Here is a 72,089-nt window from a genome sequence, read left to right on the forward strand (position 1 = left end):
TTCATTACAACTCTTATGGCCCTGCATGACCTGAGGACCAATGTTAGAGTAGATCATCTTTCAGAGAGTGATTTTATCTTTAAAAGAGAAGAACAATTAAGCAATAATGCCCTTAAAATGGTCCTGGCACTGGTTGGTGACAGCCAGTGCTTGCCTCTTCTTTAGCGGAGAATTGGACATCCCACTCACATCATTGCCAGCTAAAATGTCATCCCAGCGCTTTCTGTTCTCCATGTTAGGGGCTGCCAATAACTCTTTAGTGAGCTCTCACACCGGTGGCCACTCACAGCCATTATTTCTCGTGCCTAAGCCGCTGGTCATTAGTTATTCACAGGTCATAGAGGCAGACAGGTACAGTGTCTTCGGAAAGTATTCACACCTCTTTATTTTTTGTCAACCTCTTTGTTATGGCAAGCCAAAATAAGTTCAGGAGTTAAACGTTGCTTAACAAGTCACATAATAAGTTGCATGGACTCATTCTGTGTGGAACAATAGTGTTTAACATGATTTAACATGATTTTTGAATGACTACCTCATCAATGTACCCCACACATACAATTATCTGTAAGGTCCCTAAGTCAAGCAGTGAATTTCAAACACAGATTCAGCCACATAGACCAAGGAGGTTGTCTAATGCCTTGCAAAGAAGGCACTTATTGGTAGATTGTCACGTGGGCATAAATGATTCAGGAGACAGGCGCAGGAATTCGTAATATATATATTTTTTAATTACACCCAAATTATGGCGTGCCGTGTAAAGGCAAGAGGACGTAGACCAAACAAACACTATACAAAACACAGGGTAGAAACCCAAAACAAAAGAGTGAGGAGTACCTCGAATAAATAACACAAGTGCACAATGATTAACACATGGGACGAGACCCGTAATCATCTGCGCAATCCACAATGGCACAAAAGCTAAAACACACATCATAGGTACTCACACGCACCAACGGACAATGTGACAATAATTGACCGGACAATGGGAAACCAAGGACACACTTATACAATTACTAATTGCTGGAAATAGGGGCCAGGTGTGCATAATGAAAGTTCCAGAGGGATCCGTGACATAGATGGGTAATAAAAAAAGCAGACATTGAATATCCCTCGTAGTACGGAGAAGTTACTTATTATACTTTGGATTTTGTCACACCCTGATTTTGTTTCACCTGTCTTGTGCTTGTCTCCACCCTCCACCAGGTGTCTCCCATTTCCCCCGTTTATCCCCTGTGTACTTACCTGTGTTTTCTGTTGGTCTGTTGCCAGTTCGTCTTATCTTGTCAAGTCTTACCAGCGTGTTCTCCCATTTTCCAGTATCTCTAGTTTTCTAGTCGTCCCGGTTCTAACCATTCTAAATGCCCTGAGCCTGCCTGCCATTCTGTCCCTGTTTAAAGCTGTCTTGGATTACCGACCTGTGTCTGCCTTGGCCATGCCGTTTGCCTGCCCTCTGTTTTGTAATAAACATCTATGATTCGAACTGTCTAATATTTGTGATTTCCTTAAGGGCACGGTGGTGATAGTTTGTAGAGTGATTACCTTTACGGTCCACTGAGGTACTTAACACTGTGTTATAGTCTCCTTCCATAATGATTTGATCATTTGTTGCCTGTAAGTTCAATAAATTGATATTTGGACCATATAGATTAATGAGCCAAATCTTTTTTTGATCCACTTTCATATTCATAAAGATCCACCTTCCTTGCAAATCATTCCTGACTGAATTATTTCACCACCCCATTCCTTTATCCACGCAAATTAATCTAAGGATATAGAGTGAGTTTTCCGTAAACAGTATATGTTATATTCCTTAACTTTTAGCTTTTAACTTTTAACCTTATCCCAACAAACAGTAAATGAGGCAGAGTTTTCCATAAAGACACTTCCACTGACCACTACATCCTAGTGACAGTGCAGTTGCATATGATATGGGTCTCATATGAACAAGCATTCTTTTGGAAAACAGTCATAAATGGGATACCTAGTCAGTTGTACAACTGAATGCATTCAACTGAATCAGAGAGATGCGGGGGGCTGCCTTAATCAACATCCATAGCACCCGGGGAACAGTGGGTTAACTGCGTTGCTCAGGGGGAGGACGACAGATTTTTACCTTGACTGCTCAGGGATTCAAGCCAGCAACCTTTTGGGGACTGGCCTACCACTCTAACCACTAGGCTACCTAATTATATCATGCTTATGTGTTATTTTGTTGTCAGCAAACTCTATGGTTTAGAAATTGTGACTCATTTCAGGAAACTGGGCATATGTCGCGCGTTACTACCTTACAGGAGAGGCATTTGAACTTAAAAACACACAGAAGAATACTGTTGTATAAAAGACCTGTTTCAGGATTACATCTTCAAACTAAGGGCAACCATGACATCCATGACAGAGAGAGAGAACCGTTCATCCACGTAAGAGTCTAGCTAGCTACATTTTCAGATATTATGATATCAAATTTTGTCAGCAAGCTAACGTTAGCTGGCTGGCTGGCTCGCTAGCTAACGTAACGTGTGTGATCTGTGTAATAATATTATTAATATCTCAGAGCCATTTGCATTTCTAGTTATAGCCTAATGTTAGCTACATTTATCCTAGCTAGCTAGTAGGTTAGTTTAAGCTACCAGCAGATTCATGTAGGGTAGCAATGTTATCAGCTGGGATTATGGTTAATTGTTTAGCTAGCTACAGTGATTCCTCCTTTAAAAGTTGTGTCATACTGCGGCACACCATTCTGTGGCACCTCATTTAATTCTCAGACATTTTTTCTGTTACTGCAAGTTATTGCTAGTTTGACCACCAGAGGGCGTCTTTGAGAAGCATTTGATAGTCTTCAATATTGCAGACACGCGGGAGACCGGGATTCAATCCCCCAACGGGGAGGAATGAGTAGGCTGTCCTTGTAAATAACAATTCATTTTTAACTGATTCCATATGTGTTATTTCATAGGTGTGATGTCTTCACTATTATTCTACAATGTAGAAAATATTAAAATATAGAAACATCCTGGAATGAGTAGGTGTGTCCAAAATTTTGACTGGTACTTGCTTAATTAATTAGATTAATATTATGGCAATTCTATTCCATGAAAAGTTAAAAACCCTCTGAGTTTCTGTTAGGATGGAACGGAAAATATGACGCTGTACAATGTGACGGTCGGCAGTACAGTACTGGGCTAGTTGGCTAATGAATCCCTGTGTCGTGTGGAAGGGAGACTGCGGTGCAATCCCCCGACGTGGAGGAAGGAGTAGGCCGTCCTTGTAAATAAGAATGAGTTCTTAACTGATTCCATATGTGTTATTTCAAAGTTGTAATATCTTCACTATTATTCTACAATGTAGAAAATAGTAAAAATATAGAATAATTCTGGAATGAGTGGGTGTGTCTAAACTTTTGACTGGTAGTTGCTTAATTAATTTGATTCAAATTATTTTGTTTCTTTTCCATGAAAAATGCTAAACCCTCTGGGTAAATTCAGACCGTTTCGCTCTCGGAGTGCACACTGGACGTTCAGGCCGAGGCAGTCAAGCACCCAAGCTAACGTTGGTTAGCTTGCTAGCTACTTCAAGACAAAAATGAGACCAGTCTGACCATTTTAACCGTTGGTGACTGTAACTGTGCTGCTGGAAACAATTTAATTACGCTTTTTTACCAACGTTTACTGACACCGGCCATATTTAACGGGTGTTGAGCGCTCGTAAATGCATTATTCTGCGCTCGAATTTACGAAGCACCCGAATGTCCATTGAGAACGCACTCTGACTGTACCATTGAGCTAAGCTAAGAATGATGGGAATAATCAAGTTAATAAACGTTGGGTAGTTAGATAGCCTATCGTTAATATACTGTCAAATTTGATGTATAACTACTAACGTTAGGTAGATAGCTAACATACCGATACATACTACTGTAATGATATGCTATGTGGTTCGTAAGGACAGTGTAGCTAAGAAATAGTCAGCCAACATAACGTGTAAGGTATCTTATTTTAAAAGTCATTACTTTAATACATTGAGTAGCAAGCTATCGTGAGGACGCGCTCTATCGACTCTGCGGCATGAGCATGCTTTTGGTGCACTGTCAATAGTGCGCTGGACTTCGGCCAAGAAGGTTGAGGGTTTGAAACCTGCCCCCTGCTTGCTTCATTTGAAGTCGTGCACAATTATCAGTTTATTATTTGGTTTATATTGCCCATTCATTGTCAGTTAGAGACAGTAGTGCATTGAGACACAAAAGCATAATCTGTGCTCTAACTCCCCCTTGGTCGCTAAGGCAAATCTGGTCCTTGATAGGACGTTTTATTTTCACACCTAGCTCAGCTATTAGACTATTATTTAGTAAAGGTTGAATTATTGTTAATATGTATAATTATTATTAATAATATTGTTCAGCTATTAGCCCCACTCCCCAACTTGCAACAAATGGATGTATTTTTGTCGAGAGCAGAAGTTTTTTATTTTAAAATTCCAAAATAATTTAAAGAAAAAACGAGGCTACAAGTTTTTTAGTTTTTTTTGCAAACAAATATTTTGTAACTGAGCGCAAAACTTTATGCATTTTATTCCCCCAAAATATTTTGAGAACAAAAATTTTAAAAAACTTTCACTATCAACCACCCTCCATTTTGGCCCTTTTTTGAGTGTCAGTTTGGCTACAACCAATACTGGTCAGCCTTTCTTTCTGACACAAAGGAAGTCATAGCGGACACCTAAGAAGGACTGTGTGATGATAGCATCTCAGGTAAGCAGCACTGGGCATTTTCCGTCCAACTTTTACATTGCTAGTAGTTAACACCTACGATTCAGTGTCGGTTCATAACATTGTACTATATTTCATAAATACAGTACCTACATACTTAGAATGATCATGCAATTATTATTCTCAAGCTAACCAAAAGCATTTAGCTATGAATGCCTGTTCTTGCCATTTTCAGTTGAATTAATTTAACTTTCTTTCATGGCAACTCATAAGCAGGCCATGTCCTATTTGTTTCATAGTTGATATATAATCACATTTCATGACAGTGTAACGGTCAGCTTTGTTTACAGAAGGAGGAAAGAACACAATAAGGCAAGGATGCCCCATGCGGGCTTTAGAATGGTCAAAGGAAGTCTCGTGTACAATGGCGAAGTGTCATTGCAGCGTGTAGATGGTGCAGGTACTATCTTACCAGAATGGCCAGCTTCGTTGCATTGCTCGGCAAAAATACTGTTCCTGCACACCTGTCTCTCATCCACATTGATACAAATCATAAATTGATAAGGTAATAAGATGTATAATGTCTCTATCAAATCTAAGAAGTTATTTTAACTTTTTTTATTCTTATTTATTCCTAGACAAATGTTCAATGATGTATGAAATTGGAGTTGTCTTCATCAACTGGTAATACATAAATAATGAAGCAGGTTAATAGGGTAAACATTTCACTTTTAATTCTAGCGCTTTTTTTTCAAGATACAAAAGGTAAGTACAGTTGAAGTGGGAAGTTTACACACACCTTAGAAAAATACATTTAAACTCTGTTTTTCACAATTCCTGACATTTAATCCTAGTAAAAATGGTCTTAGGTCAGTTAGGATCACCAGTTTATTTAAGAATGTGAAATGTTAGAATACACAGTGAATACAGTGTATACAGTGATACAGTGAATTATAAATGAAATAATCTGTAATTAAACATTTGTTGCAAAAGTTACTTTATTTCAGAATTTCTTTCTTTCATCACATTCACGGTAGGTCAGACGTTTACATACACTCAACAAATATTTGGTAGCATTGCCTTGAAATTGTTTAACTTGGGTCAAACATTTCGGGAAGCCTTCCACAAGCTTCCCACAATAATTTGGGTGAATTTTGTCCCATTCCTCCTGACAGAGCTGGTGTAACTGAGTCAGGTTTCGAGGCCTCCTTGCTCACACACGTTTTTTCAGTTCTAACCACACATTTTCTATAGGACTGGGGTCAGGGCTTTGTGATGGCCACTCCAATACCTTGACCTTGTTGTCCTTAAGCCATTTTGCCACAACTTTGGAAGTATGCTTGGGATCATTGTTCATTCACAGGACCCATTTGTGACCAAGCTTTAACTTCCTGACTGATGTCTTGAGATGTTTCTTCAATATATCCACATCATTTTCATCCCTCATGATTCCATCTATTTTGTGAAGTGCACCAGTCCCTCCTGCAGCAAAGCACCAAACAACATGATGCTGCCACCCCTGTGCTTCACGGTTGGGATAGTGATATTTGGCTTACAAGCCTCCCCCTTTTTCCTCCAAACATAGTGATGGTCATTATGGCCAAACAGTTCTATTTTTGTTTCATCAGACCAGAGGACATTTCTCCAAAAAGTACAATCTTGGTCCCCATGTGCACTTGCAAACCATAGTCTGGCTATTTAATGGCAATTTTGGAGCAGTGGTTTCTTCCTCGCTGAGCGGCCTTTCAAGTTATGGCGATGTAGGACTCGTTTTACTGTGGATATAGAAACTTTTGTACCTGTTTCCTCCAGCATATTCACAAGGTCCTTTGCTGTTGTTCTGGGATTGATTTGCACTTTTGCACCAAAGTACTTTAATCTTTAAGAGACAGAATGCGTCTCCTTCCTGAGCGATATGATGGCTGCGATGTCCCATGGTGTTTATACTTGCGTACTATTCTTTGTACAGATGAACGTGGTACCTTCAGGCGTTTGTAAATTGCTCACAAGGATGAACCAGAGTTCTTGGCTGATTTATTTTGATTTCCCCATGATGTCAAGCAAAGAGGCACTGAGTTTTAAGGTAGGCCTTGAAATACATCCACAGGTACACCTACAATTGACTCAAATTATGTCAATTAGCCTATCAGAAGCTTCTAAAGTCATGACGTCATTTTCTGGAATTTTCCAAGATGTTTAAAGGCACAGTCAACTTAGTTTATGTAAACTTCTGACCCACTGGAATTGTGATACAGTGAATGATAAGTGAAATCTGTCTGTAAACAATTGTTGGAAAAATGACTTGTGTCCTGCACAAAGTAGATGTCTTATCCGACTTGCCAAAACTATAGTTTGTTAACAAGAAATTTGTGGAGTGGTTGAAAAACGAGTTTTAATGACTCCGACCTAAGTGTATGCACACTTCCGACTTCAAATGTATATTATTTTGTATACATATTGCATTTTTCCCATCACCTAATGAACAACCACAATACCAGTCTGGTGTTAAGCTTTCTGTCCTCAGGAGATTGGGGATAGAAAGAAGGGTCTGGGGGATGAGGAACATGAAGCATAAACATGCCTGGCATAGCCTTATGAAGTGCACATTTGACAGCTGCACAGAAGGCACAAATGCAAATCAGCAGAACAAGCACAGGCCAATAATGGAACTAAGATGGAAAACATCTCAAATGTCATAGTTTATCTTTCAACCACCCAAAAGGGAACCAGGAGTCATGTCCTGTAGGGGTGTAGGTGTTAGCCAACTGAGTCAAATCCGTGAGAATCTCTGCCATATTATCAGAGGAGTCAGGGAGAAGCATAACACATTCAATGGGGGAAATATAATTTAGGGCCCTGCAATATCCCCCCTCCTTAGCTAGGATATAGTCTAATGCCAGGCTATGCCTGGCTGTAACATCTTTAAGATTCTGAACATCAGTAGAAAGAAGGGCAAAACCAGCAATAGTCAAATTCATATGGGCCTGCATGGAGTAGGCGCTGGAAATTTTCCCTGGTTTCAGGGGGGTACCCTTACCAATGTTGTATTGCATGCATGTAGTACGTTTATACACCAGTGTTTTGCACATTACAATCAGATTTGGACAAAACCAGGTGTCAGATATTATTCTTACCATCTCCCCCCTTGGCACCTGGCCCACACAGAGGAGACGGGAGGCAGAGGCAAAATTGGTTTGCCAGAGGGTGATTGCCTCCACAGGCCATCAGGACCTCTATAGCAGCCACTAGACTCCCACAAAGGGTGATTAAGTGCATCCTCAGCCTGGTGTTGGTCCAGATCAGTGATTTCAAACGTACACGGGGAGGCAAGCAGAACAGCATGAGTATGGCAGCGGGAAGCAGCATTCTTAGCAGAAGCATCAGCAGCTGCATTACCTAAACTAACGCTGTCAGTGTTGCCTGTGTGGGCACGGACCCTAAGAATAGCCAACTTGGCAGGAAGCAGCATAGCTTCAAGCAGGGCTTCTATCTGTAAACGGTGTTTAATAGGGGTACCAGAAGCGTTAACAAAGTCCCTACCTTTCCAAACCCCTATCCAAGACAGGCAAACGCCAATGGCGTATGCAGAGTCAAAATACACGTTAATCTTCAAAACCACTACCTAATTTACATGCTTCAGTAAGTGCTAGAAGCTCAGCTTGTTGTGCTGAGCAATGTTCAGGCAAGGGCTGTTCAATCAACAATGACCTATCCAGTGAGACTATACCAAACCCTGCATGTTTCCTACCAGTCTCCCTATCAATAAAGGCAGAGCCGTCAACAAAGAGAGTAACGTCAGGGAGCGCAAGAGGTTCATAGAATCATAAAACACGGGACAAGATGTTAAAAACTGTCCATTGTGCCAATAGATGGAATGCACTCACATGAGATTTGCCGTGATGTTGACAGAGTGGCATGGAAGGTTAATTTCTTAGACTCGGTTAAGATGTCAATTTTGGGACACATCCTCACTAGTGTGCCTTCGAATCAGTGGGTGTTTCGGCCTTTAATCACTAAACACCCTCATCAAAGGTGGCCAGCTAAAGGGTGATCAAGCCTTAGCTTGTGTCCCATGCCCAATTAAGATGTCCCACGGGACTATGCAAGGCAGGGGCATCCTCTTCCCTGAGCCAGGCCTACAGCTGACCGCATAACTCATATGCCCTCCTCAAGTTGGAGGGATCTGAATTGGGTTCTCAGGTGGGGGTGGGGGTCATGAAGTTATAGCCCAGCAAGGGTCCTTCCGTTTGATCCAGATCCACTGGCTGCCTCTTTCAGCTGCTTGAGAAACTGCTCTGACGGTCTGCCGCAGAGCCTGTCCATGGATTCCAAGTTTTTTCATCAACCTGATTGTGGAAGAAGCCACGAATCCTCTGCATCCCACTTCAACTGGCCAGACTTTTGCATTCCAGCCACGCTGAGTTGCGTCTGCTGCCAACTCTGTGTAACAGAGTTTCTTATGCTCGTAGGCCTCTTCAACAGAGTTTTCCCACGGGACTGTGAGCTCTATGATGTACACAGCCTTTCGTGAAGGGGACCAGAGTACCATGTCTGTCCTAAGGTTGGTAGAAGCAATCTCAGGTGGAAAAATGAGTTGCTGGCCAATATCGACAAGCATCTTCCAGTCCCGGGCCATGGCTAGGTGTCCAGTTTCTGGCGTAGTAGGAGGATGCTTGGGCCTTTTCTGTCCCTCTCGGATGAATGTTGTTGTTTTGACGGGATTGCTTGTTTTGGAGGTAATGAATTGGTCTCAAGTGCTGCAGCCAGGCTCTTGAGGACCTGATTGTGCCTCCAGGTGTAGCGCCCTTGTGAGAGGCTGGTCTTGCAACCTGTCATTATATTCCTGAGAGTCGCTGGAGCTGGGCAGAGGGGGCAGGTCGAGTCCTCGCCATACCATTGATGTAGGTTTTTTGGTGATGGAAGCACATCATAAACAGCTCTTATGATGAAGCTGATGTTGCTTGCCTCCATTTGCCAAAGTTCACTCCAGTTGATCTTTCTCCTCTCCAGGCCTTCCCACTGCATCCATTGCCCTTGTTTAGCAAGAGAGACAGCCTTTGCACTTCTTGCAGTCTCCTACTGTCTGCGCTCCTCCTCGACCACCAGCTTCCTACGTTCAGATGTTGTTGCCTTATGGAACGGAACATTGGTTTGCTTGCTGCCAGGCCAAAGCCTCCTCTTCCATGCTGGATATTCCCCACAATGTCTTGGTGTCTCAGGGCTGATGTTGCCTGCTGCACAGCCTTGGATGATGTCAATTTCCGTCCAGTTTGTAGGGGATGGTCTGGTCTTTGGAGTCCTTCAATGTCATATGAAGTCTTACTTTAGAGCACTTGACTCCTCCGTTAGACTTGTAAGAGGTAGTTCAAGGACCCCTTTGCCATAGAGGCCGATGTTACTCAGGCATCGTGGGATACATAGCCATTTCTTCACTTAAGAGGTAATGGTTTGCTCCATCATCTCCATTGTTGTTATTTGGACCTCATAGACAGTGAGTGGCCACATTACGATGTCCTGCCTTACTTTCTGCACTTGATCTTTATCTCGGAGGCTTTTGTTGTACCATCTACCCAGGCTCTTGACGGGTTGCTCAGACACCGTTGGTATCGGGTCATCTCCAATGCAGAACCTCACATCTTTAAGCTGTCCCTTGACAATGGAGATGCTTCTAGATTTGTTTGGCTTGATTTTCATCCGGGCCCACTTGATGTTATCCTGCAGTTTTGCAAGTAGCCGCCTGGTGCATGCTGCAGTGGTGGTCAGTGTAGTCATGTCATCCATGTATGCTCGGATAGGTGGGAGACGGAGCCCTTCCTTAGTTCTCTCACCGCCGACCACTCATCTCGATGCCCTGATGATGACTTCCATGGCCATAGTGAAGGCCAGAGGTGAAATTGAACAGTCTGCCATTATTCCTACTTCTAAGCGCAGTCATGTTGTTGTGAAGTCAGGTGTTGTGAAACACAATTGCAGGTCTTGGACATAGGCCTTTACCAGTGTAGTGATGGGTTCTGGTACGTTTAAAATGTTGAAGAATTCCCAGAGGAGTTCATGGGGAACTGAGCCAAAGGCATTGGCCCGGTCGAGGAAGATGACATAGAGGTCTCTCTTGTCTTTCTTAGCTGTTTGGATCTGGTGCCAAATCATACTAGTATGTTCCAGGCAACCAGAGAAACCAGGAATTCCTGCTTTCTGTACAGATGTATCAAGGTACTTGTTCCTTTCCAGATAAGTGGACAGCCTCTGTACTATTATACTGAAAAAGATCTTCCCTTCGACGCTGAGAAGGGAGATTGGTCGGAATTGACTGATGTATGTCGCATCCTTCTCTTTCGGGATTAGCACACCACCAGCCCTTCGCCATGCCTTTGGTATTATTTCCTTTTGCCACACTATCCTCATGAGCCTCCAAAGAAAGCGTAGAACATCTGGGGCTTCTTGTAGAGCTTGTATGGTACTCCACTAGGCCCAGGAGCCGAGGCCGCTCTTGCTCTTCCTCTTCTCCATTTTGGAGGGTCAGTGTCCAGATTGAATTCTGGTGGTTGAATAGGTGGGATGTCATGTGGGATGATTATCTGCTCATGCATTTTCATGTCCTGGTGGACCTTTTCCAGATGTTCTTCCAGTTCTGGCTTTGGAGTTTTTAGGATTCTGCATTTTTCCTTTGCGAAGAGGTCTGACAAACTTAAAATGTTCTTTTATAGAACCGTGTTCTTGAGTGTTCCTTCTTCCTACGAAGTTTCCTTAAGTTTTCCGCTCTTCGCAAGGTTGCCAGCCGACATTTAATGTCTGCTTGGTGTAGCATGAGAACTTCTCTCTCTGCATCAGAGGCCTTCTTCCACTGCTTTCTCAGCTGCCTTCTCTCTCTGACAAGTATGTCGAGCTCCTGCTGCCTCCTAGATCTGGCTGGCGCGGGTGGTGTCTTGCCACTTCTCCTTTCGTTTACTCCAAAGCACTCTTCTCCGTAGTGGTAGATAATATCTCCCATCCTTTCAAGCTTTTTCTCTGCTGTTCCTACCTGTTGTTCCAATATTTTTGTCAGGTTGTTGTTGATTGTTTCCCACTCTCTCTTTTCAACAGCTTTGGGCCACTTCACACTCGGTCTGTGCCCTTTGATCTTTTCCTCTTTTCGAGGTCTCTGTGGTTGGGTGAGTTCATCCACCGGCATTTCTGTGCTTGTGTTATCCTCCTCCGTTACAGGGGTGCTGATGCTCTGCGAACTTTGTTTGCGTCCCGTCGCTGTTCTTCATTCGACTGATTTGACTGGCTGCTTCGTAAGAAGTACTGGTCAATGCGAGGTCCCTGTCTCTGCTCTCCCAAGCATATTTTCCTCCCTTGATGGATCCTTAACCCCCTTGCCATCATAAAGGTTAGATCGGGCCTTTGAATCGCGTTGGACTTGGTCAGGAAAATGTCTCTACCCAGTAGGCTAATGGGAGTGGCAGGGGAGTTCAGAAAGGGAGCCTTAATAGTATTACCTTCCCCCAGGTCAATTGTTGTATCTTCAGTCCAGTACAGCTTTTGAAATATCCCAGCGACTCCCATCGTCCTCCCTGACTTAGATGTAAGTCCCAGGCCGAGGTGTTGGCCTGTAGATCCAATGCAGGAGGTGTGAGCTCCAGTGTCTATAAAAAATTGTACCTCTTGATCGTTGACCTTCAGAGTAATGATTGCTTCTTTGGTACCACCCAGAAATATGTACTGGTGACACTGGAGAAGGGGGTCAGGGCATCCCTATTGTTGATTATTCTGCAGTGGGAACCATGCCTGGTTTGTCACAGGAGGCTGTTGGGGCCATCCATATTGTCGACCATTCATTGATTGAGTCTGAGAAAAACTAGGTTGAGGCTGTCCTGTAAAGGCCGTTTTCCCGCCTCGTCCTCCTTGGAAGTTCCCTCTGCCAGCGTTCCCTCGCCATTGATCTCTTCCTCTCTGCTGCCAAGGTTGCTGCTGTGGTTGTTGTGGGCACATGTTTCTCATATGACCTGCCACACTGAAGTACCAGCACACCAGAGGTTGTCTTAGTGTGGGTAGGTATGGTTGTGTGTTCCCATATGGTTTAGGACGGAACTGAGTAGCAGGTGCTTGGGTAAACTGTGGAGTAGGTGGTGGAGGAGGCTGCTGCTGCAGAGCAGCTGGGGTTACAGCCACCATTAGATTGCTGGTATTCCCTTTGTCCAGCTGGGCCTGCTAGGCCTTCTTGAGCTGTGTGTCAAGTCCAGTCTTTTTCTTCAGTATTTATATTTTTTCAGGCTCTGGAGTGGTGTCTAATGTGGTCCTCTTTAGTAGGGCCTTCAAATCTGTCCCATCCCACAACATTCATCAGTTTATCAGGACCCAGTCAGGAAGATTCCTGCAGAGTCTATCATAGAACAGGTTCTCAGGTAGTATAAATGGAATTAAACAACTCAGTGGTTTCCTCTTGCCATTCTGTCTTCATTTTATGCACCCAGTCGAGGATATCATCATCTTCAGTGAAAAGAAATTCTCCCAGCCGAGCAATGTCTCTGGTGGTGGGCTTTATCCATTTCTCTCTGCACTTTATTTTCTTGAACTGCCATGAGGTCCTTTGCCATGGTAACTCTAGGGTAGAGAGGTGCTGATTGTGTCTTGGTATCATTCCATATTTCTCCAAGTTATTGATACATTCTTCCCGGTGGTGGGGTAGAGTTTTCGCTTGGAGCTACTAGTTAGTTTGGGAGTAGTGGATACATTCCTTTATTAAACCTCAGTAGGGAGGGGGGGGTGGAGCATATGGTGGAGCGTTGCATTCTAGAGGAAACTCCTCTGTTTTGACAGAGGCAGGGTCTATAATCTTTGTCAATTATTTTTTCAAACAGGTAGCTTTCTGTTGAGTCCAGAATAGGTTACCCTCAGTTTTTAACATCGACAAAGCAGTCACAGAAAACAAGGAGGATTTTTTTTGGTCTTGGTCTGATCTTCCTGTCCTCTTTTCACAATGTCCTGCACATGTTGATATTTGATTTTATTAAATGACCTGTTCGTAGGGCATCTATATTCAGTGGCGTCTTTAGTCCAATCATGCCTTTTCATGAAAACCCACGTTTTTCACGCCCTGGCCATAGAGAGGCTTTTTATTCTCTATTTTGGTTAGGCCAGGGTGTGACTAGGATGGGTGTTTTATGTTCTTTTTTCTATGTTTTTGTATTTCTTTGTTTTTGGCCGGGTATGGTTCTCAATCAGGGACAGCTGTCTGTCGTTGTCTCTGATTGAGAACCATACTTAGGTAGCTCTTGCCCACATGGGTTTTGTGGGTAGTTGTTTTGTGTTTCTGCACCTGACAGGACTGTTTCGTTTTTGTTCATTGTCTTTGTTATTTTGTTTTGTGTTCAGTTTAAATAAAAATAACATGAACACTTACCACGCTGCGCTTTGGTCCACACCTTCTTCATACGACAACCGCTACAAGGTTGTCCTTTTCCATAGTGGGGTTTTTCCCAATTAATAACTGTAGAGGGGTGGTGGTCTTTATTGCTACCGGCCACTCGGACAACTCTGAGCTCCCGTCTGCCATATCTCAAAAACGTTATTATTATTATTATATTTTTTTTACTAATTAGGTTCTATGTGTAATGTGAATAAAGATAAAGGAATGCAAAATAACCCTATATGTGTATAGTCTATCCCTTAACTCGCATATGTTTATTTAAAGCAGGGTGATAAGTAAATTATAACTGAATACCATGTAATGTGTGGGTGGTGTATAATAATCATTCTCTATGGAACAACCACAAAATAGTAAAGGGTTCAAGATGATTTATAACTGGTATAAACGTTGGTGTAACCTCCACAACAATCCTGGTATCTCCATGATAATCTTCTCCTTCCAATGGAGAAACAATTACTTCAAAACTATTTATTTTTAAAATGGGTCAGTAACACATGGGCAGGTGTATTCCATAATACAGCAATGGTGTGTGCTTTAAAGTTTATACCCCCACGGGAAACTCTTCGAGCATCTGATCCGAATGTCCACTCAGTTAATTCAAATACACAGGCATTATATTGTTTATAATAACTAACTCTTGATTTAAAGTCCCACCATCCAGTCACACCACACAGAAGACATGCTACATAGAACAATTACAAACTACATAGAACAATTACAGAATACCTTAACATAAACATTTTCAAACCCTTTATCACAACAATCGGCATTTATACTTGGAATTTCTCCCTGAGCCTATCACCAAGTCTCACAATAATCATAACAATTGGCATTTATACTTGGAATTTCGCAAAATAACTATCAGCAAGTCTCACAATAATAAACATTTAACCCAGGAATGTACAACCTATTTCCACCTAGCTGATCTATGCTTCCTCCCAAGGGTTGTGTAACAATAATTTCACACTTTCCATTATTCCACTATTACTAAGAAATTTACTGTAAGTTCATAAATATAAATGTAACAGCGAGGCACCACTTACTTGCCAAAATGACTCATTAACCACAATGTGCTATAGCAAATGACAGACTTTAGATATACAGTGGAGCAAAAAAGTTTTTAGTCAGCCACCAATTATACAAGTTCTCCCACTTAAAAAGATGAGAGAGGCATGTTTCATCATAGGTACACTTCAACTATGACAGACAAAATTAGAAAACAAAATCCAGAAAATCACATTGTAGGATTTTTAATGAATTTATTTGCAAATTATGGTGGAAAATAAGTATTTGGTCAATAACAAAAGTTTATCTCAATACTTTGTTATATACCTTTGTTGGCAATGACAGAGGTCAAATGTTTTCTGTAAGTCTTCACAAGGTTTTCACACACTGTTGCTGGTATTTTGGCCTATTCCTCCATGCAGATCTCCTCTAGAGCAGTGATGCTTTGGGGCTGTTGCTGGGCAACACGGATTTTCAACTCCCTCCAAAGATTTTCTATGTGGTTGAGATCTGGAGACTGGCTAGGCCACTCCAAGACCTTGAAATGATTCTTACGAAAGCCACTCCTTCGTTGCCCGGGCGGTGTGTTTGGGATCATTGTCATGCTGAAAGACCCAGCCACGTTTCATCTTCAATGCCCTTGCTGATGGTAGGCTTTGTTACTTTGGTCCCAGCTCTCTGCAAGTCATTCACTAGGTCCCCCCGTGTGGTTCTGGGATTTTTGTTCACCATTCTTGTGATCATTTTGACCCCACGGGGTGAGATCTTGCGTGGAGCCCCAGATCGAGGGAGATTATCAGTGGTCTTGTATGTCTTCCATTTCCTAATAATTGCTCCCACAGTTGATTTCTTCAAACCAAGCTGCTTACCTATTGAAGATTCATTCTTCCCAGCCTGGTGCAGGTCTACAATTTTGTTTCTGGTGTCCTTTGACAGCTCTTTGGTCTTGGCCATAGTGGAGGTTGGAGTGCGACTGTTTGAGGTTGTGGACAGGTGTCTTTTCTACTGATAACAAGTTCAAACAGGTGCCATTAATACAGGTAATGAGAGGAGGACATAGGAGCCTCTTAAAGAAGAAGTTTACAGGTCTGTGAGAGACAGAAATCTTGCTTGTTTGTAGGTGACCAAATACTTATTTTCCACCATCATTTGCAAATAAATTCATTAAAAATCCTACAATGTGATTTTCTGGATTTTTTCTCATTTTGTCTGTCATAGTTGAAGTGTACCTATGATGACAATTACAGGCCTCTCTCATCTTTTTAAGTGGGAGAACTTGCACAATTGGTGGCTTACTAAATACTTTTTTGCCCCACTGTAACAGATGTCTGCTTACCTTATAATTTTGTAGCGCTTGCACGTGGATCAATGGTCAGTCCAGCGAAGTGGTTACTCACTCCTGGCAAGCTCGCTAAAATGTTGGTCAATTTCATCAACAAATTATCAGGTCTATATAATTATCAAACATACATTACTAATGGAAAGGAAACACAGTCTCTTTGTTTAAGTATTAAAATACTTCTTTAGTAATACAATTGTAAGCAGAATTTGGTACAGAGTACAGTATAGCAGAATATGATAGTTCTCCCCGAGTTCTGCAAAATGTCTAAGACATCCTGTAACTCATATAACCTCTCCCAGTCTTCCTTGCGTGAGTTTCCCTGGCAACAACATTTTAATAAATCTAACCTCCCCCTGACAGCAGGAACCATCTTATCAGCAAGTAAAAACTCAGAAGTGGGTTTGACCAAAACTTGACCTTTCATCACAGGCTCATAACAAGGTGAATAAGTGTAAGCATCTTCTGACAGGTGGCTGATTTCATCAGGTCTGTGGCAGCCTTGTGTTCTCAGAAAACCAGATAACCACGGTGGGATCCAGACAGGAGGAGTCTGAACATAGACGCCTTCTGATAGTGTCTGAAGATCACAACACTCAAAAACAGGTTTTAACACACACACACACACAAAGGTCTCCTGAAGAGGAGTAACATAATGTATTAACCCGTTAAAAGGTATAAGGCCTTGGTTTAACCCTATTCACTTCCCAAGGACATCCAAACACAATTGATTTTCCTGGCACAGTTGATTAAGCGGTCTGTAATGTCCGGTTGTAAAGATAACAGGATTTGTCCCCAAAGGCCTGTAAAGAAGCCATTGTCTGATATCTACAGAGCTTGTTGTTTATTCACAACATTATTACAGTCACACTGGATGAAGCTGACACCAGTGAATACAGAGATGATGAGAAAGTTTAGTTTTAGTTTAGAGTTTATTAATCACATGCACAGGGTCACGTATGTAATTGCAGGGTACAGTGAAATTCTGGGGTAAAATATCTATCCGGGGAGCAGTGGGGAGGGGGGATCCGGAGGGCAGGAGGGGGACAGGAGGAGCAGTTAGCTGACTAGTGGTGACTATTCTGCAGCCTGATAGTCTGGGGATAGAAGCTCTTTGCCAGTCTGTCAGTTTTTGACATGATGCTCCTGTACTGCCCGCGTCTGAGTGATGGAAGCAGGGGAGAACAGGCTGTGGTTCGGGTGGCAGAGGTCTCTCATGACCTTCTTGGCCTTCCTGCGATACCTAGAGTTGTAGGTGTCCCGGAGGGCAGTCAGTGTGCACCCAATGGTGCGTTCGGCTGAGTGTACCATCCACTGCAGGGCCTTGCGGTCAGCGGTGGTGGAGTTGCATTCAGCGGTGGTGGAGGCTATGATACAGCCCGACAGTATGCTCTCAATGGTGCTCCTGTAGAACACTGTGAGGGCCCTCGGGTAAAGGTGTATGACTCAACATGAGGTACTGCTGCCAGAACTCAAATCTGTGCCAGCTACTCAATTACATTTTGGGCATGGGTTGAGGGCTATGACATACCATTCATCCCACTGGGCACAGATGTCATTTCAAAGTCCAATTTTTATTTACATTTGGTTGAGTTGTCACCTAACATGAATTCAACATGAAATCAATAAAAAATGTCACCATGTCATTTGATATACTTGAAAGTTGTGTGAAAGAAATATGAAATTCCCTTACGTTTGTTGAAATGGCGTGGAAAAAGCATTGATTCAACCAGTTTTTCCCCAGTGGGATGTTACGTGGGTCACGAAACTACTGCTGCCAAAATATTTCAGATCATATTGATTTACCTGACACATAGTTACAGCTGTACCTCACGTGCAGTGGTTCCCAAACCTTTTATAGTCCCATACCCCTTCAAACTTTCAACCTCTACCAACGTACTCCCTCTAGCACCAGGGTCAGCGCACTCTCAAATGTTTTTTTTTTTGCCATCATTGTAAGCCTTCCACACACAGATACATTTATTAAACATAAGAATGAGTGTGAGTTTTTGTCACAACCCAGCTCGTGGGAAGTGACAAAGAGCTCTTATAGGACCAGGGCACAAAATAATAATACAATAATAATCAATAATTTAACCATCTTACATATAAATCCTTATTTGTTCATAAAAAAATGTGAATAACTCACCACAGGTTAATGAGAAGGGTGTGCTTGAAAGGATGCACATGATTGAGTGTAGTCTGGCCCAGGAGTGTGAAGGTGAACGGAAAGGCTCTGGACTATACTCGGCTTTGTCTCAGGATGGTAAGTTGGTGGTTGAAGGTATCCCTCTAGTGGTGTGGGGGCTGTGCTTTGTCAAAGTGGGTGGGGTTATATCCTTCCTGTTTGGCCCTGTATCATCGGATGGGGCCACAGTGTCTCCTGACCCCTCCTGTCTCAGCCTCCAGTATTTATGCTGCAGTAGTTTGTGTCGGGGGGCTAGGGTCAGTTTGTTATATCTGGAGTATTTCTCCTGTCTTATCCGGTGTCCTGTGTAAATTTCTCTCTAATTCTCTCTTTCTCTCTTTCTTTCTCTCTCTCTCGGAGGACCTGAGCCCTAGGACCATGCCTCAGGACTACCTGGCATGATGACTCCTTGCGCTCCCCAGTCCACCTGGCCGTGTTGCTGCTCCAGTTTCAACTGTTCTGCCTGTGATTATTATTATTTGACCCTGCTGGTCATTTATGAACATTTGAACATCTTGGCCATGTTCTGTTATAATCTCCACCCGGCACAGCCAGGAGAGGACTGGCCACCCCTCATAGCCTGGTTCCTCTCTAGGTTTCTTCCTAGGTTTTGGCCTTTCTAGGGAGTTTTTCCTAGCCACCGTGCAACTACACCTGAATTGCTTGCTGTTTGGGGTTTTAGGCTGGGTTTCTGTACAGCACATTGAGATATCAGCTGATGTACGAAGGGCTATATAAATACATTTGATTTGATTTGATTTGGATTTGATCGTACTTAAATCATTTTCCACACACAGTCTGTGCCTGTATTTCATTTTCATGCTAGTGAGGGTTGAGAATCCACTCTCACATACAGTAGGTATGTGGTTACAAAGGCCATCAGTGTCTTAACAGCGCGATTTGCCAAGGCAGGATACTCTGAACGCAGCCCAATCCAGAAATCTGGCAGTGGCTTCTGATTAAATAACATTTTCACAGAACCACTTGTTGCAATTTCGATGACTCTCTCTTGTTCAGATATCTGTAAGTGGACTGGAGGCAGGGCATGAAAGGGATAACGAATCCAGTTGTTTGTGTCATCCATTTCAGGAAAGTACCTGCGTAATTGGGCACTTATCTCCCTCAGGTGCTTCACTATATCACATTCAACATTGTCCGTAAGCTTGAGTTCCTTTGCACACATAAAATCATACAATGATGGAAAGACCTGTGTGTTGTCCTTTTTAATGCAGACAGAGAAGAGCTCCAACTGCTTAATCATATCCGCAATTTTGTTCCGCACATTGAATATAGTTGCGGAGAGTCCCTGTAATCCTAGATTCAGATCAATCAGGCAAGAAAAACCATCACCCAGATAGGCCAGTCGTGTGCGAAACTCGTCATCATGCAAGCTGTCAGTGAAAATTATGTCAGTAAAGAAAACTTTAAGTTCGTTTCTCAATTTTAAAAAAATGTGTCAATACTTTGCCCCTTGATAACCAGCACACTTATGTATTTTGTAAAAGCGTTACATGGTCGCTGCCCATATCATTGCATAGTGCAGAAAATACATGAGAGTTCAGGGGCCTTGCTTTAACAAAGTTAACCATTTTCACTGTTGTGTCCAAAACGTCTTTCAAGCTGTCAGGCATTCCCTTGGCAGCAAGAGCCTCTTGGTGGATGCTGAAGTGTTCCCAAGTGGCGTTGGGATATTTGTATTTGACATTGTGTTGTTATTCCGTGGAACACTAGATGGTTGAATTTTAGTTTTTGGCAGTGAAAAGAGGCTACTCAGGTGAGGAAAAAAACTCACCCAAATGTATAGCCCCGTTGGAAAATATAAATGGACTGTTTGAAAATGTGAAGATTTCTTTTTTAAAATGTTTTTATAAATACTTTTATGTGAATCACATTTTTATTTGGCGTACCCCCCAACGGCAGTGAGCGTACCTGTTTGGGAATACCTGCTCTATTAAACTTCATTCTAATGGCTCCCTGTTAAAACATATGTAGGGCTACTGGTGTCAAAAAAGTTAACACTTAATAACCTTTTACTGGAGTGAGCTAAATCACTGTCACACAGAGAGATTATTGGTGGTCTCAAACAAATCTACTTTGAAACAAAAATATAGACCTCACACACATGGTTACGGTGGAGTTGCTGTACCAGGGCTCCCGAGGGGCGCAGTGGTCTAAGGCACTCCTTCTCATTGCTAGAGGTGTCAGTTTGGACAGTGTAGGCCATCCTTGTAAATAAGAATTTGTTCTTAACTGACTTGCCTAGTTAAATAAAGGTTCAAATAAATATGGGCTAAAAGAAGACACCTGTACCATGTCTGATATAATTTTGACTTAGCATCCCAATATTACACTTTGTATACATCGCAGAAGACTAAAATATAACACAACTGTTTGACAAAGAAACACCAGATTCTGGTCATTAAATGTAAATAAAAAATCAGTATTATTATGAAATGATTCAAAATATTAATAACATTCAATAAGGTCAAAGAGGGCACTTTCGGTTATTGACTGCAGGAAAAGGCCACAACACTCTCAAGTGCACCTTACAAACAATACCTTTCAAAAGTGTGGATACACCGATTAATTCAAGGGTTTTTCTTTATTTTTAAGACATCAAAACTATAACGAAACACATATGGAATCAGGTAGTAACAAAAAAAGTGTTAAACAAATCAAAATATATTTTATATTTGAGAATCTTCAAAATAGCCACCGTTTGCCTTGATGACAGCTATGCACACCCTTGTCCTTGTCTCAACTGGAATGCATTTCAATTAACAGGTGTGTCTTGTTGAAAGGTCCTTTGTGGAATTTCTTTCCTTCTTAATTAAGTGTTTGAGCCAATCAGTTGCATTGTGACAAGGTAGAGGTGGTATACAGAAAATAGCCCTATTTGCTGAAAGACCAAGTCCACATTATGGCAAGAACAGCTCAAATAAGGAAAGAGAAATGGCAGTCCATCATCACTTTAAGACATGAAGGTCAGTCAATACGGAATTTCAAGAACTTTGAACGTTTCATCAAGTGCAGTCGCAAAAACCATCAAGCATGATGAAACTGGCTCTCATGAGGACCTCCACAGGAAAGTAAGAACCAGAGTTACCTCTGCTGCACAGGAGAAGTTCATTAGAGTTACCAGCCTCAGAAATGGTAGCCTAAATAAATACTTCAGAGAGTTAAAAAAAAATCTCAACATCAACTGTTCAGAGACGACTGCGTGAATCAGGCCTTCATGGTCAAATTGCTGTGAAGAAACCATTACTAAAGGACACCAATAAGAAGAAGAGACTTGATTGGGCCAAGAAACATGAGCAATGGACATTGGACTGGTGAAAATATGTCATTTGGTCTGATGAGTATTACAGACTCGGTCAGGTAGAGGTTGAAAATGTCAGTGAAGACACTTGCCAGTTGGTCCGTGCATGCTTTGAGTACACGTACTGGTAATCTGTCTGGCCCCGTGGCTTTGTGAATGTTGACCTGTCCGGAACATCTGGTGCTCTCATGCATGCTTTGGTGTTGCTTGCCTTGAAGAGAGCATAAAAGGCATTTAGCTCGTCTGGTAGGCTCGCGTCACTGGGCAGCTCACGGCTGGGTTTCCCTTTGTAGTCCGTAATAGCTTTCAAGCCCTGGCACATCCGGCGAGTGTTAGAACCGGTGTAGTAGGATTCAATCTTAATCCTGCATTGATGCTTTGCCTGTTTCACACTACGCCCTCAGGCGAACTGTCATTTCTTATAAGCGTCCGGATTAGTGTCCCGCTCCTTGAAAGTGGCAGCTCTAACCTTTAGCTCGATGCGGATGTTGCCTGTAAGCCATGGCTTCTGGTTGAGGTATGTATGTACAGTCACTGTGGGGTCGTCGTTGCATTTATTGATGAAACCGATGACTGACGTGGTATACTCCTCAATGCCATTGGATGAATCCCAGAACATATTCCAGTCTGTGCTAGCAAAACAGTCCTGTAGTTTAGCATCTGCATCATCTGACCATTTCCATATTGAGCAAGTCTCTGGTACTTCCTGCTTAAATTTTTGCTTGTAAGCAGGAATCAGGAGGATAGAATTATGGTCAGATTTGCCAAATGGAGGGCGAGGGAGAGCTTTCTATTCATCTTTGTGTGTGTAGTAAAGGTGGTCTAGTTTTTTTCCCCTTGTTGCACATGTGACATGCAGGTAAAAATTAAGTAAAACCGATTTCAGTTAGCATATATTAAAGTCCCCAGCCACTAGGAGCACCACTTCTGGATGGGCATTTTCTTGTTTGCTTATGGCCTTATAGAGATCATTGAGTGTCGTCTTAGTGCCAGCATCAGTTTGTGGAGATAAATATATGGCTATGAATAATATAGATGCAAACTATCTTGGTAGATAGTGTGGTCTGCAGCTTACCATAAGTTACTTTACCTAAGGCGAGCAATACCTCAAGACTTCTTTAATATTAGACTTTGCACACCAGCTGTTATTGACAATTAGCCCCTCGTCTTACCAGACATAGCTTCTCTGTCCTGCCGATGCATGGAAGATCCCGCCAGCTCTATATTATCCGTGTTGTCGTTCAGCCACGACTGTGTAAAACATAACATATTACAGTTTTTAATGTCCCGTTGGTAGGATTGTCTTGATCGTAGATCATCCATTTTGTTATCCAATGATTGCATGTTGGCCAATAGAATGGATGGTAGTGGAGAAAATATCTTTGTCCAGTTCGAGGTGAGTAATCTCTGTTCTGATGTCCAGAAGTTATGGTCATAAGAGATGGTAGCAGCAACATCATGCACAGAATAAGTTACAAAATAAGTTAAAAAACAATGTGAAAAGACAAACAAAATAGCACAGTTGGTTAGGAGCCAGTAAAACAGCAGCTATCCCCTCTGGCACCATTATTTTGAACCAGCATAACTACCACAGCATTCTGCAGTGATACGCCATCCCATCTGGTTTGCACTTAGTGGGACTATCGTTTGTTTTTCAACAGGACAATGACCCAACACACTTCCAGGCTGTGTAAGGGCTATTTGAAAAACAAAGCCTTTTGGGTTCCATGTAGAACTATTTTCACAGAGGATTCTACATGGAACCAAAACTAGTTCTCTCATAGAGACCCTTTTCGTCTAAGAGTGTACAGTCTTTTTTGCTAATCTTTATCAAGGGTGCCAAAAATCTGGGTCATGACTGTATATGCAGATACTACATGCAGTGTACATTGTGGCTTTGTACACCCCAAAAAACTCTCCCCATAGAGATCCAGACAGCATGATCGTGGCTGATTTTAGCTAGCTAGCTAGCCACCGGAGGACAACGACACAACGAGATGCAACAATAAAAAAAGATATACGTCAATGGCGTTTGGCTTCTGATGTGATGTGATTGGTCCGAATCCAAATCCAAACTGGCTTCCCATAACACCTTTTTTTGGTGCGCCAGGGCCATTCACAGCTGAGCTCACTCAGTTTAGCTCAAGGCTGATTGGCTATTATTTTATGTATTTTTTATCAAGGGAGGCCAAATGCTCACTGGCTTCACTTACATTCAATACTACGGGCGGCAACAATGTCACACTCTTTTTGACAAGACAGCATCAGATAGATACGCTACATATACTGAGACAGAGGGTTGCTGTTTTATTTTCTCAGATGCTTTCTCCGGTGAGATACATTCAGCTTCTTGTGAATTGAAGGACATCTATGAAACACAGAGAGATTAAAGATATTTTTAATTTCTATGTTTTGTATTTTTCTTCTTGGTCAATGTTTTGGAGGGCCTGGCTTCCATTGGTATCCATCCACTGGTGCGAATGTTATTAGCAGGCGTCATTAGCATATTCATAAATTACAATGTTTTCAATTGACCTGCCCGGTAGTAGGCACATAAAATGGTTCCATAAGTAAATGAATAAACCCACTCTCTAGAGCATGCGCTACGTGCGTCAGCCCTCTGCTTCAGGTACCTAAGGAGCAGTTTTCACAGGCGCAGTTTCTTGCAGCGGATAACTCCTCTCATCTCCTTTCCCCACCTTCTGCTATTCTTTAAAAGCATGTTCAGACTTTTTGAAGAAGGAGCACATTTTATTTTGTCCTTCGACGTGTTCAAATGATGAGCAAGCGCAATCTCAGGCAGCTGTGAACAGGAATCGAAGGTGTGTTCAAATTCTACTGAGCTACACAAATGTCTCAAATGACATTATACAATGGTAGTCTAAAACAAAGTTGGTTGCTTTTGCTGAGCATATAATTAATAAGCGTTAATTCTAACTAAGTGCAAGAAGTAAGCGATAAAGGATACATTGAGTTCTTCTGCCACATGTATATATTTGTATGTCCACGTGCTTTAGTTCTGAACATTTCAATTTCATGAAATTGACTAAATGTTGTTTTATCCCATGTGTTGCTTTTATGCTCAGTTCAGATTTTCTGTCAGTTTGGAGTTGAAATGTAATTTCTTGAACAGGCAGGCAGCCTATGTGGGGTACAGTATGTTGGGTTTGGATGTATTCTTTATGAATTGATTTGATGCACTTAAATCAGGATCCTGCTGCTAATTGCAGTCTGTAAAATAGGCTGAACTGTTGTTTAGGAGAGTGCTGGGTAGCAGTCATATGAAAATGCCTTTCCAGTTTTATTCACAGTCTGTTCAGATTCATCAGTGTGCATAGACAATCTTTGGTGCCAGTTTCATAATTAACATATTGGAACACAGGTAAGCTCCAAAGCTCATTTTCACACCCTCTAGCTCTGTATCCCTGCCTTCTGCTCGTATAGAGTAAGATGAGACACCCACTGCAGAGAAACTAACAGGCCTAATGAAACATTCATGTCTCAGCTCTGAAACTGATGAAGTGATAGAGACATTTATTACTGTAGCAACAGCACATAATTTTGCTGCAATAGAAAATGATTTCATTTTTACATAGATAGACTTGATTTTGCCAAGCATTTAGAATGTGTTTATCACACAGTGCTAAGTGCTGCTGAAGACTTGGTTATTGCAGGAATCCTTTTTTTATTTGAATTTAGCTAACCTCATTCAAATAATTGTCTTTGCACAGAACAGATGACTGAAAAATGGGAATCATAATATGTGGTAAATAATTGCACAAACATGTGGCTACACAGGATTTACTACAGTATCCATGTTATACACATTGGTGAAACTACCACCATACTATCACTGTAAGAGGCAAAGTGTGCATTTGTGATGTGCTGTAAATTCATAATTCCCAGTTACATTTACATTTTACATTTACATTTAAGTCATTTAGCAGACGCTCTTATCCAGAGCGACTTACAAATAGGTGCATACACCTTATGACATCCAGTGGAACAGCCACTTTACAATAGTGCATCTAAATCTTTTTAAGGGGGGGGGGTGAGAAGGATTACTTACCCTATCCTAGGTATTCCTTGAAGAGGTGGGGTTTCAGGTGTCTCCGGAAGGTGGTGATTGACTCCGCTGTCCTGGCGTTACAACTAGTGGAATCTGATCAGCCCTTTAGTCAAGACTTAATCGTGCAAAACATATATCTAATGTGAGACTTTACTGATCTGTGTCAGTCACCATATGAGAGCTTTTACATCATCTTATGTAGAATGAGGATGCTGTAATATAAAATTGTGTTTTTGCTGTGGTACTCTTTAGGTGTCGTATTTCTCTCTGTATGGAATTTCTCTCAGAGCAATAATGTGCAGACATCTCCAGTGATCCTGTTCCTCTCTACTCCCACTTACAAGCCCCTACTGTGAAATGGAGAAGTACTGCCTGGACTCTCTTTCTAACATCTCAGAACAGCACGGCATGTTCTGTAACATCACATTACTAAACGTCACAGGAAATGACTCTGGGACCAAATCCATCGAGGACCTCCTACTGGAATTTCTAGGGCCGAAACGCTCTCCCGTGTTCCTCCCTATCACCCTGGTTTACCTGCTCATCTTCTTTTTTGGTGTGTCTGGCAACCTTCTCACATGTGCAGTGATATCCAAACACAAGAAAATGCGTACCACCACCAACCTGTTCCTGTTCAGCCTGGCTGTGTCGGACCTCTTGGTGCTCCTCTTTGGGATGCCCCTGGAGATCTACGACATGTGGCAGAACTACCCCTTCCCCTTCGGCGAGGGAGTCTGCTACATCAAGATCTTCCTCCTTGAGACCGTCTGCTTCGCTTCCATCCTAAATGTGACAGTGCTGAGTGCGGAGAGGTACATCGCCGTGGTCCATCCATTAAAAATACGCTATGTCTCCACCAAAAAGCATGCCAAGCATGTCATCAGTGCCATATGGGTGGTGTCCCTGGTCTGTGCCATCCCCAACACCTCCCTGCATGGCATCTACTACTTGAATCTCCCAGAGAAGGTGGCAGAGTCAGCCATATGCAGTTTGATAGGGGCCCCGTGGATCTATAACCTGGTGATCCTGATCACCACTGCGTGCTTCTACATTGTGCCCATGACGGTGATGAGCGGTCTGTACCTGGTGATGGGCATCCAGCTGGGCAGGGAGCGACACCTTTCCCACGGAACGATGAGGAAGAACTGTAGCACCAACACCAACTGGAGAATCCACGTAGAGCGAGGGCTTCGGAGGCAAGCCACCAAGATGCTTGGTAAGTTCTGCATTCCATGCCCATTTCCGCTGTCACAGTCACAAGCCTGTCTTCCATGGTCAACACAATTTTGACATTTAAACTGTTTTCTGGTCGTAATATCCATAAAGGTTTTGAATGATAAATTAATCCCTTGTACATTTTATATTATGCAGTCTGTGTTAGTGATAATAATATTGTAATTTAGAAAATTCTCTCATGTTGATAATAAAGAGCATCTGATAGGTTCTAATACCAGTCATTATGTTCCTACATTTTCCAGGGCGATGTACAGATAACTACCAAAATAATGGAAACACTTGAGTAAATGAGGTATACAAAGTATATTGAAAGCAGGTGCTTCCACACGTGCGGGTCCTGAGTTAATTAAGCAATTAACATCCCATCATGCTTAGGGTCAAGTATAAATATGCTGGGCAGGTCATTATGTTAGCCATTATTTTGGATACCATGACTATGCCCCCATAGGATGACAATGACTCCATCCACATGGCACAAGTGGTCACTGAATGATTTGATGAGCATGACAACGATGTTAGCCATGGCCATATCAGTCACCAAATTTTACACCAATTAAACATTTATGGAAGAGTCTAGATTGGAACCTGAGACAGCATTTTCCACGTCCAACAACAAAACAGCAAATTATGGAATTTCTTGTTGAAGAATGGTGTCGCATCCCTCCAATAGAGTTCCCAACACCCAATTAAGACATGTTGGTGTTTATTTTATTTTGGCAGTTACCTGTATGTCTTGGCAGTGTTTGTTTATTTGAGACTCGGCCAGATTATCTAATCTGCGACAATGCAATGGCATGGTCGAAAAACTAAACTTTCTGAAAGCCCATGGCATGATTCTTTGTACCCATTTGACACTTCTTACACAGGGCATTGCTATTTTGGGAAGTGTTTCTGCACTGAATGTTGATCTCTTAGCTATGGCAGAGATTTGTTTTGAGTAGCAGTGTTCATCCAATACTTTAATTTCCTCTCCAGTAGTTATCTAAAGATAATTGATGTATATTCCTTGGAGAATTGAGGAGTCAATTCCTTTTTTCCTCGTTCTACTTTCAGGAAAATTGGCTGTCAAGAGGCCCTTAGCCCTTAACTCCCTCTACACGATCTCATGGTGAAATGGTGAATGTGGGCCTGTTTCTGTCAGTAGTTATATGAGTAGAATGTCTCAGTTTCATGAGGACCAGGTCTTGCAGGCAACAGGATACCCTGTTGTTCCCCTCCTTCCTCCCTCTCTCTGCATCACTTAATTCATCCTCCTTCTTGGTCTCCCTCTCCTCTTGTCGTTGTCTGTTATGTAGCTGTGGTCGTGCTGGTGTTTTCCATCTGCTGGGCGCCTTTCCATATCGACCGGCTCTTGTGGAGCTGCATCATGCAGTGGTCTGTCTGGACAGACCTCAACCAAACTGTGTACCAGTGTGTGCACCTCCTTTCCGGCATCCTCTTCTACTTCAGCTCTGCAGTCAACCCTGTTATCTACAACATGCTCTCCACACGCTTTCGGGAATGCTTCTGGGATCTTATCTGCACACATACGAAAGACACCGCCTCTAGAAAAGACTGCCCACCCTTCGCCAAAATCCTGCTGGTTCCCTCTGGCCCAGTTCCTAAATCCCAGGCCAGTCCCAGGGACCAGAACTCCCTCACTCCCCTGTTATCTCCAATTGGGACTGGGAGCACAGAGATCACAACACTGACATGTGAACATTCCTGTGTGGTAGACTCTGACTTCACTGCGACTGCTTTTTAATCATATTTAATATTTAATGTGGTAGTAGATATGATGCCCTCTGTCAGGCTGTGGATTTGACTAATGAGCAGATGATGCATTGTGCACAGCTGGATGATCATTATTTCATGAGGTGATCTGTGGACTCAATTGTGATCTGTTATTAAAGCAACATAAATCCTCATGGCAGACAGATGTATCCGAAAACAACTGATTTAGGGGTATGTAAATGAGAGACTTGGTTGCACTTGATAATTCACTCTAGTGATTGATTATCCCATATGATTGGTCTCCTCATATTGATCTGTGTGATATATGGACTATGTGAACTGCAGTTACAGTATTTATCATCCTTGTGTTTCATAACCAGCTATTCCAACCCGTAATTTATTGAGTGTATGTCAAAACTTCCCCATTTCTCCTTGTCAAAGACATTGAATGTACGTATGTAGCACTGCTGTCCTTTGACCTAGACATTTTATGTAAATATACTGTAAATCAATTCATAATTATTGCCTTTCTGTGAAAACAGCAAAACATGAATGAATTGCTTGATGAGTATTTCATGAATTGTTTACAATGTCTGCAAGAGAATGTGTATTACATTGAGAATGTATCGTATGAGTCGCTTGGAGACCCTAACAACAACAACAGCAACAACAACGGTAGTCTGTTTGACCATCAATGTGTAAGTGGCAGTAGTATAATGGGAACCATGATGAGGCTTCTATAAAAGTTGATCCTGATTTCACAGCAAGTTGTTCCTGATTTCCCTGCTGCCCCACATCTGGGCCAAGACTGTGTTCTTGTAGAGTGTCAATAATGCAGAGAATCCATCATAAGAGACAATTACAGAACTTAGAACATTTGATTAAAGATTCCTACCTGGAACCAAATAGGGTTCTACCTGGAACCAAAACGGGCTCTGCTATGGTGACAACCGCAGAACCCTTTTGTAACCCTTTCTATTTAAGAGTATAGGAAACAACTCTTATTCCAAATGCAATCCTTGCCACCACACTGCACCTGAGGCCTGGAGAATTACCTTTCATTTTCATTTTGGGTTTCAATTTTAATAGTGTTTGGCTAGACCAATTAGAAAATTATCTGTTTTCCCTCCTACGTAGTATTACATTAGAAAATTATCTGTTTTCCCTCCTATGTAGTATTACAGTAGAAAATGATCTGTTTTCCCTCCTACGTAGTATTACATTAGAAAATTATCTGTTTTCCCTCCTACGTAGTATTACATTAGAAAATCTAGCTGCCAAACCAGAGGGCCACATTAGGTTATTCATTAGGAGTCAGTTTATGAGCTACTGCTATTTGTCATGAATCTATTCATATGGAGGATTTAAATGAGTCAGAATTGGGATGATGAAGTACACAGTCATTCCTGGAACTATACCACTATATCCCAAAGCCCCCTTTTAAGCCCATACTTTTTGGTCTATTCTCACATACAGTATACTCTACAGTATGGCTACAGACACTGTAAAAGGTATCTATGCCAAAACCCAACATGATCTCTATTTAAAAATCTGAGTTTATTTTTGTTTGGTATGAACACATTTTATGGATTTTTCATAGGTCAAAAATTATCAGGATATAATTTGATAACATACTAAAATAAATCCATCGTTTGCTGCAGTAGAAACGTGCATTTGACATCTTTGAGATTCATAGGGCAAAAAAACATGAACATCCACATGCAAATGACAGTGTTACAATTGAAGTGTGTTGATTGATGCCAGCATACCATATTTACATTATGTTGTTTTGTTACAAATGCAATGTTAGGATAGGACAAGCTGACAAATATAAGAGTACAGTAACAATGTGCATAGTGCAGGAAAGACAGGAAATACTGTGCCACAATACAGTGTAGGGTGGCAGGGTAGCCTAGTGGTTAGAGTGTCTGACTAGTAACCGAAATGTTGCAAGATTGAATCCCTGAGCTGACAAGGTACAAATCTGTCGTCCTGCCCCTGAACAAGGCAGGTTACCCACTGTTCCTAGGCTGTCCTTGAAAATAAGAAATTGTTCTTTAACTGACTTGCCTAGTTAAATAAAGGTAAAAAGAAAACTGTAAAAGGTGTACAGATGTAGGATCTTAATTTGGTCACTCTTTTGTTGATAAGAAACGTTTGTATTCCAGGTTTAAAAAGCAGAAGTTTGTAACTTACACTTTAAAATGTCAGACTTGATTTTCCCTAATGAAAAATGTATCAACCTCTCTCAAAAAAATCCATTAATTATAATCCATATAATTACATTAAATTATTTCCCTACTGTAGCAAACTGGCTCAAATTAAAATACTACATCTGTACAGTATAATGCACTATACAGTTCTAGTCAAAAGTTTGGACAACCTACTCACTCAAGGATTTTTCTTTATGTTTTTTACTATTCGCTACATTGCAGAATAATAGTGAAGACATCAAAGCTATGAAATAACACAATATGGAATCATGTAGTAACCAAAAAAGTGTTAAACAAATCAAAATATATTTTATATTTGAGATTATATATATATTTGAGAAGCCACCCTTCGCCTTGATGACATCTTTGCACACTCTTGACATTGGAATGCATTTCAATTAACAGGTGTGCCTTTTTAAAAGATCATTTGTGGAATTTCTTTCCTTCTTAATGCGTTTGAGCCAATCAGTTGTGTTGTGACAAGGTAGGGTTGGTGTACGGAAGAAAAAGACCAAGTCCATATTATGGTAAGAACAGCTCAAATAAGCAAAGAGAAACGACAGTCCATCATTACTTTAAAACATGAAGGTCAGTCAATGCGGAAAATGTCAAGAACTGAAAGTTTCTTCAAATGCAGTCGCAAAAATCATCAAGCGCTATGCTGAAACTCGCTCTCATGGGGACTTCCACAGGAAAGGAAGACCCAGAGTTACCTCTGTGGCAGAGGATAAGTTCATTAGAGATACCAGAATCAGAAATCGGCAATTAACTGCACCTCAGATTGCAGCCCAAATAAATGGTTCACAGAGTTAAAGTAACAGACACATCTCAACATCAACTGTTCAGAGGAGACTGCGTAAATCAGGCCTTCATGGTCGAATTGCTGCAAAGAAACCAACTACTAAAGGACACCAATAAGAAGAAGTGACTTGCTTTGGCCAAGAAACATGAGCAATGGACATTAGACTGGTGGAAATCTGTCCTTTGGTCTGATGAGTCAAAATTAGAGATTTTTTTGTTCCAACCGCCGTGTCTTCGTGAGACAGGTGAACGGATGAACGGATGATCTCTGCATGTGTGGTTCCCACCCTGAAGCATGAAGGAGGAGGTGTGATGGTGTGGGGCTGCTTTGTTGGTGACACTGTCTATGACTTATTTAGAATTCAAGGAACACTTAACCAGCATAGCTACCACAGCATTCTGCAGCGATACATCATCCCATCTGCTTTGCACTTAATGGGACTATTTGTTTTGGGACAAGGACCCAAAACACACCTCCAGGCTGTGTAAGGGCTATTTGATCAAGAATGAGAGTGATGAGTGCTGCATCAGATGACCTGGCCTCCACAATCACCCAACCTCAAGCTAATTGATATGGTTTGGGATGAATTGGACTGTAGAGTAAAGGAAAAGCAGCCAGCAAGTGTTCAGCATATGTGGGAACTCCTTCAAGACTGTTGGGAAAGCATTCCAGTTGACTATCTCATGAAGCTGGTTGAGAGAATGCCAATAGTGTGCAAAGCTGTCATCAAGGCAAAAGGTGGCTACTTTGAAGAATCTAAAATCTAAAATATATTTTTATTTGTTTAACACTGTTTTGGTTACTACATGATTCCATATGTGTTATATCATAGTTTTGATGTTTTCACTATTATTCTACAATGTAGAAAATGGTAAAAATAAAGAAAAACCCTTGAGTACGTGTCTCCAAACTTTTGACTGGTACTGTATAACTTTGAGGAAGGCCCTTTCCTGTTTCCGCATGCCAATGCCACCATGCACAAAGCAAGGTCCGTACAGAAATGGTTTTTCGAGTGTGGAAGAACTTGACTGGCCTACACAGAGCCCTGACCTCAACCCTATCGAACGCCTTTGGGATGAATTGGAATGCCCAATGCGAGCCAGGCCTAATTGCCAAACATCAGTGCTCAACCTCACTAATGCTCTTGTGGCATGTCCCTGCAGCAATGTTCCAACATCTACTGGAAAGCCTTCTCAGACGAGTGGAGGCTGTTATAGTAGCAAATAGGGGACCAACTCCATGTTATAGCCCATGATTTTGGAATGAGATCTTCGACAAGCAGGTGTCCACATAGCTTTGGTCATGTAGTGTATGTTTAAGGTCAGGTTATCAACTGTATAAAAAGGATGAATATTTGCAATGCCATTATTTGACACAGAAATAAAAAACGTTGACGTCAATGGGTAAAAAAAAGAAAAATCTGTCTGTGTGCCTTCTTTTGCAATTCATCCTGATACAGACTACTCACTGTCTGACAGTAATGTTTTCTTTAATTTCAGAGTACCCCAATTAAATATAGGCTACAGACCCAAAAAGGACCTTCATTCAGCATGTACATGTGCCTTTCCGTTCTATGAGTTCAGTTAGTTTGAGAAAGTCGGCCTACGGGCTATCCGGATCACATTGTATGTATTCAGTCCTGGTGCATCGAAGCCAGGGGACAGACCACGCTTGTCAAACACATAAAAGTTAAAGAGCTGCCCATCTTGGGCCTCAAGTGAGACTGAAGCAGTGCTGACCCGCAAAACACAGGGGTACTCCTTCTCAAACACCACCCTGAACACCCTGTCTACCAGGTAGTTCAGCTTGATTGTCCGATATCTCTCTGGGATCAGGTCCTCAATCTGGGGACCAAACTGCTGCATGATCAGAACACCGTCTGCCCCAGCTTTGATCTCATAGAAGGTGATGTTTCCATAAGTGAAGAAGCCTATGTAAGGGTCTGGAATAGGGGGAGGGATGAGGATCTTTTTGGCCTCCCGGAACACCCTCTCCATGGCGGGTATGATGTGACTGTAAGCCTTGGCCACCACCTCCTGGTTCTGAGGTCTGGTGCCAGCCATCAGCACCACCAGGCCCAGCTTGAGCCTGGGCACCAGTGAGAAGGTGGCTGAGTAGCCATCCAGGTCTCCGTCTTTACGCAGCACCTCGTAGCCCAGCTGCTCATTCACCTCCCAAGGCGTCCCGGTGCGGTTGGCAAAGTAGTCCTTATCACAGCGGTACAGCGGGGTCAGCATGATCTTCAGGGTGTCGGGCTCCAGGAGCTTGCGGTGGTAGGCCCCCAGCAGCATCATGGCCAGCTTGGCAAGGTCAGCGGCAGTGGAGAACATCTGGCCTGAGGGGCGGTACCAGCCCAGGTCATACAGAGGGGCTGGCTGGCCACTGGAGTAGACGCCCACAGCCATCTGGCTTTGGATCCCTGGGGTGTAGTCAAAGCCTGTGTCCTCCATCCCCAGCCGGTCCAGGATGTTATCATTGATCCAGCGCTGGTAGTCCAGGCCCACCACCTTCTCAGCCATGACGTGGGCCAGTAAAGAAAAGGCTAGGTTACTGTAGTGGCATCTGCAAAACACAGAGCAGCAGAGTGGGAAGTCACTGTGTTGCTGCATTGACTGAAGGGTCAATGCAGCCCACATGGATGACGTAATTAAACACCTGAGCCATCTATTTATATCCAAATGAGTGGAGCAAATTGAAGTTGAAGGCGGAAGATTACATACACTTAGGTCGGAGTCATTAAAACTAGTTTTTCAACCACTCCACAAATGTCTTGTTAACAAACTATTGTTTTGTCAAGTCGGTTAGGACATCTACTTTCTGCATGACACAAGTCATTTTTCCAACAATTATTTACAGACAGATTGTTTCACTTATAATTCACTGTATCACAATTCCAGTGGGTCAGAAATTTACATACACTAAGTTGACTGTGCCTTTAATCAGCTTTGAAAATTCCAGAAAATGATGTTATGGCTTTAGAAGCTTCTGATAGGCTAATTGACATCATTTTAGTCAATTGGAGTGGAACCTGTGGATGTATTTCAAGGCCGACCTTCAAATGCAGTACCTCTTTGCTTGGCATCATGGGAGAATCTAAAGAAATCAGCCAAGTCCTCAAAAAAAATGTAGACCTCCACAAGTCTGGTTCATCCTTGGTAGCAATTTCCAAATGCCTGAAGGTACCACGTTCATCTGTACAAACAATAGTACGCAAGTATAAACACCGTGGGACCACGCAGCCGTCATACCGCTCAGGAAGGAGATGTGTTCTGTCTCCTAGAGATGAACGTACTTTGGTACAAAAGTGCAAATCAAGAACAACCCAGAACAACAGCTAAGGACCTTGTGAAGATGCTGGAGGAAACAGGTACAAAAGCATCTATATCCACAGTAAAACGAGTCCTATATCGACATAATCTGAAAGGCTGCTCAGCAAGGAAGAAGCCACTGCTCCAAAACCAGCATAAAAAAAGCTAATTTGCAACTGCACATTGGGACAAAGATCGTACTTTTAGGAGAAATGTCCTTTGGTCTGATGAAACAAAAATATAACTGTTTGGCCATAATGACCATCGTTATATTTGGAGGAAAAAGGGGGAAGCTTGCAAGCCGAAGAACACCATCCCAACCGTGAAGCATGGGGGTGGCAGCATCATGTTGTGGGGGTGCTTTGCTACAGGAGTTACTGGTGCACTTCATAAAATAGATGGCATCATGAGGAAAGGAAATTATGTGGATATATTGAAGCAACATCTCAAGACATCAGTCAGGAAGTTAAAGCTTGGTCGCAAATGGGTCTTCCAAATGAACAATGACCCCAAGCATACTTCCAAAGTTGTGGCAAAATGGCTTAAGTACAACAAAGTCAAGGTCCTATAATCCTATAGAGAATGTGTGGTTAGAACTGAAAAAGCATGTGCAAGGAAGGAGGCCTACAAACCTGACTCAGTTACACCAGCTTTGTCAGGAGGAATGGGCCAAAATTCACCCAACTTATTGTGGGAAGCTTTTGGAAAGCTACCCAAAACATTTGACCCAAGTTAAACAATTTAAAGGCAATGCTACCAAATACTAATTGAGTTTATGTAAACTTCTGACCCACTGGAAATGTAATGAAATAAATAAAAGCTGAAATAAATCATTCTCTTTACTATTATTCTGACATTTCACATTCTGACACGTAATTTTTACTAGGATTAAATGTACGGATTTGTGAAAAACTGAGTTTAAGTATTTTGCCAAGGTGTATGTAAACTTCCGACTTCAACCGTAAGTTCCATTATATTACAAAAGGCAAATATTGAGTGAGTTTTAAATGGCACAAGGCCACACACAACATTTGAATGATTATAATGCTGGGAATGATGGGAATGACTAAGGCCTTACTTGGTGCCAGGGTCTGCAACAAGGACATCATCTTGCAGCAGATTCACTGCAGCCTGTGTTTTCCCCTTCCACAGCAGGTTAGTGGCTCTTAGTCTTCTGGGTAGACCTGCAGTTGACAAAACACAACATCTTTAGTGTTTACGTCTAAAGAAAAGAAAATGCATTAATTTAGCTACTATGATAAATGAAGCTCAAGCCAATTGCAATTCATTTGAACCGAAACAGGGTCCTCAAATGTTATTCTAACATGTCATCTGTTTGGACTGTCTCTGATCATTTAATTAAATGTACAGCTCAGAATTCCGTGTCAATGTCTGGTCTAAAACATTGAATACTCTCCTCTATGAATTATTGAGTTTGACTATCATGCCTCAATGATCAAAGTGTGAACCTCATATTGACATAATCAACCTGTTTGAAAGCAAGGTATTGTAGTTTTTTTAAAATTCAGTGTTGCCCATCAATGAGTGTGACTCATTGTCCCTTAGCCCTTCGCATGATCTATTTATGATGATAAGCTGATGCAGTGATAATCTAAACCGTTTCTGTTACATCAGACATGTTTACCACCTCAGAAGGCAATTCACCAACCTGCTTAGAGGTGACTGACCAGAGTTTGCGGTGTGGAGGCATTTGAATTTAATCAATAAATAGGATCATGAACATCACATTAAAATTTATATTTTGCTAATAATAGCATGATACTGTTCAACATTGTAGCTGAGTGCATTAGGCACATAACTTGTTTCACCTGATAGTATTTTAACAGGTCGGCATGACATGAGTTCCAATCCCAGGTGGGAGGGGCGGAGTATGAGGTTTGTATCTTACCTGAGAGCTGGCTGGCCATCCTGCGCAGAGTGACAGAGGAGGAGCGGATCTGAACCTCTCCACTATCCAGGAAGATCAGGCCGTCTGTCACATACTTGAGCTCAGAGTCCCGTGACTTGCCCAGAGGGTTTTTAATGGTGAAGTTATCCACATATTTCTCCAGAGGGTCATCCAGAGAGGTTATCTTCCCATCGTCCCACAGCCTGTATAGCATCAGCGTTGGGAAGATCTTGGAAAGGCTGGCAATCCTGTAGGGCATCAAACAGGAATTGACTACTACTGTATCACCCTGATTTCTTCCCAAAACTTTTTTTTTAATAATTTCAACAAACAGTAAGACAAGCACACACAAATGAATAGAGTACTTTTCTTCCTTTCAGAGGATGAGCTTACCCTAACATCCTTTCATTTTCACATGCACTCTCTAAACCTTTCTACACTCAGGCTTTTGACCTCACAACGTTTTCTCTGTCTCATAGCCCAGACATTTCTGTCTCACACTCCAGACATTAAGGGGTTTGGAGTTTGAAATTACAACATCATGTTACATATCTATTTAAGGCCTGTGCTGACAACACTCAAGACAGATGAAAACATAATGACTGAATAGCCCATACATAGTTAAAGACATAGGTCAGTATTCAATCAAAGGTGCATTGCTGGCAATAGCATTGCACTCGACTTTTACAAGTAATTTACGCTTAAACCGATATACACACAGTTTACTGTGAATATGATCTCCACAAACATCAGTAAATTGCCTATGAATTGAAGATTGTGCAATGGGCTTGTCAACAACACTTTTCAGATTGAATCCATGTGGCACATTTTCAAGCCAATTTCAGGCTCAAACTCATTGCTGAAATGGCAACATACCACAAATCAGAAAAATTACAGCAGTGTTCACATAATACTTCAAGTCCACTATAAGTGTTGCCAGAGTGCATTGTTTTGAGAGCGGAGGAGAAAAGGGGATGAGTATCTTTATTCTGTATTTCCCTACTGTATTCATCAATTGTGTGTGAGTACAATAGCTTTGGTCCAGTTTTTCGCAAGTACTCTTAAAATGTTGCTAGTGGGTGTACTAAATGATCCTCTAATTACATGTTGCTTTTGTTTACATTGTGAATATAGTCAATGTAGCTAGCTAGAGTTTCTGCTAGCTAGTAGCTTCTTGACTTCATAAATCTTAGTAAAATAGCCACTGGTGTCTAGTGGAGGCCACATGCAACCAACATCTATTTTATTTCTCTATATTTCAATTCACAAGATAGAATGAATGTACTCCTCAGCCATAAAAAATATAACCTCTGCTTGACTTGTGTTTAACGCTGCCTTCGGACGTGACGCAACGAGAGTGCAACATACGCAGTATACAATAACAGCTTTCAATGACCTCAAATGTATGGCTGATGTGTGAGGGCAACGCCGGATGCCCGATGGCTGTAATGTAGCAGGGCCGTAAGTGGGGCCTTCACTCTTATTAGTATTCCATAGAAACACCTCCAACCCTCCATAGATTTAAAGATAGTGTATACCCCCTAAATCACAGGAGTCCATCAGGAAGCAGACTTCTCAGAGCCAGTGGCAGGTTGTCACGATCCCTCCGGAACTTTCATTACACACACCTGGCCCCAGTGAATAGTAATTCCCAGTGAATAGTAATTCCCAGTGAATAGTAATTGTATAATTGTGTACTTGATTTACCATAGTCCTGACGATTATTGTTACAATGTCCGTTGGTTCGTGTGAGTACCTGTGCTGTGTGTTTTGGCTTTTGTGACATTGTGTATTGCGCAGATGATTACGGGTTTCGTCCCATGTGTTAATCATTGTGCACTTGTGTTATTTATTCGAGGTACTCCTCGCTCTTTTGTTTGGGTTTCAACCCTGTGTTCTGTATAGTGTTTGTTCGGTCTTCGTCCCCGTGCCTTTACACTGGGAAGAATTCAAAGGCAATTTACTTATGTTTGTAATTTGGGGTATAATAACAAAACTATTACGCATTCCTGCGCCTGCATCCCGACCCTTCATACCAACGTGACACAGGTCATTATTATCCTCTGTGTTATGTTAGGCAGGTAACTCTCAATCCACAATATAGAAGGGGGTATAAAGCCATAACATACCCTTTTCCATTATCGATCATGTCAAAAGCTGCACTGAAGTCTAACAAAGCAGCTCCTACAATCTTTTTATTATCAATTTCTCTCAACCAATCATCAGTCATTTGTGCAAGTGCCGTGCAGGTTGAATGCCCTTTCCTGAAAGTCTGTTAATTTATTTACTGTAAAATAGCATTGTATCTGGTCAAACACATTTTTTCCCAAATGTTTACTAAGGGTTGGTAACAGGTTGATTGGTCGGATATTTGAGCCAGTAGGGGTGCTTTACTATTCTTGGGTATCAGAATGACTTTTGCTTCCTCAAGGCCTGAGGACACACACTTTTTTGTAAGCTTAGATTGAAGAGATGGCAAATAGGAGTGGCAATATTATCCGCTATCATTCTCAGTGACTCTATCATGATGCTCTGCCCCCTCATGATACAGTCATGATCAAAATTATTGGCAGCCTTAAGCCTAATATTCGCAAAAAAGACTATAAATTAAGTAATATAATACTGTTAAATAAAATATGTATATAAATGGGGAAATTATGTTATTTTATACAAATACAATTGCTCAGAGAACTAGTTTTTCTCAAAAAGATAGGGGTCAACATTACTGGTACCCCTGTTTTCAAAACTCCAGCACCCTTCCCTTGTGAGAATAACGCCACTGGGCCTTTTTCTAAAATGTTTTATGAGACTGGAGAACACATTGGAAGGGATTTTAGACCATTCCTCCATACAGAAACTTTGAAAATCTTTGATATCCTTCATCTGTGTGTCACACCCTGACCATAGTTTGCTTTGTATGTTTCTATGTTTTGGTTGGTCAGGGTGTGAGCTGAGTGGGCATTCTATGTTACATGTCTAGTTTGTCTAGTTCTATGTTTGGCCTGACATGGTTCTCAATCAGAGGCAGGTTTTCGTCATTGTCTCTGATTGGGAACCATATTTAGGTAGCCTGTTTGGTGTTGGGTTTTGTGGGTGATTGTCCTTGTTACTGTCTCTGTGTTACTTTGCACCAGTATTAGGCTGTTTCGGTACATTTATTGTTTTTGTATTTGATTCGTGTTTACTTTGTTTCATTAAACATGGATTGCAGTAGCCACGCCGCATTTTGGTCTGACTCTACTTCACCTAAAGAGAACCGTTACACTGTGGCCATTGCAAAATGTAACCATTTCTTTGTGGAATATGATGTTTTGCTTGGGGGTATTGCCTTGCTGCCAAGTTTTACAACTGAGCAAGAGGACAAGTACATTTGAGTGTCTAGTTTGAGAAAGACGCCTCACAAGTCCTCAACTAGCAGCTTCATTAAATAGTATCCACAAAACACCAGTCTCAATGTCAACAGTGAAGAGGCGACTCCGGGATGCTGGCCTTCTAGGCAGAATTGCAAAGAAAAAGCCATATCTCAGACGGGCCAATAAAAAGAAAAGTTTAAGATGGGCGAAAGAACACAGACACTTGACAGAGGAACTCTGCCTAGAAGGCCAGCATCCTGGAGTCGCATCTTCACTGTTGACCTTGAGACTGGGGTTTTGTGGGTACTATATAATGAAGCTGCCAGTTGAGGATTTGTAAGGCATCTGTTTCTCAAACTAGACTCTCTAATATACTGTCCTCTTGCTCAGTTGTGCACCGAGGCCTCCCACTCCTCTTTCTATTCTGGTTAGAGACAGTTTGTGCTGTTCTGTGAAGGGAATAGTACACAGCGTTGTATGAGATCTTCAGTTTCTTGGCAATTTCTCGCATGGATTACCTTCATTTCTCAGAACAAGAATAGACTTACGAGTTTCAGAAGACAGTTCTTTGTTTCTGGCCATTTTGAGCCTTTAATTGAACCCAGAAATGCTGATGCTCCAGATACTCAACTAGTCTAAAGAAGGCACATTTTATTGCTTCTTTAATCAGAACAACCATTTTCAGCTGTTCTAACATAATTGCAAAAGGGTTTTCTAATGATCAATTAGCCTTTTAAAATTATCAACTTGGATTAGCTGACACAACGTGCCATTGGAACATAGGAGTGATGGTTGCTGATAATGGGTCTCTGTACGCCTATGTAGATATTACATAAATAATCTGCCGTTTCCAGCTACAATAGTCATTTACAACATCATCAATGTCTACACTGTATTTCTGATCAATTTTATGTTATTTTAATGGGTATTTAAAAAAAAAGCTTTTCTTTCAAAAAGAAGGGGATTTCTAAGTGACCCCCAAACTTTTGAACGGTATTGTATGAGTGTAACCAGGGTGAGATATTGTACCTATACTTTGATACATAGCAATGTTATTTTCCCTCTTCCTCTCAATGTTACTTCCCCTGAATGTCACTTCCCCTCAGATTGTAGGTGTTTCAACAATAAATGCTATGACAGTATCTCTATCGGCAAGAGAATTGTGGTCCTTCTGTAGCTCAGTTGGTAGAGCATGGCGCTTGTAACGCCAGGGTAGTGGGTTCGATTCCCGGGACCACCCATATGTAGAATGTATGCACACATGACTGTAAGTCGCTTTGGATAAAAGCGTCTGCTAAATGGCATATATTATTATTATTATTATTATAGAATAGAATGATTGGCGCAGTTACATAAAAATCCCTGCACAAGCCTGTACAATACCAAACAAAAGACTGAAAAGACTGCATTATTTATCTACCACATATGGTTAGAGTTAGCAAAATACACATAACCGGAAGTTGAGCATCAGGGAATGCAGACTTCTGTTGGTCAGTAATGACAGCTGTACTCTGAAGCGAGAATACCCACAGCTACAGGACCCATGGTGCTAAAATACTCCATAGTGGTGTAGTGGCTAACTGTGTCAGAGGCTGATTGACATGTTACATTTATGCCTTTTTTAAGAGCAGTAAGGCAGCTTCAACTGATAGGAAATTCACATGCTCTGAGCACGTACTGTAGTACGTCATACATATGGACAACAGAACTACACGCATGTCCCCGAATCAAGAAATGCATAAGAAAGGGCTAAGGGTGCTTATCATCAACACCACAAGCTTCAACTTTGTAGGAGTCTTAAACATGTAATGATTTGAGTCATAAACAGACCTGGCTTTGTCATCCCCTTTAGGGCCCAAAAAAGCCCTGAGATCTATGCTGCTCGCCTGTATATGGTGTACTCATTGGGAGGAGCTGAGAGTGGGTCACTTCTGTTCCTCTTGCCAAAGTTACCAGTCCACAGAACGGTGTTGTTGAAAATCACAATGGCCGACAAAGAGGGAAGACTAGTAGGATTGATGATTTGGCGCAGCAGTGTGTCCACCTGAGTGAGAACATATCAGTATTTACTGTATATCGAATAATATTCATAGTTCTACAGTAGTTTCAGTAAACAATAAGTTCAAAAGTTAAAAGTTGGGTATGAAAGATTTGAAGGCACTCTGTGGACAAAAATACTGCCTATTGATTTGTTGTGATGGAAGTGATTTCAATGTCAAGGTTTGGCAGATGCTGAGATACTCTGTTTTTACATGGTCAATCTTCTGTTCTGTATAAAATATATAAGGAGTTCTAATGTGTTTTTATCATTCTGAGGACATTGTTAATGTCCAATGGAAATGTAATCTCATCCATAGCAGACTGCTGTACAGATTCTCAATTTGAGCCAGTTTGCTACAGCAGGAAAACAATCCTGCAGCAACAGGAAATGTGAATTATTATGTGGATTATAATTAATGGCCATTTTTGTAGGGATTGAAGATTTAAAAAAAAAAGCAAAAATGAGGTCTGAAATTTCTAAGTGGTAATGAAAACACTTTTTAAACATCAAATACACTACACGTTTAAAATGTCACTAACACATGTTCTCTGTTCTTAGTTGGACATGAGCATAATGTGGATAGTCTGTGAATGGCCCAAGGGAGCTCTTACCTTTTCCAGTGCCTCTTTCAGAGTAGGGATAGGGTGCTCAAGGGGGAGAGGCTCAGGGAAGCGTGGGCACATCCGTTCTGATTTGGCATTTCCTCCCATGCTCTCATCTGGCAGAAAGACAGAAGAAGGGGAAATTAAGTGCTTGAAGGTGATTCATTCTGAACACACTATGAATTTTGAATGAGCAGTTAAAGGAGACTTATTTAACTAACTACACAGGATTTGATCTAGTCTTTATAGTTCATAGAATTACTATAGTAAACAGGCCCCTAGGCCTAGAGTATGTTCTGATCCAGTACCAGATCATACAGGCATGGTGTGCTACTGAAATAATACATGTGTAAGAAGCAGCCCTTCAGTTAAAGACTGCAACTAAAGCCTAGGAGTAAATGTGACCGCTACATTTGAACCATTGATTACATTTTATATGTCCCCATAATATTACTTTCTCAAATGGTTGCAACAGAAACTTTTAGCAAAGAAGAAATAAAGGAGAAAGTACAGTTGTGGCATCTTAATGGGACCCCTATTGTTACAGGAGGAAAATGCAGTACAGTAGCATCTCTGACTGATCACACCTTCAGCACTCCAGTAGGTTGGTTCCCTGTGAGCACAGTCTGTCTTTAACATTCTAATCTATTCACCACCCACAGAAAACAGCTAATTGGATTTCAGATCACACCTCAGACACTGGACACAGACGTTAGTTCAATGTCTAGTTTTGATTTACATTTGGTTGAGTTGTCAACTATTGTGATTTCAATGTTAAATCAGCAAAACATGTCACCATGTCATTGAATTTAGGTTAAAAATTCGGTGAAAAAAAATACAAAATCAAAATACAAAATCACAATGATGACTTTTGCAAATATAATGAGTTTTTCACGTTGATTCAACGTCATCACATTGGTTTTTGGGGTTGAAATGACGCGGAAACAAAGTTGATTCAATCAGTTTTTGCCTAGTGGTTAGCCTCATATGGGTCTCAGGCAAATAAATCCATTCTGAAGCAAGAACTGCCATGTGTGTTGGAACCTTTTTCCCCAATGGACTTCCTCCTTGATTTCTACAGGTTCTTTGTGTGCAAAATCACCTATTGTATGAGTCAACGTTAATGCAGGGGAAGCAGGAGCTACTGGTATAATTATACGCTCTGATTAATCTTAACCCATTTACCTCAGATACAATATAACAAAGCCACAAGAGATTGACAGGCTGGAGTGTTTAGAGTGAATCAACGCTGTTCACTGTATAATATGTTGAATTGCTTCATGTCCTGCCATTGTTTTTACTTCGGTTCTATGTTTTCTTGAACAAGGTTGAATGCAGGGAGTGAGCCTTACTTGGCAGTAACTTTGGGATCTGGTACTGCCAGAGGAAGCATCCTGTCATGACCAGAGAGAGCAACAGGAAGAACACCATGCCCAGCTGAGTCCACTTCACCTTCATCTTCTTGGTCTTGGTGAGCCCCTCTATAGCAGCAGCCGGGGAAGGCTAAAACACACGCACACGGTTAGGGATGGGCCTTTAGAATGCTAAGAGATGCTGAGAAACGAAGGGTTTGATAATATGGCAAATGTACTTTCATAACATTAGTGAGCTAACTTGCTGCATACACAATTTAGATAGCAATCACAACCAAGACTACTTACCACTTGATGCTTTAAAAGGCAGGCAAAATATAATAACGCTATCTTTCTCTCACTGAATCAGCATCTGAACAGCATCGTGGAGAGACAACTCACAAATTCCAATAGTGGTTGATGTTCTTCCCTGAAGGTTTTACTGTACAGGGGTATGGCACAGACATGGCTTCCCATTCCTATATCTCCTCACTGACCGTTCCATAATCCTGGCCATCGGCACTCCTCTGACAATAAAATTTCCTCTCCGACAACCACGGGCCTCTGACATCATAATCCACAGATTTACTCCACTAAAGCCCATCTCAGCGGGAGGGGAAATCTTAATCTCTAATCCCCCACAAATCAGTTCACTTCAGTCCCGTTTGCACCACTTTTGGGACCTACCAAGTCCCTTCTGAAAAACATGGTGTCTACTCAACCCATACAGGAGGAGGGCATGTTGGCCTTATGAGGCACCTTTAGCAGAAAGTTGAGAGAAAGTTGAGAGACAGTTCCTTGAGTTGACAAGGAAAATCACATGGGCACACAAAGTTAGAGCGCTCCAGTGGACTAATATGTTAACAGAGGACACTGACTGAGACAGTCTAGGAAGGAATACAATTCTCTCACTATTTCCCATAGCTAACAGTCACGCAACACACACTGTAAACATGGGCTGCATCCTATAAAGTACAACTTTGCATAGAATGTGTGTTCCATGGCTATGATTCATTAATTGATTTCTTCATGTGGCTTAGGTCTAAGATCATGAGCCTGCTGGGGGGAGAATTAATGGAGTTTGTGTTTGCATTAGACTTAGCTCAATAATCAATAAAATAATGCATGTGCTTGTAATCAATTAGGAATTCATGTTTACCTGGTTGTATCTATATAAATGTATTTGTATTTGTTTAACCTTTCCTTTAATGTTTAAATGGATTGGATGTTTTAGTTAAATATATAATTGTTTTGATCTGATTTGATCAAACAGGGAATGAGCTTTCCTAAGAGAGTAAGCAGAAATCAAAGATTTCAAGCACTTCTCAAGGTTTAGAAAAAGGTAGAACTTATATAATACCCGATATCAAAAACGTGTCTTCCTCAGCGATTACCATCTCTTTCGTAGAGGGGACTTAAGTTTCATCACATTTGAAGTGAATCATTCTGTATTTCTACATTCAGCTAGATTATGCCTGTTTTATTAGCTGTGGAAGGCTGTGAACTATTGGAGGCCCAGTAATGTATTCTGATATACATAGGACTAATGCTACAGAGAGAAAGAACATGTTAAAGTAAGCTGGAGTTGATCCTGGTTGCATAACCAGCTGATGGCTGTGGAACAAGCAGCTGTCCCATTTGGACAGAGTTGTGGTGAGTAAGCGGCGCAGAATCAGATAAGCTCCAGCGCATACACACACATGACCTGCAGTCTCCCATTAAGGAAGTCAAATCAAATTGTATTTGTCACGTGCTTCGTAAACAACAGTGAGACATACAGGTCCCTTTCCAACAATGCACAGTTAAAGATAAAGATGTTTAAAAAAAATTAAAAATAATACAGAGTGAATAATGAAAAACAATAATGAGTAAAAATAACATGTCTATATACAGGGAGTACCAGTGCCGAGTCGATGTATGAGGCAATTGCGGTAGCTATGTACATATACTGTAGGTAGAGATTAAGTGACTAGGCAACAGAATATATAAAAGACAGTAGCAGTAGAGTACAGTATGTGGTGAGTGTGAAAATATGTGTGCACGTGTGTGTGGCATCAGTATGCATGTGTGTATGTGTTGTGTGTGTGTGGGCGTATGTAGTATGTGTGTTGTGGTGTGGTGTCAGTGTAAGTATGTGTGAGTGTGTGTAATGTTGTGTATAAGCCGTTACCTGCTGAGGCTGAACTCCATCCATAGACATCTCTCTCAGGACTTTACTGCCTGTCTTCCCCATTACTCATGTGCAAAAAACATGAAAGGATGTCAGGATCTTTTATGAAGGAGAGATATCAAGTAAAGACATCACTATATCACTTCTATGATGGATGTACAGTACATTAACGTAGGTGTATGGCAAGACATTTAGAGGATCATTTTTTATAAATCATTCAAGACATCCAATAAAAAAACCATTGGAAAACAGAGCAGATTAAATATGCAAAAAATAGATAAACACATAGAAAAGTATAGTAAGGCAGGCCTTATCAAAGTGAACATTGAAAGGGAAAGGGGGATAACTACTCAGTTGTACATCTGAATGCATTCAACTGAAATGTGTCTTCCGCATTTAACCCAACCCCTCTGAAGACATCTCATCGAGACGTCCTTTTTCCCCCTGAAAGTGTGAAGAGTGCATATGTGCAGTCTGCCATGAGAATATTATAATTATACTGTAGCTGACAAAGTCACTCCAGACATTGCTCCAAGCTGTCAAGCTTACAGAAAGAACTGAACTTATGTCTCGGCATAGAACAGCTCCCAGGTGCTAACATACTGTTGATAAACACCCCTGTTGTTAATGATGCAGGTTTCTTGATGGCGTCATAGGCCAGTCCTTCTTTCATTCATTTCCTCTTTTGGCCTTGGATTGTCTTCTTAATGAAGCCATTGAAAACATTTATCTGAGGTAAAACTGGTTAATTACATGTTTGAGTGTTAACCAGTTTGCACTATTATTTTCAAGCGAATATTTTTAGGTGGAACTCGGGGCTCACAAAACCAAGGCGTATAATTCACAAATAAAGGGCTTTTGGTACATCTTGTGCTTGTCAATAAAACACACCTACTGCACTGAACAGTTGAAACCTTTTTCATACTGACTTGTCTCCAACTCAGCATGAAATCCTGTTGATGGCCGATACTGGTTTCACTACTTATACTGTCCAGGCATTGCTTGAAATGTATTCCTCTCCAGGGCCTTTTAGTCTGTATTTTTAAGGTGTTCAATAATTTATCTTAAAGATGTTCTACTTGAGCCTCTCAGCTCATATCCAAAGGAATCGTTTAGTCTTGGTGAGCCCCTCTATAATAATTTAGTTATGCATAATGTTTACGCAATTTCCGTGCAAGCAGGATTGGCAGCAGCCAAGTTACAGTATATGATGTCTTAATGATGTAACATCGACAGCATAATGGGTTCAACAATTTGATCAAAAGTTCAGATTGAAAAGTAACACTTCAGATACTGTTGTTTGTTTAACTGAAGTGATTCACAGATCATGCTTTGCATTCCAATTGAATGTGAAGTGAGTAGAGCTCTGCTCACTGAGAGGCTTAGGTCTATTCCTACAAGGAAATATGATGAACAGGACATGTGCACACAATCTCACATAATCGTATTCACGCTGTTGAGAAGAATAGCCCATTAAGGAGCACATGCAGAAGCCATGTGATGGGATGTTTACAAAGGAATGCTAAGCACTTTCTTTCTAGCTGCAAAGTGTTTTGATAGAGGTCCATGCCATTAAACATTGTTAATAAAGTAATGTAGCCACTATTAGATTAATTCTATGAAACTATGAATTCATGCTTTAGTGATGTCTTATTAACCGTCAATAACTGAGTCGCTGACAAGACATGCTTCTGTAAGTTTACTGATTTGTGATGGCAAAAGTAGGTTCTATAGTGTGTTCTACTTTCTAGAAACATGTTTTTATTTTTTGATTGTATAATTAATAATCAACTCACATAGTTTCAATCTTCGTTTCGTTGGATTTACATCTTCTCCTGGCAAAATGCCTTTGACAATCCATAATAAATGCCTTGAAATGTTCACTCCTCATTTAGCAAACATGAGTACACCAGCATGCTAAATGTACAATGTTTTATTCAGACTGGCTATCTGATTAACTTTCATTTGCATTTTAATCTAAATCCATTCATGTCTGTGTGCACTTTCACATTATCCAACCTAAATGTTCAAGACAGTATATTGATTATCAAAACGTATAGCAAAAATATACTATGTGAATAATAACCACATGATCATTGGCTAAATTACTCAAATGAAAATGTAAATAAACCTCAAACTGCTGCACTGACTGAAATGTTACCTGTATAGTGTACATTTCTTTAAACACAGAAGACAGTGTTTTTGTTATTTTAGATAAAAACATATTTTCAAAGTCTACATCATGCACTGTTTATAATCATGTACACGTGTATCAAACATAATATGATATGCATTGAATAAATATCCATCTACTACATCCAATAAATTAACACAATTTATATAAAAAATATAATATATTTTTCTAGATTATGAAATATAACCATACAGACCTTTTTTCATGACAAACATTACGGCAACAAACCTTTCTTGTTGTAACACAGTATTTTTCTTGTCTTACAAAAATAAAAATAAATATGACTATTAAATAACTATTAAATAAATAACTATTCATGTCCATAAAACCCATCAATTCTGCATGAGCTTACCACAAATCTGGATTCCGGGTAGGTCTTTACCCTCTTTTAGCAGAACAGAAATGTACAGTATTCCTGTGCAGTTGCTCTGTGTATGTTTGGAAGATCACTGCAGCAGCCTGACAGGTGTTGATATCATGGCCATGGCTAAATCCTGCTTGTATCAAACTCAGGAACCAGGATCTTGGATTAACTGCCACAGCCATCAGTGACATCTGCCAGGCTGGGAAAATGGGTGCCCCTGCAGTAGGATAATGTGTGGTAGAGTTAGTGTGTGAGTGATTGTGTGCTGTATGTGTTGTGTGTTTCTTGGTGTGTTGGTATGTGTCTGTCTGTGTCAATAAGAAAATATGTTTCTAAGTGTGAGTTTTGCAATGGATTAAAAGTCCACCCAATAAAAGGCCACTCTGGGCAACTAAAAGAGATGGATATGATGTTACAGTACCTGGAGAGTTCATGCCAGTCATTAGGGAAGATTGTACGGTCATTGAATCCAGTGAGTTACAGGTGTTACTGTGTCACTGTAATGTAATCTGTTGATAGGAAAAAAGAACATGATAATTTCCCCCATTGATTAGACCTGTGAATTAAGCAAGACTGAATATGTAAAAAGCAGTATACTCCTTGACTCAAATGTATATGGACTGGATTAGTGTTATTCACAACAAACAAGCACACAGTAGCTACTCCTGCCATTCAGAAACTAGAACAGACCGATTATGTTTCTTTTTTGGTTATATGCAAGGTCTGACTTGTTTATCCCTGTTGCTATGATTTTCAGTTGGATAAGAAAAATAGAGGCATCTGTTTGCAGGTCAGATGCATGTTAATCAGTGGTGATGATGTCAGATAACAGACAACACATCAGAACAAACATGGAACTGCATGTTCTGAAATCAGAAACGCTTCCCATGACAACCTCTGACTAACAGTTGCTGTGCTAACGTTGCTTCTAGAGGCAGTTTGGAACTCAGTAGTGAGCTTTGCAACTGAGGACAGACGATTTTTATGAGCTACACGCTTCAGCAATCAGCGGTCCCGTTCTGTGAGCTTGTGTGGCCTACCACCTGATGGCTGAGCCATTGTTGCTCCTAGGCAGAAATTTAACGAACTGTCTTGTTAGAAAGGTGGCATCCTATGACGGTGCCATGTTAAATAGCTGACTCCACTAATTTGAAGGGGTGTCCACATCATTTTGTATTTATAGTGTATATTGCATTAGAGTTATAATGCAAGGGTTAAGACCAAAACCTTTAATATATTCATTAATCATTTGTAACCAAGTTCATACAAATTAAGTAGCACAGTACACTCTTAGAAAAAAATAGTTCCAAAAGGCTTCTGCGGCTGTCCCCCATAGGGGAACCCTTTTTAGTGGCAGGTAGAACTATTTTGGGTTCCATGTAGAACCCTTTGTTTTCTAAGAGTGTAGTGAAACCGTGTATTTATATGTGAGTTACATCGAAAGGCAGTCAATCAAAGCTGCGCTCATAATGAATTGTGCTTCTCCCTCACAAATTATATTTCAAAGCGTAAGAGATCAGTAAAATGACTCATCTCATAATGACATCATTGCAAACTATTTTCTCTGGGTTAGTAAATCCACTGTTTCAGGATTAACTAGACATTGCACATTGGCAGCATCAACTGATTACAGTGCACATACAGTATGTGACTACCTTGATAATACTGAAAAATTATTCAATGATATTTGAGAATGATGATAATAGCATTTCACCAGCAGCAGGAACATTACTGAGTATACATATTGTAATTGGATGCCAAACGATAAACATTTGTCTAGAGACCATAAAGCAGCTGCCACTGCAACCTCTTTGTTGTGGCTTTCGATTGCAACAAGTCTGAAGACTCGACTAGTTTTTTTGTGAACAGTTCTTTCCAAGGTACAGGTAACTGCCAAAATAAAGGAAACACCAACATAAAGTGTCTTAAAGACATGCTCTGTAACTTTGGTGACAAGTAAATATTTTTTAAACCTACCGCTTGGACTGGATGTGTCAATGTGTAGTTCATACATGCCTAATCTATGAGCAGAATGACTGTTTAACCTCAATCAGCCAAGAAATCCCTAGTTTGAAAGCAATTGTTTTCTGGAAACTGTGCGGCGCCATTTTCCCAAAATTTCCCCCCACTTGGGCCTACAATTCTTCCACGAGAAATTCCATAATTTTGTGTTTTTAATTGTGGTTGAAAATGCTGTCAATTGGGTTGAAGTTTTCAATTGGGTTGAAATCTGGAGATGGCCATCCCAGTGGGAAAAAAACTGTTTGAATTCAAGTTGTTTCCACTTTATTTTGACCCCAAAAAATTTGATTTGATGTTGAATCAATGTGGAAAACTGATTGGATTTGAAAAAAGTAATTAACGTTAGGGAATTTCATCATCACACTTTTTACCTAAATCCAATGACATGGTGACATTTTGAACTGACATCTGTGCCCAGTGGGATGCATATTGTTTAGATTGTTTTCATGCTCATCAAGCATTCAGTGACCACTCGTACCCTGTGTATGGGAGCATTGTCATCCTATGGGGGCATAGCCATGGTAGCCAAATCGGCCTGCCCAGCATTTTTATAGATGCATGATGGGATGTTAATTGTTTAATTAACTCAGGAACCAAACCTGTGTCGAAGCATACAATATGCTTTGTATACCTCATTTACTGAAGTGTTTCCATTATTTTGGCAGTAACCTGTAGGTGGGGTTAGTTACCAGGGTGAGTAGTTCAATATGGTGTGTAGCCTAGTGGTTAGCGTGTTGGGCCAGTAATTGAAAGGTTGATAGATCAAATCCCTGAACTGACAAAGTAAAAATCTGTTGTTCTCAAACTGAGCAAGGCAGTAACTTTGGTGTTACTGCCTTGTTCAGGCTGCCTTGTTCCTAGACTGTCATTATAAGTAAGAACTTGTTCTTAGCTGACTTGCCTAGTAAAACAAAGGTAACATTTCTATGTGCAAAAGCCACACCCACATTTATTTTGATTGCAAAACACTGGACTCTGTATTTCACAAACGGTGGAAAAATCCTTCACTTGCCAGCACCCTAAATCTTGCAGTTCGTTTATAAAATTAAGTTGGCAATCTCAAGGTGTAGGCCTACCACCATCCAATTTCCAATTGAAAAGGGAATAGATTGCTTGGAACATATTTTCCTGGAAATGTGTTGCAGAGGGCCTCCTCACAGCCTATGCCCAGTTTTCTATTGGGACATGAATCACTTCGGTCATGCTACTCATGGGTGCAATGTCGATTTTTTTAAACCAAATATTTGGATGTTATTCAGGGAAATATCGTCTAGAGACATATTGTATGAATAAATGTCAAAGAGATGGTCTTATATAGCCTCGCGTGTCAGTTTTCACTGCTGGCTTATCAAACTAGACATGATTGGGTCACTGAAGGGTGTTGTTGAAAATTAATGCAAAAGGAGATGCGATTAAATTGGGATATACTGCCACCAAATGGATGAAAAATTATAGCCTACTGCAGCAAGACAGTTGAGCAAGGATCAGATTTTTATGTAATTCGACTTCAAATTATGCAATAAGTGATCCAGGCAACAAGAAATTCAAATGAAACAGTTTGTATATCACTGGAGCTGAATGAAGGAAAATTCCCAGACAATGTTTTATCTGAGATTTGTAACTCCCAATATAGAGCACAATCTATATGACATACCGTAAGATCCACAGACAATTCAAATGGTGTATCTTTATTTACCTGGTCTCTTTGTGAAAACCATAATGTGTCTCATAGGCACGTTGCAGCAGGAGGCAAAGTTCAAGGTACAAAATAACTGGTGGTACAAAAATAATTGGGCCCATTGCCCCATATGGAGGATAGGCGACGAACGACATCCTTACAGTGAACTCGACTTTTGGCAGACTTGTCCATCTTGTTCCCGGACTACAAAATTCAAAGGGCAGTGCAGTCAACAACATCATTTTCCTGTGTGTTGTATATATTTCCACACTATGAGGTTGGACTAATACTGTGAAATTATGACAATGCACTTTTAGTGTAAGAGCTGTTTGAAAAGAATACCTGAAATTTCAGCTTGTTTGGCTGGGTGGGGTTTTTGGACCAGATACATTTTTTTCTCTCCTTTTAAGTTAGTAGTCGAATAACAAAGAGAGTTTGCCCTCCTCCCTGCCAATAACAGTTCATTTTCAGTTTACAAATCCCTTCAATTAGGCTCCTCCAATTAGGTCCCTTTCTCAGACCACTCCCAGGCAGTCCTAGTAAAATTGCATTTTGCTAAGAAGCTATATTTGCTTCTTTTTGAGCATTTTAATTGAAAACGATCACAGTAAGTTACTTAATTGTTACCCTGAAATAATTTGAGAATGAGATTTTTTTTTTAAACAGCTGCATTGTAACTTTAATATTTACAAAACAAAAGACTGTGCACACTGAAAAGGTTCACATTAAAAAGGACTTGACCTATGCAGGCATTCCTGAGGATATAACTCACTTGACATAAGGTGTGGTCTACCAGGCTCTAACCAGACTCCCCACAAGCATCATGGCTGCCTCTCTCCTGCATGAAGTGAACACATGTAATACACCCTCTAAACTTAAGATGTTATCATTTCATCAGAGATCATATATAATAATTCTGATTGTTTCACATTATGACAGATCATCAGTCTGAGTTCGATGGGCTTGGAGAGGCACTTCTCACTATCTTACTTATTGGTTCTCTCTTTCCCTCTGCCTGTCTATCTGTTAATGGCTGTCACTCTCCTGCCATAATCATGATGATAGCACCAAACAAAGTCTTGACACATGGGACAAACCTTCATGACCCATAATCACTGTGATGACGTTAAGGAAATCTAAGCTGAAAGCACTCACATTTGCGGGCTAGTTAGCCAGGGGTGGTGTGCAGGCAGTTGCAGGAATCTTATTTGCAGTTATTTGTTCTACTAAAAAATGAGTATGTCCTCTTTTTTCTCTTCTTGACTGGTGACACGTCCATTGCTAACTTGCTGACCCTACGATGAAGACTAAGACAGTGATTGTGCAAGTAACTTTGTAGCTAGCAAGTATTCCTGACTTTAAAACATTCACTATCAGTTTTCACAGAATTACCCAGCATTAGCTAGCTAGATAAAACATAACACAGCTAAAAAGGACTGAACAGTAAATGTAAAACTAACTAGCTACTAGCCAGGAGAAAGCTTATAGTTATTCAGGTTCATTCTAACATATCAAAGTTTATTCACATTCATACACTTTTTACTTTAGCTGACTTTGTTGTTGCCAACAACAACTACTTTACCTGTTGAGACAAGTAATGATGGTGCTGCACAGTGCCTTTTCTCTCTCACACGCACTGCCACAATGATATTAACAACTGAGAGGGAGAACATATCAGTCAGGTGAGGGGGGAGAGTCAAAATATAAGTCTTGCAGAATTACACTACCGTTCAAAAGTTTGAGATCACTTTGACATGTCCTTGTTTTTTGAAGAAAAGCACATTTTTTGTCCACTAAAAGAACATAAAATTGATCAGAAATACAGTGTAGATATTGTTAATGTTGTAAATGACTATAGTAGCTGGAAACGGCAGATTTTGTTATGGAATATCTACAGAGGTGTACAGAGGCCACTCGGGAACATTCACTGTGTTCTTGAATAAGCAACTCCGGTGTAGATTTGGCCTTGTGTTTTAGTGTATTGTCCTGTTGAAAGGTGAATTAATCAGACTGAACCAGGTTTTCCTCTAGGATTTTGCCTGTGCTTAGCTCCATTCTGTTGATTAAAAAAAAAAAAAAAACTCCCCAGTCCTTAACAATTATAAGCATACCCAAAACATGATGCAGCCACCACTATGCTTGACTATATGAAGAGTTGTGCACAGTAAAGTGATGTTTTGGATTTGCCCCAAACATAACACTTTGTATTCAGGACAAAAAGTTAATTGCCTTGACTTTTTATTTTTTGATTACTTTACTGCCTTGTTGCAACAGTATACATTATTTGGAATATTTTTAATTCTGCAGTCTTTCTTCTTTACACTCTGTCAAATAAGTTTGTATTGTGGAGTAACTGCAATATTGTTGATCAATCCTCAGTTTTCTCCTATCACAGCCATTATACTCTGTAATTGTTTTAAAGTCACCATTTGCCTCATGGTGAAATCCCTGAGTGGTTTCCCTCCTCCCAGGCAAACTAAGTTAGGAAGGACTCCTGTATCTTTGTAGTGACTGGGTGTATTGATACACCACCCAAAGTGTAAATAATAACTTCACCATACTGAAAGGGATATTCAATGTCTGCTTTATTTTTATTGTTTTTTTACCCATCTACAAATCTGTATTTGAAATTCACTGCTCAACTGAGGGACTTTACAGATAATTGTATGTGTGTGAACTGAACACTACAATATAAAGTAAACAAAAATAACAACCGAAACAGTTCAGTCTGGTAACGAATACAAAGACAGAAAACAACTACCCACAACCCATAGTGGGAAAACAGGCCGCTGCCTCTGATTGGGAACCATACCAGGCCAAAACCAGAAATACAAAACATAGAACAAACACATAGAATGCCCACCCCAACTCACGCCCTGACCAAACTAAAACAGAGACATAACAAAGGAACTAAGGTCAGGACGTGACAGTGTGGGGTACAGAGATGAGGTAGTCATTCAAAAATCATGCTAAACACTATTATTGCACACAGAGTCCATGCAATTTATTATGTGACTTGTTAAGCACATTTTTACTCCTGAACTTATTTAGGTTTGCCATAAAACAGCGATTGAATGTTTACTGACTGAAGACATTCCAGCTTTTCAATTACTTTTAAACATTTTAGAAAAGCATAATTCCACTTTGACATTATCGGGTATTGTATGTAGACCAATGATAAAACATCTCAATTTAATACATTTTAAATTCAGGCTGTAACAAAATAAAATGTGGAAAGGTCAAGGGGTGTGAATACTTTCTGAAGGCATTGTATGTGTTCCTTATTTTTCTGTGCTTGAGGTGACAACCCTACTTGTGATATTGCACCCTCAATATTTATACAGTATATTATTAGAGTAGTTTACAGAACCATGTTTGTAAATGCATATCTTCCATGATATGGCTAAAGTATAATAGAAAGAACCAGAGCTTTCAATTTAGATGGCTCTGGATAGACAGTCATGTCTGCATTCACTTTTTGAGAGCATGTCTATAATTCAGCTATTTCAATGGAGCCACGTTGGTGTCCACTAGGTGGCCGTCATGTTCCTCACGAACAAGCTATGCTCCATGACTTCTGGACTAAATGTTTTTTATTTTTTATTAATAACTAGGCAAGTCAGTTAAGAACAAATTCTTATTTACAATGACGGCCTAACCCGGGCCAAACCCTAACCCGAAGGATGCTGTGCACCACCCTATGGAACTCCCAATCACGGCTGGTTGTGATACAGCCTGGAATCCAACCAGGGTCTGTAGTGACACCTCTAGCACTGAGATACAGTGACTTAGACCACTGCGCTACTTGGGAGCATCTCAATCACTATGTCTAGGTCCCAATAATCTCTCCTTTCTTCCTAAAGAAAGAGCACTTGTTCACTTCTCCCCCAAAATGTAAAAGCATTGGATTGGTGTAGGCATGGGCTAGAGGGAGCTTTCATAAACCAGTCATTTCAATCATTTCAAATCAATGAAGGGAAGTCAAAAGGTGCACACAATGGGAGAAAGGAGAATGTTGGGATACAACATATATGGTTCACCTTCTGACATGCAAGCAGTAAGTGGAGTCTGAAATACACATATTCTTCTCTTCATCCTTGTGTACAACCAGTAGTGAAGTTAAGCTCCAATACTATAAACCCATCAGCAGAATGATGGCTGAGCTTCACATCAATATCTGGACATCGGAATAGAATGTGGGCAAGCTCAAACCTCACGAAATGAACCCTGTGTGTAGTGTGTAGTCTCTGTGTAGTCTCTGTGCCAGTCAAGAAAAATGCATGGCCTGCCCCTGTGTTGAAAGGAGGGCCGAAGTTGAACAAAAACTGGTACTTTGTGTTTGCCCCTCGGCCGTCTTCCAATTGTTTAATTTGATATTTGCTTGCAAGGTCTTCACAGTAGTGCCAACCGTTGCCACCCACATAAACCCCATAGGATTTTCCATCCCAGATAGAAAATGTGCAATCAAGACAGATGCTCCGGGGAAGTCAGGATGTAGTATCTCATTTTGCAAAGATCCACAAAGGGCAACATACCCTTGTGCTGCATGCCAATATCTTAACAAGCCAGGGTTATTAGAGAGGGGAGCTAGAAATTAACTGGGGCCAGAACCCTCACATGTTACATATACAGTAGTACTGCGATAATTCAAAGGATATGCATGTCATTCCAGGAAATTACATGCACGAGGAAGGACACGAGGAAGGTTCCTTTTAATGAATAACATTTGTGTGACCTCACAATTCATGCAGGACAGTTTATAAGCAAATGTATAGCCCTCAAGTCCTACGCTTTTCAGTTTGAATGTCCCACAATATATTGATGATACAATTTTCCTATGAACATTTCACACACATAATCTAGTACATTAATCTAAGCTGTTTTAATATCAGTTGATACTGAGCATATACAAATGATTCTCTAATGATGCTTTTTGAGGCTCAATCAGTCCAGTGACGATCTACTGTACTAAATGATGGAACATTCTGCTCTGGCGTTATCACCCATGTCAGCCCCCTCCTTCCTCCCCCATCGCTAACATGTTGTTTTGCATGCCGGATTGTTGCCTGCTGTGTCTGTGTGGCCACAGTTAATGAAACAGCACAAAAAGTCTATGGAGTAAACAGACAGGGGATATTTTTGTTCTCCTATGAGGCCCGTTGTTCATTTCCTATGCCTCCTTTTCATTTGTTTCGCCTGACCTCTGACCTATTACCACCCCAGAGTATAGAGAGGGGCATCTGGACACAGCTTCCTCTGTAGGAGCTGATATTACATTGTGGTCTATGTAGGTAATCTACGGCCTGTCAACCTCTCCCACAAAGCACAGTGTATTGAGTGTGTACGTGTGCCCCAGTCCACCGTCCTTATTGTGGGGTCGACGTGCTATTTGTGGGACATGCAAAAAAAAGGAAATTCCATCTGTTGCCAGTTCTCCTATATGCTTTGGACACTGTGTTAATAACCCTCCAGGCAAGCTTCAATGCCATACAACTCTCCTTCAGTGGCCTCCAATTGCTTTTAAATACAAGTAAAACTAAATGCATGCTCTTCAAACGATTGCTGCCTGCACCTGCCCGCCTGTCCAACATCACTACTCTGGACGGCTCTGACTTAGAATGCGTGGACAACTACAAATACCTAGGTGTCTGGTTAGACTGTAAACTCTCCTTCCAGACTCACATCAAACATCTCCAATCCAAAGTTAAATCTAGAATTGGCTTCCTATTTCACAACAAAGAATCCTTCACTCATGCTGCCAAACATACCCTTGTAAAACTGACCATCCTACCAATCCTCGACTTCGGCGATGCCATTTACAAAATAGCCTCCAATACCCTACTCAAAACATTGGATGCAGTCTATCACAGTGCCATCCGTTTTTTCACCAAAGCCCCATATACTACCCACCATTGCGACCTGTACGCTCTCGTTGGCTGGCCCTCGCTTCATACTCGTCGCCAAACCCACTGGCTCCATGTCATCTACAAGACCCTGCTAGGTAAAGTCCCCGTTTATCTCATCGCGCTGGTCACCATGGCATCACCCACCTGTAGCACGCGCTCCAGCAGATATATCTCTCTGGTCACCCCCAACACAAATTCTTTCTTTGGCCGCCTCTCCTTCCAGTTCTCTGCTGCTAATGACTGGAACGAACTACAAAAATCTCTGAAACTGGAAACACTTATCTCCCTCACTAGCTTTAAGCACCAACTGTCAGAGCAGCTCACAGATTACTGCACCTGTACATAGCCCATCTATAATTTAGCCCAAACAACTACCTCTTTCCCTACTGTATTTATTTTATTTATTTATTTTGCTCCTTTGCATCCCATTATTTTTATTTCTACTTTGCACATTCTTCCACTGCAAATCTACCATTCCAGTGTTTTACTTTCTATATTGTATTTACTTTGCCACCATGGCCTTTTTTTGCCTTTACCTCCCTTATCTCACCTCATTTGCTCACATCGTATATGTTTGTTTTACTCCATGTGTAACTCTGTGTGGTTGTATGTGTCGAACTGCTTTGCTTTATCTTGGCCAGGTCGCAATTGTAAATGAGAACTTGTTCTTAACTTGCCTACCTGGTCAAATAAAGGTGAAATAAAAATAAATAAATAAATAAAATGCTTCAAGCTTGTTTGCCCACCTATCTGTTTAATACTTCAGGTTTCCAAATCATATTCTGTTTTTGACATGCATACAATTCATGGTTCTTTGCCATGGCGCTCTTGCTTGTAGATTAAGTCAATAACACAAAAGAAGAATGGATTTTTTTTACATAGGCCGCACAGGATCTTTTGTCGTTACCATATTACTTTGTTTGAGGCTGGATATATGAATATAATCACAAGTTAAAGATAATAAAAAATATCAGTATCAATAGTGGCAAATGATTTAGCTATGTACTGTAATTAAGGAAAGCAACGGTGGCCAAAACCTGATGCTATTCTACTCGATAGTAGAATACAATAACATAATATTTGAAGGAAAAGTTCCATAAAAAAATCTATAAACAATAAGTTAGACATAATCTTTTGCCTGTTAAGTATATATATTGTTATTAAAAGCAGCTTGTGGAAAAAGTGTTGTATTATGTTGTAGTTTAGCTAGTGAGATTGGCAATACCCATAGGGGAGAGTTTAAACAAGGTTTTTATGTTTTTCAATATTATGATGATAAATCACAATATGAAACTCCAATAACTATTCAACACATGTTTCCTCTATTGGTCTCAGTCTATTGTTAATTACACTCTTTATAACTGTTGTTGGCCCATTGATTGTGCCTACTGACTGGGCCAGTGGTCTGACTCACCTAACAGTTTGGGACTCCAGAGGAGAGGGCCTGTGTGTTGCTAGGACTGCCTCTCTGACACAGATTTAACAGGCAGCAGTGGGATGCCTCCGGGGGATGGGAAGATTGGTGCGCTCTGCTCTGCACTGACTAATATCTGCCAGTTCAGAGGGCCAACTCTCCCTGACCTCTGTCTCACACCCCTGATCCAGTCTGGCTTATGGCCAGCATCAGAGCCAGGGAGGCACAAACACCCCACCACCCTACAAAGATAGATACACCCCACAGCAGCATACCAGCTCTCACACCAGGACTGATCATTACCACTCTGGAGAGCAGATTAAAGACACTTTTAGACTTCCCCTTTTCCTATACACAAAAAGAAAAACAACTAAATGCAGGTGTAAAGTTAATCCTAAAATAGTCCCACTATCTGCGAAAACAGAGTCCATTTTGGGTGGAAAATCTGCAAAACAGAATTATAAAATATTACGATTGACACCGTTAAAAGGCTGTTTTCAAGGCTCAGTGTTCAAATTAAGTAAAATAGAGTATTTCCTTTCTCCTATTTGTCTTCATGTAAATGTACCCAAGCCTTTAAGCTAACAAATGATATTTATCTCTTGTGGGCACGTCAATGAAAAGTAATTTATTGGAATATTTAAATGGGTCATTGAAAAGCTGGCTTTTCCCAAATATGGGGATTTGCTATTATGCTGTGTCTCAAGCTTCTCTCCAGAGGCCTAACTAGTGATGAAAAAACTATTAACCAAAATGAATACGTTATTCAATATGAACTCATTTTAATCCAATTCCATGAAGAAGCTTTTTTTAAAAGAAGCTTACTATGGACAATAGATCATTCCAATTATGAGCACAAGAGGACAATGTACATGCACTTCTCTTTTTTTCTCTCTTTTTATAATTTCCCCCAATATTACATAAAACATTTTTTTACAACAATCTACTGTATCTTTGGCACTATTAAACGTATAATTTTTTTTAGATATTTTTTTACATCCTGGCATTTAATCTTGCTTTTGTCTTGTTTTTAGCATCCTGTTCTACTAACTACTATGTTTACATCACCAAACCAGGTACTGCCATTTACAGAAAACGCTGGATCATTACGTCATTCAGCGAGACATCAAGATGGCATCCAGCTATTAACAATCTTTTAGTTCATGCATCTCAGTTCTTAAGAGGTCTTCTATAGTAAAATGAATATCATCAGAAAATATCCATAGAATAGGCGCCAGGTCCTGTGAATGCTCTCACACTTTCTCTTCTCACCTCCGTCGTTCTCAATAATGCTCTCCTGCCTCCACAAACACGTGTCACATCGTCTGTGGCTCTTCCCACCATATTCAGTCATCAAGGCCCCTGATGGCACTGGAGATGACAGCCATCGATTTTACTGTCAGCAGCTTCACTGCATCATCCTGTTGAGAAAGAAAGACATCATTCCCAGAGAGTCACTGGTTCAGTGGTGGTCTATGGGGGAAAAGGAAAACTAACCCAGGGAAATGTTTGCTGTAGCTGGGTAACCTAGGTCTTGTTCCATGAAAGTGATCCACATAATAGAATAGAAATTCACTTTCACATCATAACTTCCGTGTGGATTTTGTCACGTTTGCAATTTGCATATACAGTAGCTAAGATAACTGGTAACCACCAAGGGACAAATTAATATGTTTGACATACATTCAGGGAGACAGTTATAAGCTCACAAAATTCACTCATTTGTACATTTGGTCTAATATGCTTGTACGTAAATACACTAAAAGTAACTCCAAAATGGAAATCACCCAGAAATTCAGCCTACAGTAATCAATCAGTCAATCAAATGTATTTATAAAGCCCTTCTTACATCAGCTGATGTCACAAAGAGCTGTAAAGAAACCCAGCCTAAAACCCCAAAATGCAAGCAATGCAGGTGTAGAAGCACGGTGGCTAGGAAAAACTCCCAAGAAAGGGCAGAACCTAGGAAGAAACCTAGAGAGGAACCAGGCTGTGAGGAGTGGCCAGTCCTCTTCTGGCTGTGCCGGGTGGAGATTATAACAGAACATGGCCACGATGTTCAAATGTTCATAGATGACCAGCAGGGTCAAATAATAATAATCACAGTGGTTGTAGAGGGTGCAACAGGTCAGCACCACATTTTTCATAGAGGCTCACCCCTACTACCCTAATCTAAATGTTATACCCTTTTATTGCAGTGTCATATATTGTTATATGCAGTTGAATTCTCACTCGACTTGCTAGTTCCCAAACAGTGCTATCTCTCACAGGGTGTGAGGTTGCCCTGGTGTGGCGTCCCAGGGGCTTGCTAAAACATTCAGGAGCTGGTGTGTACGAGCTGTAACAGATGCTGCTCTAGGTCTGAGAACCCTCGACTCTAATCAGCGTAGTCGGACTCTCCTCAACCTCAGACTTTTCAAGGCCCCATTAGTCACAGGAACAATGAGCACAGTTTGTGAAGAGCCACTCTCTCAGAAGTAATTCATTCATTGCCTTGGCATTACCCAGAAAATGTAGTCAACATGCAAATATGTGCAGTAATCATATTTATGATAGGAGGCCGTCTGTGCTTTTACAAAATAGTGTCAGTTCCAGATGCGTAGGTATCAAAATGAGAATACTAAAAGAGATGGAGACCCAAAAACTGTCAAAAAAGAGGAATAAATCCAAAACTGAGGTTTAAATAAAAAAAAAAAAAAATGTTTTATTTGGGCACTATGATGTCCAAATAAAACATCTTTCATTTTGCAATTAAGTCTCAGTTTTGGATTTATTCCTCTTTTCTGACAGTGTTTGGGTCTCCATCTCTTTTACTGATCATAGTTGAAATAATGTATGTTTTGTACATTACTGTACATCCTAATGATATGAACGTTTTGATCAGTCTAGTTTCAGTATATTGGTTAATTCTCTTAAAAACACTTTCTGCTATTATACATTTATAATATGGTACATTAGTAATGTATCCAGGTAGCTAACACTGTGATACAGTAGTCATCTCATCATTCACATGCCCCGTATAAAGTGTTCCTCTGATACAGGTGGTACAGTAGTTGCGTGCATGGGCCCTCAGCCTCCAATGCCGACACACTGTTTCAGTTCAGGGCACATCAGGGATGGCCAGATTGAGCGTGACCCTTGAACCAGCGAAGTGGAGGGGGGCGATCCGGGTGGAGGGTGTACTGTGCCCCCAGCAGGGCCGGAGTGTTGTACTAACCGTCCCCTCCGCCCCCTCGCCTGCCTCCCAGATCACTGTCTGTTTCCAGGCCAGTTTCCTGAGTGGGCTGCGCTCATGTTCCAGATATTAAATTACTCATGAAATATTTGCTTGGCCTCCAGGCTCTGCTGCAGCCTGCTCAGAAGACTCCACTTAGCCCCTGCAATGTCTCAGATAGCAGGCTTGTGTCACCTCTCCACGCAAGGTCAATTTTTCCAATTTAGAGCCTAGGCATTACAGGACGATTCGGCTTGCATTTGCATCAAAGTCACGCTCTTGCCACCTTTTCCTCCAACCATGGGCGGATTGGCTGTCTGGCAATTCTGACGAATGCCAGAAGGACTGGACCATCTTTTATTAGGACAGGCTGGTCAATATATATATATATATATATATATTTAAAATATACAGTGCATTCGGAAAGTATTCAGACCCATTCACTTTTTCCACATTTTGTTACGTTACAGCCTTATTCTATAATTGATTAAATATATTTTTATCCTCATCAATCTACACACAATACCCCATAATTGCAAAGTGAAAACAGGTTTTTAGAAATGTTTGAAAATGTATTCAAAAATAGAAATCTCTAGTGGCACAGCTACCCATTGCCAAGCTGATCTGACCCATTGTGATCCTCACAGGACAGTCATGACACAACATAGCCTAACAAGTCATTAAATTGGCTTCTATAACACATAGATAAGGCATTAGCCATCTAGACATTTATACAGTGCTTTTAACTAAACACAAAGTCATCATGTACTACAATAAAGGTCAATTCGGGGACTGTCTGTGTATTTTAATTTCTTTATCAATATTTATTCACTTCAGCCCAGCGAGTGAGTTTATGAGCTGTAGTAACAAGTGACTCTGGTGTCTGATTACATCACAGAGTGGAAGATAGCCTTGTGGTTAGAGAGTTGGACTAGTAGCCTTGTGGTTAGAGAGTTGGACTAGTAACCGAAAGGTTGCAAGATCAAATGTAAAAATCTGTAAAAGTTTTTACTGCACTGAAGGCTGAACAGTCCTGCTTATTTAAACTGCTGTTGGGCCCATCACTTCTTGGCTGAAATATATACATACGCATTTGACACTGTCAAACGAAGCAAAATAAAAAAATGTATTTAACTTAATTTAACTAGGCAAGTCAGTTAAGAAAAACTTCTTATTTACAATGATGGCCTACAACACTGGAAATGGGTCCTCATCCACATAAACTAATCCACATAAACTTTGACAAACAGAAGGTTGTATATTGAATTCAATAAAAGAAAACAGAGAGAGAGGGAGAGAGACTGCCAGTTCCTAAATATAACGACCGCAATATAAGTAAATTGACTTTCATAAGGTATTTATGAGCCATTGGTCATTTTCTAGACATTAATAAATGACAATTTGCTCGAGATGTGGGCTGAAATGCTAGGGCTTAATTTTCGTCCCAGTCCGCTCTTGCCTCAAACTCAGTCTTACCTCTTTTCCTCAACACCCTTGTGCAGATACTGTTTCCTAAAACAAGTGGTCTGGAGATGTTGAACATTTCATGATTCTGTCCCTCCAAAAAATGTATCCCTCACGCTGGGTGCACTTGCATGTACCAGAAAGTTCTGTCATGTTCACTGAAACTCAAGACACAGTGGCCCACAGTTCAGAGAGGCACAATATAATGAGAACTAGGGTTGCAAAGGGAGGGTATATTACTGGAAACTTTCAAGTTTACCAGTGAACTACCAGAATTTAGGTATCTTTCAAGGATTTTATGTAATCTATCACAAGACATCTAGATTCCAAGATTGCGCAGCAGTAAGAAGTATTTGTTTTTGTCGCATGTACATTTTTAGTCTTTTTCACTTTTATTGTATATATTTAATTATATTTCAATCTCTTATTTCAATTTTCAAATTAAATATATCTTCCTGCAACCCGCCTCACCCAATGTGGTACGGATCTGCTATTTTTTGCCACTGCTAGCGGTCTTTAACTTTAACCAGCCACTTTAGCACAGATAGTCCGGATAATACCTGCCAGTCTGCACAGCTCGATATCAGCCCTGAGCACTGCTTTTTTCCCCACTACATCACCGGATTCTTGCCGCAAGCTCTGGGCCATTACACCGGATCTTTACAGCTAGATAGCTAGCTGCTACCGAATGGCTATTGTGGCTAACGCCCTTGTCCAGAAGCATGCACCAGTTAGCCTCGAGCTAGGCCCATCTCCCTGCTAGCAAACGAAGTACACCAACTACAACTCTCTTGCTAATTGGCCTGAACCCTTTTGTCGACACAGAGCCCTGCCGATCCATCACAACTGGGTTGCTGATCTGCTGACGTAATTCGGCCGGTGTGCTCTCAACCGGCCTCTACGTCGTGGATGTGGTGAAAATCCATCTGCTAGCCCCGGCCCTCTAGCTTCCTGAACGTCGTGTCTCCCACTCGCCTAGCGTAGTAATTGACTACCGAATGGCTCCCTGTTTCATCTGTTGCTGCTTGGTGGACCCTATGATCACTCGGCTAGTGATCAGTGATGGACAACATTTGCCGATACACTGGTCTCAACAGAAGACCTACAAGTTATCATGTACAACGCTGTATACAGACCTTACGTAATTTCCAGTAACAACTTGTAGACTTGTTTACGTGCTGCTGTGCGGTTCATTGCTAACCTTACTTTGCTACCTGCCAACTTTACGGTTTTATTTTTTAATTACCATTTATATTTTTAGTTTTTCCCTCACTCAAATTTCATACATTGTTTTTTCACCCCGGATGCTTTATCTGGACGTGGTTCGTCAGGACCTCCACCAGCCGAAGCTAAGTAGTTACATTAACATGAGGCCTTCCAATTGCAGTTGCTTTACTCATAATATAGAGGAGAACAATCGCCTAATGGCAGCCCAGCTTCAGACGCAATCGTTAGACAAGGGTAGTTTAAGTGTAGGAAAGGATAAAACAGCGTCTGTGCCACCAGTAAGTAAACATAGTAGTATAAATCCCCTCGCACAGTCCCCGCAGATGGACAACTTTCTCATAGCTTCAAGAAGGAAATGCTGTCAGAGGCCGAGCCTTCTGGCTAGCTTAAGGGCTACCGACGTTAAGGCTAATCTGAAGATGGTGCTGGCTAAAGCTAAAACTGGCGAGTATAGGGATATTGTTATCCACGTCGGCACCAATGATGTTAGGATGAAACAGGCAGAGGTCACCAAGCGCAACATAGCTTCAGCATGTAAATCAGCTAGAAAGATGTCGGCATCAAGTAATTGTCTCTGGCCCCCTCCCAGCTAGGGGGAGTGATGAGCTCTATAGCAGAGTCTCACAACTCAATCGCTGGTTGAAAACTGTTTTCTGCCCCTCCCAAAAGATTGAATTTGTAGATCATTGGCACTCTTTCTGGGATTCACCCACAAACAGGACGAAGCCTGGCCTGTTGAGAAGTGACTGACTCCATCCTAGCTGGAGGGGTGCTCTCATCTTATCTGCGAACATAGACAGGGCTCTAACTCCCCTCGCTCCACATTGAGATATGGTGCAGGCCAGGCAGCAGGCTGTTAGCCAGCCTGCCAGCTTAGTGGAGTCTGGCACTAGCACAGTAAGTGTAGTCAGCTCATCTATCCCCATTGAGACTGTGCCTGTGCCTCGACCTAGGTTGGGAAAAACTAAACATGGCGGTGTTTGCCTTTGCAATCTCACTGGAATAAAGACCTCCTCCATTCCTGCCATCATTGAAAGAGATTGTTATACCTCACATCTCAAAATAGGGCTACTTAATGGTAGATCCCTCACTTCCAAAGCAGTTATAGTCAATTAACTAATCACTGATCATAATCTTGATGTGATTGGCCTGACTGAAACATGGCTTAAGCCTGATGAATTTACTGTGTTAAATCACCTCCTGGTTACACTCGTGACCATATCCCCCGCGCATCCCGCAAAGGCGGAGGTGTTGCTAACATTTACGATAGCAAATTTTAATTTACCATAAAAACTAAACATTTTTGTCTTTTGAGCTTCTAGTCATGTAATCTATGCAGCCTACTCAAACACTTTTCATAACTACTGTTTTCAGGCCTCCTGGGCCGAATACAGCGTTCATCACTGAGTTTCCTGAATTTCTATCGGACCGTGTAGTCATGGCAGAAAATAATCTAATTTTTGGTGACTTTAATATTCACATGGAAAAGTCCATAGACCCACTCCAAATGGCAGTGGGTTTTGTCCAACATGTCTCCAGACCTACTCACTGCCACAGTCATACTCAGGACCTACTTTTGTCCCGTGGAATAAATGTTGTGAATCTTAATGTTTTTCCTCATAATCCTGGACTATCGGACCACCATTTTATTACGTTTGCAATCGCAACAAATAATCTGCTCAGACCCCAACCAAGGATCATCAAAAGTCGGGCTATAAATTCTCGGACAACCCAAAGATTCCTAGATGCCCTTCCAGACTCCCTCCGCCTACCCAAGGACGTCAGAGTACAAAAATCAGTTAACCACCTAACTGAGGAACTCAATTTAACCTTGCGCAATACCCTAGATTCAGTCGCACCCCTGAAACTAGCTCCCTGGTATACAGAAAATACCCGAGCTCTGAAGCAAGCTTCCAGAAAATTGGAACGGAAATGGCGCTACACCAAACTGGAAGTCTTCCGACTAGCTTGGAAAGACAGTACCGTGCAGTATCAAAGAGCCCTCACTGGTGCTCGATCATCCTATTTTTCCAACTTAATTAAGAAAAATAAGAACAGTCCAAAGTTTATTTTTGATACTGTCGCAAAGCTAACTAAAAAGCAACATTCCCCAAGAGAGGATGGCTTTCACTTCAGCAGTGATAAATTCATGAACTTCTTTGAGGATAAGATCACGCAGTTGTAAATTTGTTGCAGTTGTAAACTGGCCTACCTGGTTAAATAAAGGTGAACTAAAAATGTAATTAAAATCTAGTGGTCCTTTTGGGTACTTCAGATTTTTACAGGTGTCTGTAATTATCTCTGGCCCAGACATGATAAAAAAATGTTTTGTAGTAGAACGACAAAGCTGTAAAATATTATCTTAAATATAAACAATCAAATCAAATCTAATTTTATTTGTCACATACACATGGTTAGCAGATGTTAATGCGAGTGTAGCGAAATGCTTGTGCTTCTAGTTCCGACAATGCAGTAATAACCAACAAGTAATCTAACTAACAATTCCAAAACTACTGTCTTATACACAGTGTAAGGGGATAAAGAATATGTACATAAGGATATATGAATGAGTGATGGTACAGAGCAGCATAGGCAAGATACAGTAGATGGTATCGAGTACAGTATATACATATGAGATGAGTATGTAAACAAAGTGGCATAGTTAAAGTGGCTAGTGATACATGTATTACATAAGGATGCAGTTGATGATATAGAGTACAGTATATACGTATGCATATGAGATGAATAATGTAGGGTAAGTAACATTATATAAGGTAGCATTGTTTAAAGTGGCTAGTGATATATTTACATCATTTCCCATCAATTCCCATTATTAAAGTGGCTGGAGTTGAGTCAGTGTCACTGTAGTGGCAGCAGCCACTCAATGTTAGTGGTGGCTGTTTAACAGTCTGATGGCCTTGAGATAGAAGCTGTTTTTCAGTCTCTCGGTCCCAGCTTTGATGCACGTGTACTGACCTCGCCTTCTGGATGATAGCGGGGTGAACAGGCAGTGGCTCGGGTGGTTGATGTCCTTGATGATCTTTATGGCCTTCCTGTAACATCGGGTGGTGTAGGTGTCCTGGAGGGCAGGTAGTTTGCCCCCGGTGATGCGTTGTACAGACCTCACTACCCTCTGGAGAGCCTTACGGTTGAGGGCGGAGCAGTTGCCGTACCATTTTCCTGACACCACACCAACTTAGTGAATTCTTCATTTATTTTACCTATTTTACCTCAAAAATATCGACCTACTGTTTGCAAAGTTCCCACAAATGGCTGTAGAGCCCTGTGGCTTCAGGCTATTCAGTATTGGGAGAGTGGTTAATGTGTAGGCTACACGTAGCTAACGTTATGTGTGTGGACAACATTTCATCACAGGTAAGATATTTAACCTGTTTTAGTATAGTCCGTTTCTAACTCCACTCACTACTTGTAGCTTTATGGTCCATGTGTTTGTGTTATTGGGCTTGGCTAGCTTAATGTTCCGGTTGGTAGCTATCACTCAGTCACATGGCTGCTAAGCACTGTCATGAAATTGGGCGTGAGGGAAGTCCTACAACAATATTAGGTTTTTCTAAGTAGTGAGCACGCTCAGGAGCAGGCATTGTTGAAAATGAATCTTTAGACATGTACTTCTCTTAAATGTTGTTTTGTAATTGATTAAAACAAGAAAATGGTGTTAGAAAAATGTCAAGTTTTTGCTGTGCCAATCGGGTAACCTAGGTGACGACACATTGTAACCCTTTCCCCACAGACCCGCAGGGCCGCAATGTTCTATCTAATATCAACTGGGACTATACAATTGCAGTTTAATATGAGGGTTTCAGCATGAAATATCCTTTATATATATTTTTTACACTTTTATTTATTTGACTATGTCAGTATGTATTTGTTGTCGATGTGTTGGCGTCAAACTGGTGGCAGTTGTCAATAGTTGGAAGAGTTTCAAAGTTAATTGAAAATAATGCCATTGTTGATTTGATGTTTTTTAGTTATTATTTAAGCTATGTTCTTTTGAACCATATAGTCTATGTACTATAAACTCATGGACAATATGGACACAGATATAAAAAAAATAATGCTATATAAGAATACATTATTTGAAAGTTATTCAAGTATAAATGACCAAAGTTACAATAGATTGTCATAGATTTTCTGTTAATTACCAAAATGACTGAAGATTCTGATAACTTTGGTAAATTAACTGTAGCTTCACAACCCTAGTGAGAACACATTTAGGTTGTTCTTAATTTCATTAGTGCTCTTTAACCCTGCTTTGGCCCTGTGTGTAATCTTGGGTCTGCCCCTGAAAAAGAGCAAATGTGAAAATGTGCAAACAGGTCAAACTTTCCAGGAGTAGGTTACTAACAACAACAACTTATTACACTGAAAACTTTCTGAAGATACGCTTAAAAAAAACAGGATATTTGAAAAGGTAATTAATTTGTAATAATTTAAATAAAATTACTTTAACATAAAGAATACTGTGTATGATAAAGCTTTTAGGTTCCAAAAGCAGTGGTCACCTCTATTCTAGGAAAATGTAATAACCTTTTAAATGTCTAAACCAGATAAGTCTGACAACTCTATGACCTTCACTTTCTTCCAAAATATAACCTAATTATTTCGTGTCGGCAGTAAAATGTCTTATTCAAAGTACTCTCCCCATCTAACTACACTAATGTATCATAAGATTCATTGAAACTCCTGTCTTCCTTCTCTCTCACTTTCGCTTCCTCGAGAGAAATATAGCAATTCCACCAGAGTAGTGCCAGGAGACATTCACATCTGGTTATTAAAAGCCTCTCTACTGTAGCCGCCACTCACTGTGTTTTATTTCAGTTTGGCACTAATTCTTTGCAAGTTCTCAGGAAAAGGTGAGAATCCAGCCACCCGTGATTATTACCAGCTCACTCATGAAATCTCCGACCACGGGGCAGAGAGGGAATGAGGAGAGAGAGAGAAAATGGGATATTTTTTCATTTGATCAAGCTGCCTTAGAGTGCCACTTTCTTTAGACTGAACATGACAGACAAATATTAGGGAAATATATGTAGTATTACATTGCTTGGAAATGGGAAAAAGTGCCTTTTGCATCAAAGCATTAGTTGCTGAACATTGTTTACCCTCCAGAAGTAATACCCTATGTCGCTTTAATTTGTATGAAATATTTCTCTTCCCCTGAGCTTCCTGTGCTTTCTCTGAGATATCCATTTCCTGCTGTTTTTGTGTTTGTGATTTCATCCGGATTAGATGAGTTGTCTTCATCTCTGCTACTTTCTATACATGCAGCTGAATGGGACATTTGTGTGTTGCGTGCTTGTAACCAACCATCTGTTTACCTCTGCGGACCTGACCCTGTGGCTGAAACAAATTAATGTGCTTTCTACATAGAAATCACAGTTTTATTCATGCATAGCTGAGAATTCAGACCTTACGTGATATAGACCATGAAGCTGACTGACTTAAAAGTGAGATTTAACAACTATGTGAACCTCCGAGAAAAGGAGCCTGTATTTGGAACCTCTTTGTAGACTTCACATAAAACCATGGTCTCTCAGAGGTTGGAATCCGTTCCAGAAACATGACACTGTTAGGCTATCTTAGTCTCTAACTGTGATGGTTCTGGACACCAATGCTACAAAATATAGTGTTGAAATAAATTCAATTTGGCATGCCAAAAATCTAGTAATTGCGTTTGTACAGTTGAAGTCGGAAGTTAACATACACTTAGGTTGGAGTCATCAAAATTCGTTTTTCAACCCCTCCACATATATCTTGTGAACAAACTATAGTTTAGGACATCTACTTTGTGCATGACACAAGTAATTTTTTCAACAATTGTTTACAGACAGATTATTTCACTTATAATTCACTGT

General features: G+C 40.9%; 2 protein-coding genes across 4 annotated transcripts; one reads left to right on the plus strand and one right to left on the minus strand.

Annotated features, from left to right (window-relative positions):
* Positions 1–24,583: 24,583 nt before the first annotated feature.
* Positions 24,584–29,011, plus strand: nmur3 (neuromedin U receptor 3). The gene is made up of 3 exons (XM_035777595.2): positions 24,584–24,784; positions 26,284–27,247; positions 28,563–29,011. The coding sequence occupies exons 2-3, from the start codon at positions 26,389–26,391 to the stop codon at positions 29,009–29,011; spliced, it is 1,308 nt and encodes a 435-aa protein (XP_035633488.1). The 5' UTR covers positions 24,584–24,784; positions 26,284–26,388.
* A 4,560-nt stretch (positions 29,012–33,571) lies between these two features.
* On the minus strand, positions 33,572–49,471 carry LOC118389470 (putative beta-lactamase-like 1). Of its 3 annotated transcripts, XM_035779376.2 has the most exons (8): positions 49,277–49,471; positions 46,731–46,795; positions 44,561–44,711; positions 43,218–43,324; positions 42,452–42,609; positions 37,213–37,460; positions 36,382–36,487; positions 33,572–34,557 (listed from the first exon to the last, which is right to left on the minus strand). In XM_035779376.2, exons 2-8 carry the CDS (start codon positions 46,791–46,793, stop codon positions 33,579–33,581), a joined length of 1,812 nt encoding a protein of 603 aa, XP_035635269.1. In that variant the 5' UTR covers positions 46,794–46,795; positions 49,277–49,471; the 3' UTR covers positions 33,572–33,578. The 3 variants fall into 3 exon arrangements, with proteins under 3 accessions (XP_035635269.1, XP_035635270.1, XP_035635271.1); XM_035779377.2 differs by lacking the exon at positions 49,277–49,471 and having other exon boundaries at positions 46,731–46,819; XM_035779378.2 differs by lacking the exons at positions 46,731–46,795; positions 49,277–49,471 and adding an exon at positions 44,870–45,578.
* Positions 49,472–72,089: the final 22,618 nt, after the last annotated feature.

Source organism: Oncorhynchus keta, chromosome 10 (genome assembly GCF_023373465.1).
Source record: "Oncorhynchus keta strain PuntledgeMale-10-30-2019 chromosome 10, Oket_V2, whole genome shotgun sequence".
Taxonomy (NCBI): Eukaryota; Metazoa; Chordata; class Actinopteri; order Salmoniformes; family Salmonidae; genus Oncorhynchus; species Oncorhynchus keta.

Excerpts from the sequence above, each read along its gene's own strand:
- LOC118389470 (XM_035779376.2), bottom strand. The coding sequence starts at position 46,793 with ATGGGGAAGACAGGCAGTAAAGTCCTGAGAGAGATGTCTATGGATGGA. Across the intron at positions 43,325-44,560 it reads GATCCCAAAGTTACTGCCAA|ATGAGAGCATGGGAGGAAAT; the intron begins GTAAGGCTCACT and ends TCTTTCTGCCAG. Across the intron at positions 34,558-36,381 it reads GTTGCAGACCCTGGCACCAA|ATGCCACTACAGTAACCTAG; the intron begins GTAAGGCCTTAG and ends TGTGTTTTGCAG.
- nmur3 (XM_035777595.2), top strand. The coding sequence starts at position 26,389 with ATGGAGAAGTACTGCCTGGACTCTCTTTCTAACATCTCAGAACAGCAC. Across the intron at positions 27,248-28,562 it reads GCAAGCCACCAAGATGCTTG|CTGTGGTCGTGCTGGTGTTT; the intron begins GTAAGTTCTGCA and ends TCTGTTATGTAG.